The sequence below is a fragment of the Salmo salar genome, chromosome 16 (genome assembly GCF_965601325.2).
Source record: "Salmo salar chromosome 16, fSalSal1, whole genome shotgun sequence".
Lineage (NCBI taxonomy): Eukaryota > Metazoa > Chordata > Actinopteri > Salmoniformes > Salmonidae > Salmo > Salmo salar.
In genome coordinates, this window is record NC_138306.1 from 67225638 (window position 1) to 67297726 (window position 72089).

The window sequence follows — 72089 nt, forward strand, 5'->3', positions numbered from 1 at the left end:
TTTTAGTAATAAAGCATTCATAAAGTTTAGAGGACAATCACGTAGGCCTAGAGAAGGTGTACTGTATTTAAATGTGTGTATTTTGTGTGTGTGTGTGGGACGCCTTGATTGCATTGAAATGAAATATGATAAGTGCCATGAACCCCTATAAGCACCTCCATATGTTTTTGGTTAACTTTGAAGCTGACTTTGAGCCTAACCTCAGAGGTGGCGTCCTAAATGGCCCCATATTCCCTTCATAGTGCACTACATAGAGAATAGGGTGCAATTTGGGACACATCCAGACTGTGACTGTGTGGCAGTGGTTGCATGACCATTTGGATTTTGCTAGCAGTGCAAATTTGGTCTGCTAATTTGATCTGTGGTTTGACCGATAGGGTATGATTCTATTAGTGCACAATCCCTCCCATAAGGCTAATTGAGAATAGATTGCAGAAGTAATCATATTCAGATGAGAGAGACCACAAGAAGCAGATCTAAGGGTAGTATGTCAAAGGTCAAGGGAATTCTATGGGTTTTTTAAATGTACGTTTTCAGACAGGGACCAGACACAGCATTGTCTGAGATAATACCGACAAGGATATTTTAACTATAGCACAGTCAATCACCATAAAATAAAAACCAGAAGAAACTATAATGACTGCATGTTGCAATTAACATGTTGCAGTCTCTCACGACAGACTGTTGAGATGACCAGCATACACGCCAGATTTGATTCTGGGTCCCCGAGATTATGTAGCAATAAATACAACAACACTTGACTTAATGCTGGAGAATACTATTGTATGGTACTGCAATGTTTGTCATAAAAAAATACAAAAGTATCTGTTGCTGTGTTTCTCTTCAGGTTTACTATTAGATTAGCCTAGATTCATCCCCTTGACCAATCTCCTGGTAGAGTGTGGGTGTATCTCAGCATGCATTCTGCACAGCAGTGACGGCCTCCTTGCATAGGGGGCCCATTTTCCCATCTCGTCCTGTGGAAGGCAGAATAAAGGACTGTTACGCTATAAACATAATGCACTCAATGCTACTGTGACATCATAATCAGTGACTTTGACAATCTGATTAATCAGAACCCTCTATGAAGATGGCTTCATATAGATGACTCTAGAAGAGGGGTTTTCAACCTTTTCTTGCCCAGAGACCCCCTCCCAGGCAAATTGGCGACCAAGGGACCTCCATCATACGTTAGCAAAAAACAAATGTGTCACATCTTGTTAGGTGAATGATAATGTAAAGGACAAGTAATCAACATTTTAAAATGAATAGATTTGGTTGATAGTTTTTCATTATTTTGATCTCCCAAAATTATACACTATATGTACAAAAGTATGTGGACACCCCTTCAAATTAGGGGTTTTGGCTATTTCAGCCACACCCATTGCTGACAGGTGTATGAAATTGAGCACACAACCATGCAATCTCCATTGACAAACATTGGCAGTAGAATGGCCTTACTGAAAAGCTCAGTGACTTTCAATGTGCCACCTTTCCAACAAGTCAGTTCGTCAAATTTCTGCCCTACTAGACCTTCCCCGGTCAACTATAAGTGCTGTTATTGTGAAGTAGAAACGTCTAGGAGCAACAACGGCTCTGCTGCAAAGTGATAGGCCACACAAGCTCACAGAACAGGACAGCCGAGTGCTGTAGCGCATAGCACGTAAACATTGCCTGTCCTCGGTTGCAACACTCCCTACTGAGTTCCAAACTGCCTCTGGAAGCAACGTCAGCACAATAACTGTTCGTCAGGAGCTTCATGAAATGGGTTTCCATGGCTGAGCAGACGCACACAAGCCTAAGATCACCATGCGCAATGCCAAGCGTCGGCTGGAGTGGTGTAAAGCTCGCCACCATTGGACTCTGGAGCAGTGGAAGCGAGTTCTCTGGAGTGATGAATCATGCTTCACCATCTGGCAGTTCGACTAAAAAATCGGGGTTTGGCAGAAGCCAGGAGAACGCTACCTGCACCAATGCATAATGCAAACTGTAAAGTTTGGTGGAGGAGGAATAATGGTCTGGGGCTGTTTGTCATGGTTCGGGTTAGGCCCCTTAGTTCTAGTGAACGGAAATCTTAACGCTACAGCATACAATGATGTTCTAAATGATTCTGTGCTTCCAACTTTGTGGCAACAGTTTGGGGAAGGCCCATTCCTGTTTCAGCATGAAAATGCACCCATGCACAAAGCGAGGTCCATACAGAAATGGTTTGTCGAGATTGGTGTGGAAGAACTTGACTGGCCTGCACAAATCCCTGACCTCAACCCCATCGAACACCTTTGGGATGAATTGGAAGGCCTAATCGCCCAACATCAGTGCCCAACCTCACTAATGGAAGCAAGTCCCTGCAGCAATGTTCCAATGTCTAGTGGAAAGCCTTCCCAGAAGAGTGGAGGCTGTTATGGCATCAACGGGGGGACCAACTCCATATTAATGCCCATGATTTTAGAATGAGATGTTCGAGGAGCAGGTGTCCACATACTTTTGGTCATGTAGTGTATGTAATTTTAGTGACTAGTGACTAAATAACGTCATAGGTTTCAAGTATCATGCTAGCTAGTTTTCGGTGTAAGCCTGGGAGAAGTTACAGGAGAGACGGGTGAGACGAAAGTAACACAATGTAAACTGATGACCTGGAATAAAATAAAATGCATTTGAACACAGGTCATTGTCTCCTCTAGTTCATATTGCTTTTATAATGTCAGCAAAATATCAACAAGTGACTGAATGTTTGAAAATTATATATGACATCATTAGAATTATGCGTTAATCAATTGGCTTGATGGATCAGCTTCTCACATAAGCTTTTATCAACAGGTTAGTGTGTCACAAGCGTCGTAGTGAACAGACCAAGGTGCAGCGTGTTGAGTGCTCATTCTTAATTTATTATATGAGAACACTTAAACAGCAAAATAACAACGACCAACAGTTCCGTCAGGTAAAACAACTAAACAGAAAATAACCACCCACACCCCACAGGAAAACAGGCTGCCTAAGTATGGCTTCCAATCAGAGACAACGAAAGACACCTGCCTCTGATTGGAAACCATACTCGGCCACACATGGAAAATGAAACATAGAAACAGAAAACTAGAACAAATTCCCCTAGAAACAAACCAACCCCAAAACATACAAAACAAAACCCCCTGCCCATACTACTATGGCTATCCTTTTCACTGGTCAGGACGTGACATAGTGGTTAAACATATCTTTATGATTCTGGGGGTCAATAACCTTGTATCAAGCCATGGAAATATGATAAGCATGATGAGGATGCCTTTTTAGAAGAGAATAAAGACATTTATTCTATCAAGACACGAGGAGCACGCATGACAAGGACAATTGGAGCATAGCATGACTAGTAACTGGAAATTGTGAAAAACATATTCTACTACGTTCTTATTCAAGTGAGATTAGAAAATCATGCTTAATAGAGCTATTATGTGATGCATTTTAGTCCGATTAATATTGTAAGGCAAACTATTGTGGTTTCGCATCATTGCGATGTTGACGCATGGTTAATTTTCATAAATGTTGAACCTATAGCATTACTTATTCAAATTGGCACAAACATGAAATTATGGCTGATAGTACATTGGTTGAAATTAATGAGAATTACAACCCAGAAACATGGAGATGAGACAAATATTGTGCACTTCTCGCCAACTGTTACTTCTGTCCCAAGGCTGTGTTAGTCCCGCCCCACCAGCAGGTACAAAAGTAATATTGCGGTCGTTCTGTTCTCGGTCTATTTAATTTCAACTAATTTACCATAGAAATGAAATTACAGTTGCTAATGGTAGAGGACACATACATTGTTTGTCATACAGTATGGTGTCTCTAGCTCTATCGATCTCTCAGTAATTAGAAACAAAAACAAAATAGTTACTTTCGTCCCAGTTCTCCCCTGTGTGTAATTGGCAGCTGAGAAATAAAGTTGACATCATTAGAAATAAGATATTGTCCTATTTCCTACTGTAGGTATGTAATTCAAAATGTGTTTATTCTGTTGTTGCTAGCAATACTATTTAAAAAAAATATGTATCGACGTTTTTGTTGCTGTATTGATATATTTTTCGCTGACCGCTAGAGGGCTAGCAGACTCCAGGTTGAATACCCCTGCTCTAGAATGAGGTTTTTCACAGATGTGATTACAATCAGAGAGTGGACAAGGGTTACATCCATGTGCATTCAGTTACAATATGCTTACCTCAGTCTGTGAAAACGATATATTTGTTATAATTGACCACAGGTAAGATTCTGTACAATTTGATAGAGTAATCTACAGTATCTACATTGAATTTACCAAACTCCAGCTGTTTTATGCTACATGTATAGACACATTCTCCATTGACCACAAGTTCAACCTTGTTCCAATCAGACATTTTCTCCAAGACACTTTGATGTCCATACTCTTTCAATGCAGCTAGGAAAGTTAGAAGACATGGATAAGTGATATTATCGCGAAACGAAAGGTAGGCTACTAACTGCTCACTTATATAAAATTAAAAGGCACTTTATAAATGCACGCAAGCCACTTTACGACGCTGCAATAGGCACGCTTATTTGAATGTAGCCAAGGATTATATCTACCTTGGAGGCCAATCAGACGAAACGTTCTGTGGTTTTGAGGCATTGTAACTATTGCTGATAAAACACCTATTACCAACGAAACCTCTTCAATGTCCTGAATTCATTGTTGGCCTGTATTACGCATAGTGGTGTTCCTTAACGACGGTGCGCGACCGTCATCTCCAAGGAAGTAACTTGCTGGTTTGGTGTGACTTCACTGTGAAGCCCTTTTGTGGAGAAGTTGCCGCTCGACGTTATGCCGCGTTTAGTTGCTGGTCAAAACTCTGAAATTTCAAACTTGCTAACTGGTTGTAGTTATACACGTGCCGCATTCATTCAGTTAGCTTGTCGGAAATGTACGAGTTTCCTAGATAAGACTAGCACATGAACTCGGCATAACACACGCTGCCTGCAAGATACAGTGTGAGTTATTATAAAATCATAGTTTAAATCATAGTTTAGTTTATGCGCAGACCGCATTTATGACGCATTTATGACAGCATAGTGGCTGTACGTCATAATCAACAACATCAGCATATGGATGTTGCTGTCCTCTTTTGAAATACCCTTTACTGAGTCTTTGGTTAAACATTTCAATTTGTTTAAATTACCTTATGTCATTGGCAACATCTGGCTGCCAGCCACTGTACTGTTGTGAGGGCTCTTCAGTTTGAACTGTTGAAACTAGCCCTCACTCAACAATGCCCTAGCAGTTATTCCCCAGACATTGTTTCCCATGTATGGTAAAAGGATTACATTTTACACTGAAGAGGTTTGTGCGTTTACAGGTGCTAGATTTCCCTGTGGTACTAAAGTAATCTATGGGCCATATGTTATCCTGCAAGCTCAGACAATGTTAAATTATAAAGGTGCACTGGTCACACCTCAACACGGAACACACCACACTCCCAAACATCTCCTGCTCTAGCCATAGGAGCGAATGACATCACCGCCCAGGCAGTCTTTTGAGTTGACTTTGGGTTTGTCTGTGGGTGAGGCAGGCAACTGCATCATGGGAAAACCTTTGAGGGATGCTGCTTGTCCTGAGATTGAATTGATTGAATACCATGTAATTGGAGACCTTTGGCTTAATTTCATGAAGAGGGGAAAGTCACGCAGTGACTGGACAGACTGAGGCATTAATCTCACACACACATAGGCCTACATGAATCACACACAACCCCCATGTGCATGATCATCACAGACACACACACACACACGCACGCACGCACGCACGCACGCACGCACGCACGCACGCACGCACGCACACACACACACACACACACTACATCTAACACTACATCTAGCAGTTGTTAACATCTAAGAGACCACAGGGAGGAAGAGGGTTTTAGTACAGTCCAGCTTTCATCATTGTGGAATTTAGCATTCACAGCCTGTTCCGAAGGGCCTGTATTCTGTTCCCATGACTCTAGAACACATGACACTGAGGGTGATCGTCTCCTGTGATTAGAGTTGTTCCAAACACAGACTATTACTTGGAATCTCTTTAAAATGAAGTCACATTTATAATTCTACAAACACAACACAGCAAAACGACCACATTTTGTAAATATGTTGGTGATTTTGTCTTTCAAATTTAGGAACCTCTAACACTAGTCTTCCCTATTCATTATCTAAAATCACTTGTATCTAATCAAATATTTTATTGATAAGCATAGGGAAATGCAGGTAAATAAACCTATTAAAAGTGGCACGTAATTTCCTCACTCAACCCAGTTAATCTCTAAAATCTTTCCACAATGTGCTACACATTTTTGTATTTAATCAGATCATGGAAAGACCTTCCTCAATCACCATCCACTTGATTCTGTAACATCAACATAATCTGGGTAAAAGCTGCCTCTGGAATACCAATGATCTGTCTAGCTTCTCTCCCATCTCTCTATCTATTCAATTTCAATTCAATTTAAGGGCTTTATAGGCATTGGAAACATATGTTTACATTGCCAAAGCAAGTGAAATAGATAATAAACAAAATTGAAATAAACAATAAAAAATGAACAGTAAACATTACACTCACAAAAGTTCCAAAAGAATAAAGACATTTCAAATGTCAAATTATGTATATATACAGTGTTGTAATGATGTGCAAATAGTTAATGTACAAAAGGGAAAATAAATAAATAGATATGGGAGTTTATCAAAATTGGATTTGTGTTCGAATTCTTTCATACATTTGGCAGGAGGTTAGGAAGTGCAGCTCAGTTTCCACCTCATTTTGTTGGCAGTGTGCACATAGGCTGTCTTTTCTTGAGAGCCAGGTCTGCCTTCGGTGGCCTTTCTCAATAGCAAGGCTATGCTCACTGAGTCAAATATTTCCTTAATTTTGGGTCAGTCACAGTGGTCAGGTCAATTATTTCCAATGTGTCAAGTAATTACCTTTTTGTTTTCTCATGATTTGGTTGGGTCTGATTGTGTTGCTGTCCTGTGGCTCTGTGGGTTCTGTTTGTGTTTGTGAACAGAGCCCCAGGACCGGCTTGCTTAGGGGGCTCTTCTTCAGGTTAATTTCACTGTCGTGATGGCTTTGTTATGGAAGGTTTGGGAATCCCTTCCTTTTAGGTGGTTGTAAAATTTAACATCTCCTTTCGGATTTTGATAATTAGCGGCTATCGGCCTAATTCTGCCCTGCATGCATTATTTGGTGTTTTACATTGTACACAGAGGATATTTTTGCAGAATTCTGCATGCAGAGTCTCAGTTTGGTGTTTGTCCCATTTTGTGAATTTCTTGGTTGGTGAATGGACCCCAGACCTCACAACCAAAAAGGACAATGGGTTCTATAACTGATTCAAGTATTTTTAGCCAGATCCTAATTGTTATGTCAAATGTTATGTTCCTTTTGATGGCATACAAGGCCCTTCTTGGGTTGTCTCTCAGATCGTTCACAGCTTTGTGGAAATTACCTGTGGCGCTGATGTTTAGGCCGAGGTATGTATAGTTTTTGTGTGCTCTAGGGCAACTGTGTCTAGATGTAATTTATATTCGTGGTCCTGGCAACTGGACCTTTTTTGGAACACCATTTTTTTTGTCTTACTTAGATTTACTGACAAGGCCCAGGTCTGACAGAATCTGTGCAGAAGATTTAGGTGCTTCTGTAGGCTCTCCTTGGTTAGGGACAGAAGCACCAGATCATCAGCAAACAGTAGACATTTGACTTCAGATTCTAGTAGGGTGAGGCCGGGTGCTGCAGACTGTTCTAGTGCCCTCGCCAATTCATTGATATATATGTTGAAGAGGGTGGGGCTTAAGCTGCATCTCATCAATGTCTCATCCCCGGCCCCGTGGAAAGAAATGTGTGTGTTTTTGGTCAATTTTAACCACACACTTTTTTGTTGTTTGTGTACATGGATTTTATAATGTCGTATGTTTTTCTCCCAACATCGCTTTCCATATATTTGTATAGCAGGCCCTCATGCCAAATTGAGTCAAAACCTTTTTTGAAAACAACAAAGCTTTCTAAGCAAACAGCTGGAGGCAGGGCTTTCTCCTATAGAGCTCCATTTTTATGGAATGGTCTGCCTATCCATCCATGTGAGAGAAGCAGACTCGGTCTCAACCTTTAAGTCTTTATTGAAGACTCATCTCTTCAGTAGGTCCTATGATTGAGTGTAGTCTGGCTCAGGAGTGTGAAGGTGAACGGAAAGGCCGGTTCCCCTCTCTCTACTGGGATTCTCTGCCTCAAACCTTATTACGGGGCTAAGTCACTGGCTTACTGGTGCTCTTCCAAGCTGTCCCTAGGAGGGGTGCGTCACTTCAGTGGGTTGAGTCACTGACGTGGTCTTCCTGCCCGGGTTGGGTTCGTGGGGGAGATCTCATGGGCTATACTCGGCCTTGTCTCAGGATAGTAAGTTGGTGGTTGAAGATATCCCTCTAGTGGTGTGGGGGCTGTGCTTTGGCAAATATCCTGCCTGTTCGGCCCTGTCCGGGGGTATCGTCGGACGGGGCCACAGTGTCTCCCGACCCCTCCTGTCTCAGTCTCTAGTATTTATGCTGCAATAGTTTATGTGTCGGGGGGCTAGAGTCAGTCTGTTATATCTGGAGTATTTCTCCTGTCTTATCCAGTGTCCTATGGGAATTTAAGTATGCTCTCTCTAATTCTCTCTCTCTAATTCTCTCTCTCTTTTCTCGGAGGACCTAAGCCCTAGGACCATGCCTCAGGCCTACCTGGCCTGATGACTCCTTGCTGTCCCCAGTCCACCTGGTCGTGCTGCTGCTTCAGTTTCAACTGTTCTGCCTGCGGCTATGGAACCCTGACCTGTTCAGCGGAAGTGCTACCTTGTCCCAGACCTGCTGTTTTCAATTCTCTAGAGACAGCAGGTGCGGTAGAGATACTCTCAATGATTGGCTATGAAAAGCCAACGGACATTTACTCCTGAGGTGCTGACCTGTTGCACCCTCTACAACCACTGTGATTATTATTATCTGACCCTGCTGGTCATCTATAAACATTTGGGGGGGGGGGGGGCTGTGAAACTCTCCTGACATTTTTGGGCTCAAGAGTTTTCACACCTCTCACTTCACACTTCAGTGCTAATTGAAGTAGCAGCTAGGTCAGTTTTGTCCTAACAGCTTGGTAGCTTAGTAGCCTCATTTATATAACAGAATTACCTAGAGATTATAGTCTAGGGTTGCACAATTTGTGGAATATTCAGAGGTGGAAACTTTCTGTGGGAATTAACGGGAATATATGGGAATTAACAGGAATATATGGGAATTAACGGAAATATACAGTGGCAAGAAAAAGTATGTGAACCCTTTGGAATTACTTGGATTTCTACATAAATTGGTCATAAAATATGATCTAATTGTCACGCCCTGACCTGAGAGAGCCATTTTTCTCTGTTTAGTTAGGTCAGGGTGTGATATGGGGTGGGCATTCTATGTGTTTATATTTCTATGTTTTGGCCAGGTATGGTTTCCAATCAGAGGCAGCTGTCTATCGTTGTCTCTGATTGGGAACCATACTTAGGCAGCCTTTTTCCACCTGTGTTTTGTGGGTAGTTGTTTTCTGTTTTGTATTCGTTACCTGACGGAACTGTTGGCTTTGCGGTTTGTTTCTTTGTTCTAGTGTTTCATTGTTTAATAAATATAATGAACACGCTGCGCTTTGGTCCCCTCTCTACGACAGCCGTAACACTAATCTTCATTTAAGTCACAACAATAGACAAACACAGTCTGCTTAAACTAATAACACACAAACAATTATACATTTTCATGTCTTTATTGAACACACCGTGTAAACATTCACAACGAAGGGTGGGAAAAGTATGTGATTCAATAACAGGTTGACCCTCCTTTAGCAGCAATAACCTCAACCAAACGGTTTATGTAGTTGCGGCTCAGACCTGCACAACGAATTTTGGACCATTCCTCTTTACAAAACTTTTTCAGTTCAGCAAAATTCTTGGGATGTCTGGTGTGAACTGCTCTCTGTCTAGTGTGAACTGCTCTTGAGGTCAGGACTCTGACTGGGCCACTCCAAAAGGCATATTTTCTTCTGTTGAAGCCATTCTGTTGTTGATTTAATTCTGTGTTTTGGGTCATTGTCCTGTTGCATCACCCAACTTCTGTTGAGCTTCAATTGGCGGACAGATAGCCTTACATTCTCCTGCAAAATGTCTTGATAAACTTGGGAATACATTTTTCCGTCGATGATAGCAAGCTGTCCAGGCCCTGAGGCAGCAAAGCAGCCCAAACCATGATGCTCCCTCCGCCATACTTTGTAGTTGGAATGAGGTTTTGAGGTTGCTATGCTGTGCCTTTTTTTTCTCCACAGATTGTTGTGTGTTCCTTCCAAACAACTCAATTGTAGTTTAATCTGTCTACAGAATATTTTGCCAGTAGCGCTGTGGAACATCCAGGTGCTCTTTTGCGAACTTCAGACGTGCAGCAATGTTTTTTTTGGGACAGCAGTAGCAGCTTCCGTGGTGTCCTCCCATGAACACTATTCTTAGTGTTTTACCTATCGTAGACTCGTCAACAGAGATGTTAGCATGTTCCAGAGATTTCTGTAAGTCTTTAGCTGACACTCTAGGATTCTTCTTAACCTCATTGAGCATTCTGCACTGTGCTCTTGCAGTCATCTTTGCAGGACGGCCAATCCTAAGGAGAGTAGCAACAGTGCTGAACTTTCTTCATTTATAGACAATTTGTCTTACCGTGGACTGATGGACATCAAGGCTTTTAGAGATACTTTTGTAACCCTTTCCAGCTTTATGCAAGTCAACAATTCTTAATCTTAGGTCTTCTGAGATCTATTTTGGTCGAGGCATGGTTCACATCAGGCAATGTTTCTTGTGAATAGCAAACTCAAAAAAAATGTGTTTTTTAATAGTGCAGGCCAGCTCTAACCAACATCTCCAATCTCGTTTCATTGATTGGACTCCAGGTTAGCTGACTCCTGACTCCAATTGGCTTTTGGAGAAGTCATTAGCCTAGGGGTTCACATACTTTTTCCAACCTACACTGTGAATTTTTAAATGATGTATTCAATATAGACAAGACAAATACAATAATTTCTGTGTTATTAGTTTAAGCACACTGTGTATGTCTATTGTTGTGATTTAGATGAAGATCAGATCACATTTTATGACCAATTTATGCAGAAATCCAGGTAATTCCAATGGGTTATTTTTCTTGCCACTGTATGCAGATGAATATTAATACCATTTAAATGTAGATGATTTTTTTACCATATCATATGGACACAGATACATAAACCTTTTACCTTATCACAAGTAGACATAATTGAAAATGATTAAATCTTTCCAATAGAAATAAAAATACCAACAATTTGTTACGAATTTAACTTTAATTAAATGAGTTGACTCTTCACATGGGATGATTTCACTGAACAACAAAAGAAAGGGAATATTGAATGATCCTCAATGATCCAACATTCATCTATAAAATGATAGTCTAGAAACTAAAGCTTTGGTTGTCTTCCTCTCAGGCTTCCATGTCTTCTCCCTGGACCTCCTCAATGTCCACCTCTTGAACATCAGACTCTGAGGCCTCATCTTCACTGTCACTTTCCAACCTTGTTGAGGATGGCTCGTTGTCAGGCTCAAAAAGCCTCAAATTTAAATGGGCTTCAGGCAGAAGTCTTGACGCTTTTTGATGTATTTCAGAACTGCAGTTTCCTCTGCTTGGAGCAACAGTGAAGTGGGCAGGGCAGTACGGATCTCTTCTCTTACATCTGCAAGCAGAGTCAGGATGAACATCAGACAGGATGGCACTGTTTCCCTCAATCTGTGGAATGGCTACTGCTATACGTTTCAGGATTTTCAGGCTGCTTACCACTCTTCCAAAATACATCATCCAGGAGGATCCTCTTGATGGGGCTGTCCATATTGGCAGACTGTGATATAGCCATTTCTTGGAGAGACTCCTTTCCCTCCAGGAGACTGTCAAACATGATGACAACACCAGCCCAATGGGTGTTGCTGGGCAGCTTCAATGTGGTGCTCTTATTCTTCTCACTTTGCTTGGTGAGGTAGATTGCTGCTATAACTTGATGACCCTTCACATACCTAACCATTTCCTTGGCTCTCTTGTAGAGTGTATCCATTGTTTTCACTGCCATGATGTCCTTGAGGAGCAGATTCAATGCATGAGCAGCACAGACAATGGGTGTGATGTGAGGGTAGGACTCCTCCACTTTAGACCAAGCAGCCTTCATGTTCGCAGCATTGTCTGTCACCAGTGCAAATACCTTCTGTGGTCCAAGGTCATTGATGACTGCCTTCAGCTCATCTGCATCATGTGCATCATCTTCCTTGTGGAGATGATGTAGTTAAATATTCCTTGCCCACGAACATTCGACCACCCATCAGAGATGATTGCAATACAGTCGGCTTTCGCTATGATTTGCTTGACCTTCACTTGAACTCTGTTGAACTCTGCATCCAGCAAATGAGTAGATAAAGCATGTCTGATTGGTGGGGTGTATGCTGGGCGAAGAACATTCAGAAATCTCTTCCAATACACATTGCCTGTGAGCATCAGAAGTGAACCAGTTGCATACACAGCTCGAGCAAGACATTCATCAGCATTCTTCTGACTACGTTCCTCCATTAAGTAAAAAAAACTTCTGATTCCAGGAGGACCATGAGCTGTTGCTATCGATAAGGTGCCTGATTCATCATTTTCACCTCGAATAGAAGTAGAGGGACTTTTGTCAGAGGTTGCTTGTTGTGAGCGCTGAGGGAACTTTATCCACTTGGCCAGATGATTCTGCATCTTTGTTGCATTCTTCACATATGATTTGGCACAGTATTTGCAAATGTACACAGCTTTTCCTTCTACATTAGCTGCAGTGGAATGTCTCCACACATCAGATAGTACTGTGGCATTTTCCAGTAAAGATGAGAAAAAAAAATGAGTAAAAAAAACCCAAATACAATTCCATTTACAAATAAATTATTTAGCAGTTAGATTAAACAACTCCTTTGTAAGATAAATGTTTTAAAATGAAACATGTATGGAAACAGGTGAATGAACACTCCTCAGCAGGCTCAAGCAAGCTAAAACCGACATGGTAGCAAAAACTCTAGCAGAAATTGTTAACAAGTTAGAAATGATTTAAACACAGTTTGCTGTAGGCTACTATTTACTTGTTAACAAAAAAATTATGTAGGTCATATAAAATATATTCACCCCACCCAGTATTCTAATCAAAACTTACCAATTTAAGAAAGATTCCCAAAATTCCCGGGCTTAACTTTCCGGAATTTACTGGAAAGTGTTCGACCCTTTGCAACCCTATTCGACCCTTTGCAACTCTATTATAGTCTCTACATTTTTGGGCTTCAGAAGTAGGTTCAGACTGAACATTACTCACTCAGTTTTGTGTTTGATGGTGTTTACAGGTTCCGCTGTGTTTCTTCTGCAGGTTTTGGTTTGTTAGAAGTTTTTTCTTGATAGTCAAATCAAATTTTATTTGCCACATGCTCCGAATACAACAGGTGTAGATCTTACCGTGAAATGCTTACTTACAGGCACTTAACCAACAATGCAGTTCAAGAAATAGAGTTAAGAATAAACTAAATAAACTAAAGTACATTTTTTTTCAAATAAAATAATAATCAAAAAGTAACACAAGAAATGACATAACAATAACGCGGCTATATACAGGGGGTACTGGTACCTAGTCAAAGTGTGGGGGTATGTACAGGTTAGTCCTTTGTAGTAATAGTCCATTCAGGTAATTTTAGGTATGGAATTTTGATTTGGATTAAAGGTTTTGATGTTTTGGTTAGTATCCTGTATAAGTCCTTGCAAAACATTCAAGTTTATCTACATTTATCCAACTCTATTTCTATCTTTTTGCAGAAGAACTCAGGAGCCCATGAGTTCACTACCTCTCTCTCTCTTTCTCTCATCCTCTCTCTCTATCTTTCTCTCTCTCTCCTAGGATGTCATCAGTCTCACTATTTGCATAATAAGGTATTATGTTAACCATGTTAAAGACAGAGCGGAGGTGGAAATGGAAAGAAATAGTTCATATAAACACAGCAAGACTGCAGTACTTAGTGCTGATGACAATTTGGTACTGTAATGGCAAATGGATGACTTCATCTCTATAGTACTGGGAGAGACAAGACCACAAGTGTGTCCAAGATGTGAGCAGCTGCCCTGGGTGGTTTCTGCTTTGTGTTTGACCTGGGCATGGGTCAGTGAGAGACAGCTAAAGCCTTTATTTCTTTGATTATTTGAAACAAAAGAGGGAAAATTATTTGGGCTCAACAGCCAATTGTACGGGCCATTTACTGAAGAGCAGGTCCATAAATTGTCAAATAAACACATTTTCTATGTCATCCCCCTCGCAGCGGTACTGCACCACTTCAAGTTGTGAGTGGATTTCATAAATCGTGAAAGCCGATTACAATTAAGTCTGTATAGTTAAAGCAGTAATTCTTTCAGAGGGAAACCAGTGAACTAAAAGGGGATTTCCCACACACAACAGATGGTTCTCCTTCTAGCAAGAGAGGGACCATGACTCTATAATAATTCCCAGAGCTACATTTGAAATGTTTACTCTTGGAAGACGGATCCTTAATCTGTCCTGACCTAGTTTGAAGTTCTTACCCCCTTCCCAAATTGCACCCTATTCCCTTAGTAGTGCACTACTTTTGACCAGGGCCCATAAACTATGGCTGCATCTTAAAACGCACCCTATTTCCTATATAGTGCATTATTTGGGATGCAGCCATAGTCTTTTCTCAAACTTACATAAATAATATTCTACAAGATTACGATGGATTTTGAGCTTCTCTTTATTAAAAACATGTAAAATTCCTATACATCAGAGTCTTTTATAGACAAATAATTTAATAATGAGGGCATGTAGAAACATATTAGTATTATTTTATGAGCTGATGCTGACACCTATGTGGGTTGCTAGCAGATCTAAACCATATTGCATGTACAATAATCGCAGTAACGGTAATGTGTGAGTCGCTCCTGTAAATAGCAGTGTTAGCGGTCCTTAAAAATACTTTTGGTTGAGATAGTAAGATAATATGGATGGTTGTGAAGCAGTTATTCATAATTGTAGCACCAGCCGTTGTTGCTTAGACCCCTGAAATCGTCCCCATCTCAGCAGTATTGGATATTTTCTGTATCAACAGTATATCATTTCGAATATTTTCATTAAATCGAACGTAAAAAGATATTTAGCTACGCTTATCTACACAGTTTGACATAAATTGTCATTGTCAGCGCAGGAGATGGAAAAGAGAAGCAGCCTACATGAAAAGTCATATGCTCTCATATACAGTCTGTATAAATGCTACAAATAGTAATACTACAGTTTTTGCTCTCTATTAAAGTCCTTCATAGCAAAGTGTTTTTTGATGAGTGAAAAATGGCTTTGTCACAAAATGGTTTTTTGAAATGCAGCTGAAACATGGCCTTGAATGACGTCACAGGACGCATACAGCACAGCTACTGCATACACAGTAGCTCGTTTGTTTAGCTACCGATTGGAAAATGTATCTTTACTTTGCGTTGACAGTGATTCAAAGTCTCTTCAACATCATGTGGATGGATGAAAAGCATTGGCTGTGCTCAGCTCCTTTGGCAGTTTCTTGGGCATATGATAAAAAAACTATTTGTCTAAGGCTAATCAGAACACATGTAGATAGGTGGCTTTAGTATCGACCCCTATCACGTTCCTGGCGGTGCATTTGTAGAAGCCCTGGTCTCTCTGTGTGGGGTTCTGGATGATGAGAGAGCCTTGTGGGTGGAGGTACTTGTTGCCAAAGAGGCGTGGCTGGGCACTGACCGCTAGCCGCGTCCTATCCGGCGTCTCCCAGGCAATCTCAGCTCGGGGGATCCCCGTGGCAACACAGTTCAGCTGGACCGCCACGCCGCGACGAGCGTACATCACGGGAGGCGGGCCATTGGTGATGCGAGGTAGGTACGCGATGACAATGACGGGTACGGAGAGCAGGGCGCTGCCGTACTCGTTAGCCACTCGGCAGACATAGGAGCCGCGGTCGTAGACGGACGCCTGCTGGATGGCGAGCGTCCCATTGGCCAGTACGGCGTAGCGACCGGCTCTCTGTGGCCGCCCCAGGACCACCCCACTGGGCAGGGTCCACGTCAGCCGGAGGGGGTCCCCCGTAGAGAGACAGTGGAGTTGGAGGCTCTCCCCATTCATAATACTGATGGGGGAGTGGTAGCGGTTATTGATCTCTGGTTTCCTTTCCGGGGCTAAAGTAATAGTACGTTCCACTAGCCCGGCTACATTCCTCGCCAGGCAGCGGTACATACCACTCTCAGAGACAGAGGGGTTAGTGATGACCAAGGAGCCGTCAGGTCGGTGGAAGAACTTGGAGAACTGGGCACCCCTCATGAGGGGGGAACCATTTGGGAGGATCCAGGTTACCGTTGGGGGTGCTGGGCCTCCTTGAAAGGAGCAGTTCAGGGTCATGGTACTGCCTATCGTTAGAGAGAGGCTCTCTGTTTTGGGTCCTCTGAGCTGTGGCCTCTCTACCATCTCTCTAACCTCCAGGTGGACCATCAGCCTGGCCTCCCCGCCCTCGTTGCGAGCGATGCAGGCCAGCTGAGCAGAGTCGGTCCCCTTCGGCGAACGTATATCCAATGTACCGTTACGATGCACCGTTATTCTGCTGCCGTAGTATGGCACCGGGAGGATGACGTTCTCCGGTAACACCCACATGACCCGGGGGATGGGTGTCCCCATGGCCTCGCAGGCCAGCATGGTGCGCTGGTCCCTTATAGCCGTCACTCTGATAGTGTTGACCATACCTCTCAGTCCATTGATGGTCGGCGCCGTCACAAGGACTTCCACCTTGGTGACTTTGCGGTCCTGGCCGGCACTGTTCCTAGCTGTGCAGGTGTAGTTACCAGCATCAAAGCGTTGTGCCTTCTTGACCACTAATGTGCCATCATTATGGACCTGGTACTTAGTGGGGGAGGAGGCAATGGCCTGGTGGGTGGGGGATAGCCACGTGATGACTGGGGTCGGCTCTCCCTTGGCGCTGCACTTCAGAGACACGGTCTCCCCATAAAGAACCCTGATGACTCTCGGGCTTTGAGTTTTCTCTCTGATGATCGGAGGGTCCGCCACCACCTTGACGTGAACCTTCATCTCATCCTTCCCTATCTGGTTCTCAGCGTAGCAGGTGTAGTCTCCTTCCTCTCTCATCCCCACGTCGTTGGCGTACAACGTCCCGTTGTCGAACACCACGTATCTGGGGGGTGGGAGGGGTTGGGTGATTGTTTGAAAATGGTGTTGTGATTCTTATCGACTATGCAGTTAATGTGATTCAATAACAGATTGGGTGTACATACTGTATTATGTGATTCAATAACATTTTACGGTATGTGTAAAGTTGATGCGATTCAACAAACACCAAGTACCTGCGGGTGCGCCCACCTCTAACCCTACTATCCGTCTGTTTCAGTGTGTTGATCATGGTTCCGTCCGGCAGAGCCCAGCGGATCTCAGGGTTGGGGAGGCCAGACGCTACACAGTCCACCTTCAGGTCTCCTCCATACATCACCTTCAAATTCAAAATGTACATCAGACAGAAAACCGACCAAAATATTTGCATGACACTCACATGCAGCACATTAAAATATCACATTAAAAAACCAAGGTTCTGCCCATATGGCACCCTAACCCCTATATAGTGCACTATTTTTCACTAAGGCCCATAGGGCTCTGGTCAAAAGTAGTGCACTTTACAGGGAATAGGGTGCCATTTGGGATGTACACCATTATTTACATAGAAACCTAAGACAAAAGACAGACCTTCTGACTCGCCAGCAGCTGCTTCTGCTCAATCTTGGCCGGCTTGGTCAGCACGTTAACCCTCAGAAGCATGTAGTCGTCCCCCATCTTGTTTCGGGCCACACACAGGTAGTCCCCATCATCTTTCTCTGTCATGGCCTGGATGGCCAGAGAACCGTTGGTGAACACCTTTATCCTGGGGTCGAAGCTGAAAACCCCCCCAACAAAAACAAGTTGTTATTGTTTGAGAATAACAGTATTTCCTGCTGTTAATAGCAACCATTTTCCTTTGATGGTTTTTCAGCTAACCTTTAGGGAATAGAAAATGTGTCTGTATGATTTCACAGTAAACCTTCTCATTCGTGATAACATCTGATGATGATAGTTGATATACAGTGCCTTCGGTAAGTATTTATACCCCTTGACTTATTCCACATTTTGTTGTGTTACAGCCTGAATTCAAAATGGATTAAATATTTTTTTCCACTCATCTACACACAATACCCCATAATGACAAAGTGAAAACATGTTTTTATACATTTTTGCTAATATATTGAAAATAAAATACAGAAATATCTCATTTACATAAGTAAATGAGTCAATACATGTTAGAATCACCTTTGGCAGCGATTACAGCTGTGAGTCTTTCTGGGTAAATCACTAAGAGCTTTGCACACCTGGATTATATAATATTTGCACATTATTATTTCAAGAATTCTTCAAGCTTTGTCAAGATGATTGTTGATCATTGCTAGAGAGCTATTTTCAAGTCTTGCCATACATTTTCAAGCCGATTTAAGTCAAAACTCTAACTAGGCCACTAAGGAACATTCAATGTCGTCTTGGTAAGCAACTCTAGTGTATATTTGGCCTTGTGTTTTAGGTTATTGTTCTACTGAAAGGTGAATTTGTCTTCCAGTGTCTGTTGGATAGCAGACTGAACCAGGCTTTCCTCTAGGATTTTGCCTGTGGTTAGTTATATATATCTATTTAATCATAACTTCAAAATATGATGAGTGGTACTCAGTGATGTGTTGTGTTTGATTTGCCCCAAACATAACGCTTTGTATTCAGCACATGAAGTTAATTTCTTTGCCACATTTTTTTGGCAGTTTTACTTTAGTGCCTTATTGCAAACAGGATGCATGTTTTGGAACATTTTAATTCTGTACAGGCGTCTTTCTTTTCACTCTGTAATTTAGGTTAGTATTGTGGAGTAACTACAATGTTGTTGATCCATCCTCAGTTTTCTCCTATCACAGCCATCTAACTATTTTAAAGACACCATTGGCCTCATGGTGAAATTCCTGAGTGGTTTCCTTCCTCTCCGGCAGGAAGGACGCCTGTATCTTTGTAGTGAATTGGTGTATTGATACACCATCCAAAGTGTAATTAATAACTTCACCATGCTCAAAGGGACATTCAATGTCTGTTTTTTACATTTTTACCCATCTACCAATAGGTGCCCTTCTTTGCAAGGCATTGGAAAACCTCCCTGGTCCTTGTGATTGAATCTGTGTTTGAAATTCATTGCTAGACTGAGGAACCTTACAGATAATTGTATTTGTGGGGTACAGAGATGAGGTAGTCATTCACAAATCACATTAAACACTAATATTGCACACAGTCCATGCTACTTATTATGTGACTTGTAAAAAGTACATTTTTACTCCTGCCATAACAAAGGGGTTGATTACTTATTGACTCAAGACAGCGTAGCCTAGTGGGGCGGCAGCGTGGCCTAGTGGTTAGAACATTGGACTAGTAATTGAAAGGTTGCAAGATCAAATCCCCGAGCTAAAAAGATACAAATCTGTCGTTCTGCCCCTGAACAAGTTAGTTAACCCACTGTTCCTAGGCCATCATTGAAAATAAGAATTTGTTCTTAAGTGACTTGCCTAGTTAAATAAAAATTTCAGCTTTTCATTTTTTATTAATTTGTAAAAATGTCTAAAAACATAATTCCACGTTGACATAATGGGGTATTGTGTGTAGGCCAGTGACATAGCATCTCAATTTAATCCATTTTAAATTCAGGCTGTAACAGAACAAAATGTGGAAAAAGTCAAAGGTATAAATACTTTCTGAAGGCACTGTACATACAGACAATGGCCTAAAGGGCATATTAGACAGTGAAAAAGATGCCAGAAGATGCATACCTGTACTGGGAATCCACTAATTTCTTAGAGGGGGTCCTCCAGACGATCCTGGGCTCTGGTTTTCCTGTAGCAATGCAGTCAAGCCTCAGCAGCTCCCCGTAGACCACGTCAGACCTCTGGGGAGACGAGGAGGTAATCCTGGCCTTGGTGGAGGATGGGAGTCTCAGTACTGTCAGAATGCTGGTTCTCCTGGAGGCTCCTACCGCATTACTGGCCACACACTCATATCTCCCTGCATCACCTTGGCCTAGCCCACGGACGTACAGGGTCCCGTTGGGGAAGACAAAGAAATTCCGGCCGTTAACGAACTGCGAGGTGAGGAGCTGGACTCCGTCGGGCGTGGTCCAGCGCATGATGGGCGTAGGGGCTCCTTTGGCGGTGCAGTGGATGTAGGCCGTGCTGCCCTCGGGGAGGGACATGTTCTCATAGCGAGGTTGTTGGATGACTGGAGGCAAGGCTGCCACATGGAGACGGACAGAGACTGTATCGGCTCCCACCACGCTGCTGCCGATACATTTATAGATCCCTCTGTCTGTGTGGCTGGCCTGGGTTATCCGAAGAGTACCGTTACTGAGGAGGTTCACGTGCTTAGGGCCAGACTGTGGGCCGGGCTGGGGGCCACTGGCTGGATTGGCAGGGCCCGGGGCTGGGGGCGCAGCGAGGTGGATCCTGTCAGGCAGCACCCAGGTGACCCGGGGCATAGGATGTCCCTGTACCTGGCACTCCAGATCGATACCGTCCCCGTGGTACACGGTAACATCGCGGTAGCGCGGCTGGAGCACTCTTGGATGCTGGGCCAGGACCATCAGGGAGACCACCATCTTGTCCACGCCATACTGGTTCTGGACCATACAGAGGTACTGGCCTCGGTCCTGGGGCTGGCTGTTACGGATGATAAAAGTGCCGTTGGGATGGACCTCGAACCTCTGGACCCGAGTGTTCTGGGCTACTGTCGCTCCTGCATGAATGAAAATAATGTGTGTTTCAAGACACTGAGCAGATTAAAACAATGCAGATAAAGGATTATTTCTACAACATGTTGTCTGTTGAAACGCATAAGAATGGAGCTTAGCTTATATCATGACAAATAGGGTTCTCCTTTTTTTGTTACATTAACAGGCTTATATACAGCTGTGTAGTTCTGTAACAGAGGGTGAAGGAGGATGTTCTATGAAGAGGGGAGAACAGAAAAGGAAGAACTGTTATACATACCAGTGGAGACTCTCGTCCAGGAGAGGAAAGGCTTGGGCTCCCCTACAGCCACACAGGGCAGCTGGGCATCCATCTCTGCATTCACTGTCACTGTCCGCACATCCACATTGGTGATCCGGGGCTTCCCTCTTACAACAGGTCCTGCTACGGAGGGTCTCTGACCACCTCCCGACACCCCAGCTGATAACCCCTGTGTCTGGGTACGGGTCTCTGTCCTCTGGCCCCCACTGGACGGACTCTGAGGCCTCGATGAAGACACTGATGAAGTCTGAGAAAAGCTCTTTGTGGTGGTGGAAGCGAGAGTGGTTGTAATGGTCGTCTGTTTGACCATCTGGGTGTTTGTGATTGTGACTGTCCTGTGGGGTGTTCTGGGTTCTGTGGTGGTTGGTTTAACACCGATGACTGGGTCAGGCTTGATGTCAGTTGACTCTAGTTTAGTAGTGGTGTGGGAGTCGGCTGGTGGTGGTTGTCTGTTGGGGTCAGATCTGGTGATTAGGATGGAGTCTTCTCTGTTGAGGATTGGGTTGTTTCTCCGGTCGGGTTGAGAGATGAGGACTCTCTCTCTGTGACTGTCTGGGATGTGGTTGGAGTTGGAGGGAACCTCCACTGTTCTGGATGAAGGTTGGGCCCTGACCCTAGTGGATGGAGTGTTTAGTACAGGGATCTGAGGCCTCACCCTAGAGGGGAAAACTATGAATGTCCTAAGTGATGTGGAGGTGACAGGTGACATAGTGGGAGTAACATCCTTTGTCGTAGTAGCAGCAACAGAAACGGGAACATTTTCCACTGGTGTTTGGTCTTTGCCTGTGGTGGAAGTGCTTTCTCTGATGTTATAGTGCCCATCAAAGGTTGTTCTGGGCTTAACAGTGGCTGTTTTATCGGAACCAGATCCGCGATAAGAGCTTTCAGATGTCACCAGCCTTTCCGTGGTGCTAACCCGAGCCTTCTCATGTTCTGCCTTCTCATGGAAGGACTCTTTCGTTGAGGCACCCGGGGTGTGTGTGGTTATTTCATGCCGGATAGATGGAGACACGCTGTCACTCTCTTTGACCGGCGCCTTTTTAACCTCAGTAGTACCTGTTGTATATCGATAGTCTGGTGTGTGGAGCTGTCCATCTGCTGGCACTCCCGGGCGAGTGTTGCGATTCTCCGGGGACTTGTCAGGACTTGGAACAGGGTGAAGGTCTACAGTAACGCTGCCTCCCCTTTGTGTTGTCTCGGTTAGTTTAACTGCAGGAAGGGGGATGCTTGTAAATGTCCCCTGACTGGCTGTTGTGTGCACATCCGAGTGCTCTGGGACTGGGCTCTGAGTGTTCGGAGTCTGAGAGGCACTTTCTGGGGCTGTTCTGTGATGGCTGCTCTGGGCTGTTTGTTTATATGTTTCTGTTAAAGAGGTTGTAGGAGACGCCGGTGGGGCTGTTGTGCTCCTGAACAGTGGTTTGGCGTGTGGTGAAAGGGTGTCCTTTGTCTCGGAGCGAGTTGTAGGTTTCACTGAAGGGTCAATCCTGTCTTCGTATAAAGAGTCTACTGTATTCTCTTCGTGACTCACTCTGCCTGATGACGTTGCTTGGCTGCCCGTTGATGGAACTGCGGTATTAAACCTGTCTGTCTTGCTTTTGGCCTTGTCGAACGCTTCTATTTTAATCCATGTGGCAGTGGTTGCCTTGGTAGTTGTTGGGAGCGCGTCCTTAGGTGTGGCTGCGGTTGTAAAATCACTTCTCAACGGATTATTAGGCTTTGGCTTCTTTCTGCCCGCATTGGGCCGTCTTCTCCTGCCCCCACCCCCATTCCTTCTCCTGGAGTTCTGGTTCCTGAGTCGAGTAGCCACCTCACCTGGAGTTTCCTTCCTCATATTCACAGCTGATGTGAGCTCGGTTCTGGGAGAGGGTGTGGTGAGTGGAAGGTGGGTTATATTAGACCGTGTATGCTGCTTTAGCTGAGTATCTGTGTCTAGTTTAGCAGTTGTGCTCTGAGTCTCAGTGAGAGAGTGATAAAATTCATCTCTCTCTGTTTCCGATTCAGAGTACCCTCTAACTGTGGCGGTGGTGAGTGATGGGTCAAGTTCAGCTCTGTCTAAATATGTGTCACTTCCTTCATTAAAGCTGTTAACAACACTGGGTCCGTTAGCGTCTTTCGCCCCCTGATTATCCTCAGACGTGGGTGAGATATCGGACTCTGTAACCGCGTCAACATCTGTAGTCAAAGCGGTGGTGGTGGTGCTTTGTTTTTCTAGTGAAGAGTCGTTGTTCGAAGAACTGGTCCAGACGTTCACATGCTGCTGGCCCAGGGTCTGGGAGTGTGTGTGTGTGACTGTGTGCCTGCTTTGCGTCTCTGTGTGCACGACAGTGTTACTGAGCAGATGTGGGGGAACAGATGTGACAGGCTCTGTGACCGGCTGCGTGAAAAGTGCATGATTTGTGGCTGTATCCACATCTGAGTCTGTGGTGTAAGTAGTGTGTCGAGTATGCGGTATAGTAGTGGGTGTGTATAGCTCCTCCTCCTCTTCCTCATGAATGTCGTCCGTTGATCCCTCTATGTTGTCCGGATACTCTGTCTGCTTAGCGCTAGCTGTTGTTGTTGACTCCTGCTTCTTCTTTGTGGTGAGGTGAGTTGAGCTGGGTGTTATGTTAGTGTTACCCTGTCCGTTCTTGTCACGGATTTTGGCCAAAATGTCCGCCCACTTCTCCGGGTCTATATTTTTGTTTGCCACGTTAATCCTCCTTCTCGTCTCCACTGTGTTTTTCTTGTCTTCATCATTTGTCCCTGTCGTGGTTGGTTTTCTAGGTACAGCCGGTCGCCTCCATGTGTTTCTAAACGGATGACCACCACCCCTGTTTGAACTTTGGCCTCTCCTCCGATTCATTAGCTCCACACGGCTCGGGGATGAGGAGGAGGAGAAAGATGAGGAGGAAGGCGAGGAGGGGACTTCCTCCTGTGTGTCCTCATCATCCCCTGATGCCTCCTCAGTGTCCTCCATGGGGGCTTTGACCCTGGTGTTGACCCCTGAAGCAGACTGTGGCCTCATTCTCCTCAGTGGTCGTATCTCTGCTCCTAACTGTCTGGTGAGAGTCACCTTAGTAGCCAGGGAATACACACCATGCTGGTTCATGGCCACACACTTATAATATCCACTGTCTGTCAGTCGACTCTCTGGGACTCTCAGAGTTCCGTTGGAATACACCAGCGCTCTAGAAGAGTTGGCTCTGTGACTCACTATGTTGCTGTCAGGAAGGATCCAGTTAATCTCAGGGTCAGGAGAGCCAGACACGACACAGTTTAGAGTGAGAGGGACACCGGTGAACCCCTCTACGAGGGTAGGTGCCATCTCATCCCCTCCAAGAGGGGGAGGTCTGGAGGACTCCTCAACCGTCAGGCGGAAAGGGAGGACACTGAGGTCGTCAGAGACCTGGGCGATACAGTAATATATCCCTGAGTCTGAGTGTCCTACAGCTTTAATATCCAACCTACCGGTGCTCAACACTGACACCCTGTTGTCTGGGCTGCTGTACGGTGCCTCCAGCTGGGTCCCGTCTGGCAGCATCCAGCGAACCACTGTGTCTCCTGAGCTCAACACGTTACAGTCCATTACAGCAGGGCTGCCCACTACAACACTCAGCACCGTCCTGGTAGTGTTTGTGTTCTCTATCATGACCCATGTCCTACGGTGTCTGCGCTCCAGCTCAGGCTCCACGGTCTGTGTGAGGTGGGTGCTGAGGATCAGCTTGACGCTCTTCCCAGTGGACTGGGGCCTGTTCAACTGCAGGTCTACAGAGCTCTGCATCAGCCAGGATGGTTGAGCTACCATGTTAGCCTTAACCCCTGTGTAGTACAATGCGTCTCTCTCCAGGTCCTGCCTGTACCTGGAGATCAAGAAGTTTGAGTTTGTTAGAAAAAAACACATAACATAAAACATAACATAGCAGTATGAAATTAGATGCTCTATATCACGTATTGAACTCAAGGCCCATTCAATCCGGCCTGCAGGTGGTTTGATTATTATTAATATATACAATACCAGTCAAAAGTTTGGGCACACCTACTAATTTTTCTCTATTTTTACTATTTTCTACATTGTAGAATAATAGTGAAGACATCAAAACAATTAAGTAACACATATGGAATCATATAGTAACCAAAAAAGTGTTAAACAAATCAAAATATATTTTATATTTGAGATTCATCAAAGTAGCCACCCTTTGCCTTGATGACAGCTTTGCACACTCTTGGCATTCTCTCAACCAGCTTCACATGGAATGCTTTTCCAACAGTCTTGAAGGAGTTCCCACATATGCTGAGCACTTCTTGGCTGCTTTTCCTTCAGTCTGCGGTCCAACTCATCCTTAAACATCTCAGTTGGGTTGAGGTCGGGTGATTGTGGAGGCCAGGTCATCTGATGCAGCACTCCATCACTCTCCTTCTTGGTCAAATAGCCTTTACACAGCCTGGAGGTGGGTTTTTGGTTGTCCTGTTGAAAAACAAATGATACTCCCACTAAGTGCAAACCAGATGGGATGGCGTATCACTGCAGAATGCTGTGGTAGCCATGCTGGTTAAGTATGCCTTGAATTCTAAATCAATCACCAACATTGTCACCTGCAAAGCACCCCCACACCATCACACCTCCTCTTCCATGCTTCATGCTGGGAACCACAAATGCAGAGATCATCCGTTCACCTACTCTGGGTCTCACAAAGACACGGCAGTTGGAACCAAAAATCTCAAATTTGGACTCATCAGACCAAAGGACAGATTTCCACTGGTCTAATGTCCATTGCTCATGTTTCTTGGCCCAAGCAAGTCTCTTCTTATTTTTGGTGTCCTTTAGTAGTGGTTTCAATTGCAGCAATTCAACCATGAAGGCCTGATTCAAGTAGTCTCCTCTGAACAGTTGATGTTGAGATGTGTCTGTTACTTGAACTCTGTGAAGCATTTATTTGGGCTGCAATTTCTGAGGCTGGTAACTCTGATGAACTTATCCTCTCCAGCAGAGGTAACTCTGGGTCTTTCTTTTGACTGACCTTAATGTCTTAAAGTAATGATGGACTGTCGTTTCTCTTGCCTATTTGAGATGTTCTTGCTATAATATGGGCTTGGTATTTTACTAAATTGTCACACCCTGATCTGTTTCACCTGTCCTTGTTATTGTCTCTACCCCCCTCGAGGTGTTGCCCATCCTCTCCATTATCCCCTGTGTATTTATACCTGTGTTCTCTGTTTGTCCGTTGCCAGTTCGTCTTGTTTGTTAAGTCAACCAGTGTTTTTGTTCTCAGCTCCTGCTTTCCCCAGTCTCTCTTTTCTCGCCCTCCTAGTTTTGACCCTTGCCTGTCTTGACTCTGAGCCCACCTGCCTGACCACTCTGCCTGCCCCTGACCACGACCTGTACCTTTGCCCTACCTCTGGATTATTGACCTCTGCCTACCCTGACCCTGAGCCTGCAGTCTGTCCGGTACCGTTGCCCCACCTCTGGTTTACTGACCCCTGCCTGCCTTGACCTGTCTATTGCCTGCCCCTGTTGGATTATTAAACCATTGTTATTTCGACATGTCTGCATCTGGATCTTACCTTGATTCCTGATACAAATAGGGCTATGTTCTGTATACCACCCCTACCTTGTCACAACACAACTGATTGGCTCAAACACATTAACTTTTTAAGGTATAGGGGGCAGTATTTTCATTTTCGGATGAAAAGCGTGCCCAGAGTAAACTGCCTAATACTCGGGCCCAGAGTCAAATATTTGCATATTATTCGAATATTTGGATAGACAACACTCTGAAGTTTCTAAAACTGTTTGAATGATGTCTGTGAGTATAACAGAACTCATATGGCAGGCAAAAACCTGAGAAAAATCCAACCAGGAAGTGGAAAATCTGACAATTGTAGTTCTTCTTTTGAATCCCTATCGAAACTACAGTGTCTATGGGGTCACGTTGCACTTCCTAAGGCTTCCATTGGCTGTCAACAGCCTTTAGAAACGTGTTTCATCCTTCTCCTGTTACTGGGCAGAAAATAGGAGCTCAGTCAATGAGTGGACTGCCTGAGGACAAAGGACTTGGTGATGCGCGAGCCTGCCAGCGCTCCCCTCCTTCTTTTTCCTCTGTAATGAATATGCTATTGTCCGGTTGGAATATTATCGATGTTTTATGTTAAAAAGACCCTGAGGATTGATTGTAAACAATGTTTGACATGTTTCTACGAACGGTAATGGAACTATTTGACTTTTTGTGTCTGGATTTACGCTCGCGCGTTATGCCTTTGGATAGTGATCTGAACGCACAAACAAAACGCTATTTGGACATAAATAACATTTCTTGTGGATGTAGGAGTCCTGGGAGTACGTTCTGACAAAGATCAGCAAAGGTAAGAGAATATTTATAATACTAATTCTGAGTTTAGTTGACCCCAGAACTTAGCGGGTATCTGTATAGCTTGCTTTGATGGTTGAGCTATGTACTCAGAATATTGAAAAATGTGCTTTTTAAAATCTGACACAGCGGTTGCATTAGGGAGAAGTATATCTATAATTCTTTCAATAACTGTTGTAAATTTTATCAACGTTCATGAAGAGTATTTTTTGTAAATTGATTTGCACATTCACCGGAAGTTTTGGTGGGAATACATTTTATGAACATCACGCGCCAATGTACAATGGGGTTTTTGGATATAAATATGAAATTTATCGAGCAAAACATAGATGTATTGTGTAACATAAAGTCCTATGAGTGCCATCTGATGAAGATCATCAAAGGTTAGTGAATATTTTAGCTGTATTTTTGGTTTTTGTGATGCATGTCCTTGCTTGGAAAATGGCTGTGTGGTTTTTCTTGTGAAGTTTATGTACTAAAATAATCAAATGTTTTGCTTTCGCCGTAAAGTCTTTTTGAAATCTGACAACGTGGTTAGATTAACGAGAAGTTTATCTTTAAAATAGTGTAAAATAGTTGATTGTGTGAGAAAATGAAATTATGAGATTTTTGCTGTTTTGTATTTCGCGCCATGCTATTTCACTGGCTGTTGAATAGTGTGTCCCGCAGGTGGGACGGTCAAGTCCCACCTAGCCCATAGAAATTAAGAAGGAAAGAAATTACACAAATTAATTTTTAACAAGGCACACCTGTTAATTGAAATGCATTCCAGGTGACTACCTCATGAAGCTGGTTGAAAGAATGCCAAGAGTGTGCAAAGCTGTCATCAAGGCAAAGGGCGCCAAAGAACATGGCTGACGTTTTACATTCTCCCAACCAATTGTGCTATTTTTTTTTGCGTTTTGTGTAACTTATTTTTTTACTTTTATGTATATAATGTTGCTGCTACCGTCTCTTATGACCGAAAATAACTTTTGGACATCAGAAAAGCGATTACTCACCATGGACTGGAATAAACTTTTTCCTTTAACGAGTCCGACGAGAAGGATACCCTGCTTTCACTGGAACAGGCCCAGATCCACACCTTTTGCGTGAAGAAAAGACGCCGGAAAAGGGGACGCAGAGCGGGGATCCTTCTGAGAATCCGGAAGCAAGCGAGTAAACTCCCAATGCCTTCCATTCTTCTTGCTAACGTGCAATCATTGGAAAATCAAATTGATGACCTACTATTAAGATTATCCTACCAACGGGACATTAAAAACTGTAACATCTTATGTTTTCACCGAGACGTGGCTGAACGAAGATATGGACAATATAGAGCTAGCGGGATTTTCCATGCACCAGCAGAACAGAGACGCTACCACTGGTAAGACGAGGGGTGGGGGTGTATGTCTTTTTGTCAATAACAGCTGGTGCGCGATATCTAATATTAAAGAAGTCTCGAGGTATTGCTCGAGACCTTATGATAAGCTGCAGACCACATTATCGACCAAGAAAATTCTCATCTGTATTATTCGTAGCCGTCTATTAACCACCACAAAATGAAGCTGGCACTAAGACCGCTCTCAACTAACTCTATAAGGCCAAAAGCAAAGAAGAAAATGCTCACCCAGAAGGGGCTCTCCTAGTGGCTGGGGACTTTAATGCAGGCAAACTTAAATCAGTTTTACCAAATTTTTACCAGCATGTCACATGTGCAACCAGGGAAAAAAAGAATCCTAGACCACCTTTAGTCCACACACAGAGATGCATACAAAGTTTTTCCCGCCCTCCATTTGGCAAATCTGACCAGAATTCTATCCTCCTGATTCCTGCTAACAAGCAAAAACTAAAGCAGGAAGTACCAGTGACTCACTCAATGTGGAAGTGATCAGATGACGCGGATGCTACACTACAGGACTGTTTTGCTAGCACAGACTGGAATATGTTCCGGGATTCATCCAATGGCATTGAGGAATACACCACCTCAGTCATTGGCTTCAACAATAAGTGCATCGATGACGTCCCCCCCACAGTGACTGTACGTACATATCCCAACCAGAAGCTATGGATTACAGGCAACATCCGCATCAAGCTAAAGGCTAGAGCTGCCGCTTTCAAGGAGCTGGAGACTAATCCGGACACTTATAAGAAATCCCGCTATGCCCTCAGACGAACCATCAAACAAGCAAAGCGTCAATACAGGATTAAGATTGAATCCTACTACACCGGCTCTGACGCTCGTTGGATGTGGCAGGGCTTGAAAACTATTACGGACTACAAAGGGAAACCCAGACGCGAGCTGCCCAGTGACGCGAGCCTACCAGACGAGCTAAATGCCTTTTATGCTTGCTTCAAGGCAAGCAACACTGAGCATGCACAAGAGCACCAGCTGTTCTGGATGACTGTGTAACAACGCTCTCGGTAGCCGATGTGAACAAAACCTTTAAACATGTCAACATTCACAAAGCCGCTAGGCCAGACGGATTACCAGGACGTGTACTCAAAGCATGCGTGGCTCAACCGTCAAGTGTCTTCACTGACATTTTCAACCTCTCCCTGACCGAGTCTGTAATACCGACATGTTTCAAGCAGACCACCATAGTCCCTGTGCCCAAAGAAACGAAGGTAACCTGCCTAAATGATTACCACCCTGTGGCACTCACGTCGGTAGCCATGAAGTGCTTTGAAAGGCTGGTCATGGCTCACATCAACACATCCTCCCGGACACCCTAGACTCACTCCAACAGATCCACAGATGATGCAATCTCAATCGCACACCACACTGCCCTTTCTCACCTGGACAAAAGGAACATCTATGTGAGAGTGCCCACAAAGCTCATCACTAATCTAAGGACTCTGGGACTAAACACCTCCCTCTGCAACTGGATCCTGGACTTCCTGACGGGCCGCCCCCAGGTGGTAAGAGTAGGCAACCACACATCTGCCACGCTGATCTTTAAGTTCTTCGGGATAGGGGGCAGTATTCGGAGGTTTGGATGAATGAGGTGCCCAAAGTAAACTGCCTGTTACTCAGGCCCAGAAGCTAGGATATGCATATAATTGGTAGTATTGGATAGAAAACACTCTAAAGTTTCCAAAATTGTTAAAATAATGTCTGTAAGTATAACAAAACTGATATGGCAGGCAAAAACCCGAGGACAATCCATAGAGATTCTTTTTTTTCCAGCTCACCTCTGATTACAATGGCTGGTAATGGGAATATAAAAGGAAGTCCTCCCAGATTGCAGTTCCTAGGGCTTCCACTAGATGTCAACAGTCTTTAGAAAGAGTTTCAGGCTTGTTTTTTGAAAAATGAGCTAGAATTTGTAGTTTTTCTAAGTGGCTCCCATTTTGGCTGTAGTGTTTGTAGCGTGTTCCGGTGAGTGCTTCGTTATTTATCTCCGGTAATGGTCTCCGGTATTTTCCGTCTTAAATGTTATCATTTATTTACATGAGGATTGATTAGGAATGTTGTTTGACTTGTTTAGAAGAAGTTTATTGGTAACTTACGGGATTCATTTTGTATGCATTTTGAATGAGGGAAGCCGGTGGATTACTGAGTCAAGCACACCATTGAAACTTACTTTTTTGGGATATAAAGAAGGACTTTATTGAACAAAAGGACCATTTGTTATGTACCTGGGACCCTTGTGATTGCAACCAGATGAAGATCTTCAAAGGTAAGTGATTTATTTTATCGCTATTTCTGACTTTCGTGACGCATCTGCTTGGTTGGAAAATGTATGTAATGCTTTTGTGTGCGGGGCGCTGTCCTCAGATAATCGCATGGTGTGCTTTCGCTGTAAAGCCTTTTTGAAATCTGACAAAGCGGCTGGATTAACAAGAAGTTAAGCTTTTAAATTATGTATGATACTTGTATTTTCATGAATGTTTAATATTACGATTTCTGTAATTTGAATTTGGCGTTCTGCAATTTCACCGGATGTTGGCCAGGTGGGACGGTAGCGTCCCAATGATCTGCAAGAAGTTAGCACTGGGGCCCCTCAGGGGTGTATACTTAGTCCCCTCCTGTATTCCCTGTTCACCCACGACTGCGTGGCCAAACACGACTCCAACACCATCATTAAGTTTTCTGACGACACAACAGTGGTAGGCCTGATCACTGACAATTATGAGACGACCTATAGGGAAGGGGTCAGAGAACTGGCAGTGTGGTGCCAGGGCAACAACCTCTCCCTCAATGTGAGCATGACAAAGGAGCTGATTGTGGACTACAGGAAAAGGCGGGCCAAACAGGCCCCCATTAACATCGACTGGGTTGTAGTTAAGTGAGTCGAGAGTTCAAGTTCCTTGGTGTCCACATCACCAACGAACTATCATGGTCCAAACATACCAAGACAGTCGTGAAGAGGGCACAACAAAACCTTTTCCCCCTCAGGAGACTGAAAAGATTTGGCATGGGTCCCCAGATCCTCAAGGTTCTACAGCTGCACCATCGAGAGCATCCTGACCGGTTGCATCACCGCCTGGTATGGCAACTGCTCGGCATCTGACCGTAAGGCGCTACAGAGGGTAGTGCGAACGGCCCAGTACATCACTGGGGCCAAGCTTCCAGCCATCCAGGACCTGTATAATAGGCGGTGTCAGAGGAAACCCCATAAAATTGTCAGACTCTAGTCACCCAAGTTATAGACTGTTTTCTCTGCTACCGCACGGCAAGGTGTGCCGGAACGCCAAGTCTAGGACCAAAAGGCTCCTCAACAGCTTCTCCCCCCAAGCCATTAGACTGCTGAACAAATCATAAAAATCGCAACCGGACAATTTACATTGCCCCCCCTTCCCTTTTGTACACTGCTGCTACTCGCTGTTTGTTTGTTACCTATGCATAGTCACTTCGCCCCCACCTACATGTACAGATTACCTAAACATGCCTGTACTCCTGCACACTGACTCGGCACCGGTGCCCCCTGTATATAGCCTCGTTATTGTCATTTTTATTGTGTTACTTTTTATTATTACTTTTTATTTTAGCCTACTTGGTAAATATTTTCTAAGTAAGCATTTCACGGTAAAGTCTACACTTATTGTATTCGGCGCATGTGGCAAATAAAGTTTGATTTGATTTGGCTACTTTAAAGAATCTCAAATATAAAATATACACTGCTCAAAAAATAAAGGGAACACTTAAACAACACAATGTAACTCCAAGTCAATCACACTTCTGTGAAATCAAACTGTCCACTTAGGAAGCAACACTGATTGACAATAAATTTCACATCCTGTTGTGCAAATGGAATAGACAACAGGTGGAAATTATAGGCAATTAGCAAGACACCCCCAATAAAGGAGTGGTTCTGCAGGTGGGGACCACAGACCACTTCTCAGTTCCAATGCTTCCTGGCTGAAGTTTTGGTCACTTTTGAATGCTGGCGGTGCTTTCACTCTAGTGGTAGCATGAGACGGAGTCTACAACCCACACAAGTGGCTCAGGTAGTGCAGCTCATCCAGGATGGCACATCAATGCGAGCTGTGGCAAGGTTTGCTGTGTCTGTCAGCGTAGTGTCCAGAGCATGGAGGCGCTACCAGGAGACAGGCCAGTACATCAGGAGACGTGGAGGAGGCCGTAGGAGGGCAACAACCCAGCAGCAGGACCGCTACCTCCGCCTTTGTGCAAGGAGGAGCAGGAGGAGCACTGCCAGAGCCCTGCAAAATGACATCCAGCAGGCCACAAATGTGCATGTGTCTGCTCAAACGGTCAGAAACAGACTCCATGAGGGTGGTATGAGGGCCCGACGTCCACAGGTGGGGGTTGTGCTTACAGCCCAACACCGTGCAGGACGTTTGGCATTTGCCAGAGAACACCAAGATTGGCAAATTCGCCACTGGTGCCCTGTGCTCTTCACAGATGAAAGCAGGTTCACACTGAGCACATGTGTGAACAGAGTCTGGAGATGCCGTGGAGAACATTCTGCTGCCTGCAACATCCTCCAGCATGACCGATTTGGCGGTGGGTCAGTCATGGTGTGGGTTGGCATTTCTTTGGGGGGCCGCACAGCCCTCCATGTGCTCGCCAGAGGTAGCCTGACTGCCATTAGGTACCGAGATGAGATCCTCAGACCCCTTGTGAGACCATATGCTGGTGCGGTTGGCCCTGGGTTCCTCCTAATGCAAGACAATGCTAGACCTCATGTGACTGGAGTGTGTCAGCAGTTCCTGCAAGAGGAAGGCATTGATACTATGGACTGGCCCGCCCGTTCCCCAGACCTGAATCCTATTGAGCACATCTGGGACATCATGTCTCGCTCCATCCACCAATGCCACGTTGCACCACAGACTGTCCAGGAGTTGGCGGATGCTTTAGTCCAGGTCTGGGAGGAGATCCCTCAGGAGACCATCCGCCACCTCATCAGGAGCATGCCCAGGCGTTGTAGGGAGGTCATACAGGCACGTGGAGGCCACACACACTACTGAGCCTCATTTTGACTTGTTTTAAGGACATTACATCAAAGTTAGATCAGCCTGTAGTGTGGTTTTCCACTTTAATTTTGAGTGTGACTCCAAATCCACACCTCCATGGGTTGATCAATTGGATTTCCATTGATTATTTTTGTGTGAATGTGTTGTCAGCACATTCAACTATATAAAGAAAAAAGTATTTAATAAGATTATTTCTTTCATTCAGATCTAGGATGTGTTGTTTAAGTGTTCCCTTTCTTTTTTTGAGCAGTATATTTTGATTTGTTTAACACTTTTTTGGTTACTACATGATTCCATATGTGTTATTTAATAGTGTTGATGTCTTCACTATTATTCTATAATGTAGAAAATAGTAAAAATAAAGAAAAACCCTGGAATGATTATTCGTGTCCAATCCTTTGACTGGTACTGTACATAAATTTATTTTTGTGGGAAAAAACTATCTCAATCAACATTTAAATGACTAAAACCAAATCAAGACTGTGTAGAAATGATAATGGACCTACATTTACAGTCTCTTCACTCTGTCCGGCTAGCTAACAGTCATCGAAATGAAAGCTAGACACTCAAGTAGAAGTTGGAATTTGGCCCATAATGATAAATTAAAAAGCAGTTTCTTAATCCAGCCTACCTGTAGCTGGGCACCGGCTCCTTAGTCAGCATGATCTCTCTCTGCAGGTGAGCGGGCGTGTCGCTATAGTAGGCGATCAGCCTCCAGAGTCTCTCATAATTGTCCCTGTTGATGGGACACTCCAGATCCACGGAGATACTCACATTATAGGCCAGCTGCAGAGGGTTGACCTGCTCCCAGCTGACCTTAGACGACTCCCTGCGGGGCTCTCCGACGCTGCACTCCAGATCCACTTTGTTCCCATGCTCGTCCGTCAGGCCTAGGGTAATGTTGCCGAACGACCCCTTGAACTCCTCCAGGGTCATGACCTCTGTCTCTGTGTCCTCTTGGGTCGTAGGTTGATCAGGGGAGGTGATAACGGGGCTGGAGCAGACCAGTGTGTCCAGGCCCAGGACTTCTTTCATTCGTAAGTTCTTTGGGGAGTAACACATAAAGCAGAGCTGACCTCCTGGGTAGGCCCTGTCCTTTTTACACTTCAGCACACCTATGAAGAAAGGAAAATGAGAGGGAACATTAACATCATTATTCAATGTTTGGAATTCCAAATGTGTAGTTTGTTTAGGTTTTGGACATACATTTTCAAGGCACAAATGTGTAAAATGACAGCTGCATTATGCTTTGAGCATTGATCCAATTGTATCTGCCATCACTGACGAATATGTACATTCACTGAGTAGCTAGTAAATAAAATAAACTCAGCAAAAAAAGAAACGTCCCTTTTTCAGGACCCTGTCTTTCAAAGATAATTCGTAAAAATCCAAATAACTTCACAGATCTTCATTGTAAAGGGTTTAAACACGGTTTCCCATGCTTGTTCAATGAACCATAAACAATTAATGAACATGCACCTGTGGAACGGTCGTCAACTTTTTAGTGACAGATGAATGATGTGCCCAAATTAAACTGCCTGCTACTCGGGCCCAGAAGGTAGGATATGCATATTATTAGATAGAAAACACTCTGAAGTTTCTAAAACTGTTTGAATGATGTCTGTGAGTATAACAGAACTCATATGGCAGGCAAAAACCTGAGAAAAATCCAACCAGGAAGTGTGGAAATCTGAGGTTTGTAGTTTTTCAAGTGATTCCCTATCCAGTATACAGTGTCTGTGGGGTCATTTTGCACTTCCTAAGGCTTCCACTAGATGTCAACAGTCGTTAGAACGTTGTTTCATGCTTCTACTGTGAATAGGGAGAGAATAAGAGGTCCTGGAGTCAGATGACTGAGCAAATGACATGAGCTCAGTGGCACGCGCTCCCGTGAGAGTTAGCTGTGTTCCTTTTCTTTTTTGACGACAAAGGAATCGTCCGGTTGGAATATTATGGAAGATTTTTGATAAAAACATCCTAAAGATTGATTCTATACATCGTTTGACATGTTTCTACGAACTGTAATATAACTTTTTTGACTTTTCGTCTGAACTTAACTGCAGGAGCACAGTGCATTTGGAGTACTCTACCGAACGCGCGAACAAAAAGAGGTATTTGGACATATATATGGACTTTATCGAAACAAATGAACATGTATTGGGGAACTGGGATTCTTGGGAGTGCATTCCGATGAAGATCATCAAAGGTAAGTGAATATTTATAATGTTATTTCTGAGTTTTGTTGACTCCACAAAATGGCGGGTTTGGTTTCGTCTCTGAGCGCTGTACTCAGATTATTGCAAAGTGGTGCTTTCGCTGTAAAGTTATTTTGAAATCTGACACAGCGGTTGCATTAAGGAGAAGTGTATCTATAATTCTTTGAAAAACAGTTTAATATTTTATCAACGTTTATGATGAGTATTTCTGTAAATTTATGTGCTCATTCACCGGAAGTTTTGGGAGGCAAAACATTTTTGAACATTACACGCCAATGTAAAATGGGGTTTTTGGATATAAATATGAACTTTATCGAGCAAAACATACATTTATTGTGTAACATGAAGTCCTATGAGTGCTGATGAAGATCATCAAAGGTTAGTGATTAATTTTAGCTGTATTTCTGTTTTTGTGACGCCTCTCCTTGCTTGGAAAATGGCTGTGTGGTTTTTCTTGTCTAGGTGCTGTCCTAACATAATCTAATGTTATGCTTTTGCCATAAAGCCTTTTTGAAATCGGACAATGTGGTTGGATTAAGGAGAAGTGTATCTTTAAAATCGGATATAATAGTTGTATGTTTGAGAAATTTGATTTATGAGATTTTTGTTGTTTTGAATTTGCCGCCCTGCTATTTCACTGGCTGTTGAATAGTGTGTCCCGCAGCTGGGACGCTAGCATCCCACATTTCCCAGAGAGGTTAAGACACTAACAGCTTACAGACCGTAGGCAATTAAGGTCACAGTTATGAAAACTTAGGACACTAAAGAAGCCTTTCTAATGACTCTGAAAAACACAAAAGAAAGATTCCCAGGGTCTCTGCTCATCTGTGTGAACAGCTGATCGTCCTCGCAGTGGCAGACCACGTGTAACAACACCTGCACAGGATCGGTATATCCGAACATCACACCTGCGGGACAGGTACAGGATGGCAACAACAACTGTCCGAGTTACACCAGGAACGCACAATCCCTCCATCAGTGCTCAGACTGTCCGCAATAGGCTGAGAGAGGCTGGACTGAGGGCTTGTAGGCCTGTTGTAAGGCAGGTCCTCACCAGACATCACTGGCAAAAACGTCGCCTATGGGTACAAACCCACCCTCGCTGGACCAGACAAGACTGGCAAAAAGTGCTCTTCACTGATGAGTCGCGGTTTTGTCTCACCAGGGGTGATGGTCGGATTCGCGTTTATCATCAAAGGAATGAGCGTTACACCAAGGCCTGTACTCTGGAGCGGGATCGATTTGGAGGTGGAGGGTCCGTCATGGTCTGGAGTGTTGTGTCACAGCATCATCGGACTGAGCTTGTTGTCGTTGCAGACAATCTCAACGCTGTGCGTTACAGGGAAGACATCCTCCTCCCTCATGTGGTACCCTTACTGCAGGCTTATCCTGACATGACCCTCCAGCATGACAATGCCACCAGCCATACTGCTCGTTCGTGCGTGATTTCCTGCAAGACAGGAATGTCAGTGTTCTGTCATGGCCAGCGAAGAGCCCGGATCTCAATCCCATTGAGCACGTCTGGGACCTGTTGGATTGGTAGGGTGAGGGCTAGGGCCATTCCCCCCCAGAAATGTCTGGGAACTTGCAGGTGCCTTGGTGGAAGAGTGGGGTAACATCTCACAGCAAGACCTGGCAAATCTGGTGCGGTCCATGAGGAGGAGATTTATGTCTCAGTTGTGAATCTTGTTATGTTCATACAAATATTTACACATGTTAAGTTTGCTGAAAATAAACACAGTTGACAGTGAGAGGATGTTTCTTTTTTAGCTGAGTTTACATAACCTGGTGAGTTTTTGTTCCAGTCGGCGAACCACTTCATCCTGCAGTCACATGTCCAGGGGTTCCCATGCAGGAATAGGTTCTCCAGCTGGGGCATTCCTCCCAGCAGCTTCTGGGGCAGCGAGGTCAGCCTGTTCTCCGACAGGTACAGGTGCCTGACGTATCGATAAAGAGACAGGAGGGACATTGTAACATTAGCTTCAGGAACATCTTGGCTCTATCTCAATTCCTCTTTCCGTGATTCCTCACATCATATTTCCATGCCTCATTTTCAACTGCATTAGAGAAGGTACAAGGTCCCGCCCCTCTGACCTTCTTCTACAATGGGTTTTGAGAAGGCGGTGAGGAGAGAGGACGCAAATAATCTATGAAAGATTAATTGAGAAAGCGCCCGATACTAAGATAAAACCAAATATTGTCCAGAGCATTATGGGTACTGTAGTTCATCATGCTCGGCTTCACCTGAGGGTGGAGACGTGGAAGTGTCCCATCATGGAGAAGGTGGAAAAGGTAGAGGGGTGTAGCTGCTGCAGTCTGTTCCCCTCCAGCTGTAGGAGACGTAGGGAGGTGAGGCCCTGGAAGGTGTCTGGGTGAATGAACTCCAGATGGTTGTGGTCCAGGTGGAGTCTGGTCAGAGACCACAGACCCTGGAGAGTGTGTCTGTTGATCTCCTTCAGTTTGTTATAGCTCATCTTCAGCATCTGAGGGGAAGAAAGGCAGAGGTGAGTGAGTTATCATCCTAATAGAATAGAGCAGGGTTTCCCAAACTTCAAATAACCAACTCATCGTCAAGTTTTGATTATTTGAATCAGCTGTGTCGTGCTAGGGCAAAAAACAAAACGTGCACCCAGGGGGGCCCCAGGGTGCAGGACCGAGTTTGGGAAACTCTGGAATAGAGTATAGTAGAATAGAGTAGAATATAATAATAGAATGGAACAATTGCCTGGTTCTATACTCTATATCCTACTGTACAGTACTGAGGTGATATTTCATGTTAATTAACATTTCCTGTTTTTTACTGGAAGCACAGCCACAAGCTGCCCAGTGACACGAGCCTACCAGATGAACTAAATTACTTCTATGCTCAATCAAGGCAAGGAACACCGAAGCATGCATGAGAGCATCAGCTGTTCCGGACGACTGTGTGATCACGCTCTCCGTAGCCGATGTGAGTAAGACCTTTAAACAGGTCAACATTCACAGACGTATTACCAGGACGTGTACTCCGAGCATGCGCTGACCAACTGCCAAGTGTCTTCACTGACATTTTGACTACCGATCCATAGCACTCACGTCTGTAGCCATGAAGTGCTTAATAAGGCTGATAATGGCTCACATCAACACCATTATCCCAGAAACCCCAGACCCACCATAATTTGCCTACCGCCCCAACAGATCAACAGATGATGCAATCTCTATTGCACTCCACACTGCCCTTTCCCACCTGGACAAAAGGAATACCTACGTGAGAATGCTATTCATTAACTACAGCTCAGTGTTCAACACCATAGTGCCCTCAAAGCTCATCACTAAGCTAAGGAGCCTGGGACTAAACACCTCCCTCTGCAACTGGATCCTGGACTTCTTGACCGGCCGCCCCCAGGTGGTAAGGGTAGGTAACAACACATCTGCCACACTGATCGTCAACACGGGGTCCCCTCAGGGGTCCGTGCTCAGTCCCCTCCTGTACTCCCTGTTCACTCATGACTGCATGGCCAGGCACAACTCCAACACCATCATTAAGTTTGTGGATGACACAACTGCGGTAGGCCTGATCACCGACAACAATGAGACAGCCTATACAGAGGAGGTCAGAGACCTGGCCGTGTGGTGCCAGGATAACAACCTTTCCCTCAACGTGATCAAGACAAAGGAGATGATTGTGGACTACAGGAAAAGGAGGACCAAGCACACCCCCATTCTCATTGATGGGGCTGTAGTGGAGCAGGTTGAGAGCTTCAAGTTCCTTGGTGTCCACATCACCAACAAACTATCATGGTCCAAACACACCAAGACAGTCGTGAAGAGGGCATGACAAAGCCTATTCCCCCTCAGGAGACTGAAAAGATTTGGCATGGGTCCTTAGATCCTCTAAAAGTTCTACAGCTGCACCATCGAGAGCATCCTGACTGGTTGCATCACTGCCTGGTATGGCAACTACTTGGCCTCTGACCACAAGGCACTACAGAGGGTAGTGTGAATGGCCCAGTACATCACCTCTATACCAGGCGGTGTCAGAGGAAGGCCCTAAAAATAGTCTCTCTGCTTGTTCTCTCTGCTACCGCACGTCAAGCGGTACAGGAGGGCCAAGTCTAGGTCCAAAAGGCTTCTTAACAGCTTCTACCCCCAAGCCATAAGACTCCTGAACAGCTAATCAAATGGCAACCCAGACTATTTGCATTGTCTCCCCCTCTTTTACACTGCTGCTACTCTCTGTTTATTATCTATGCATGGTCACTTTAACTCTACCTATATGTATATATTACCTCAATTACCTCGTCTAACCTGTGCCCCCGCACAATGACTCTGTACCGGTAGCCCCTGTATATAGCCCCGCTACTGTTATTTTACTGCTGCTCTTTAATTATTTGTTATTTTAATACAAAAACGTTACTTATCTATTTAATTTTACTTAACACAAATTTGTATTAAAACTGCATTGTTGTTTAAGGGCTTGTAAGTAAGCGTTTCACTATAAGGTTGTACCACCTGTTGTATTCGGCGCATGTGACAAATAAAATTTGATTTGATTTGTACCTGTAAGGACATGAGATCCCTAAAGGCCCCGTTGGGAATGTTGTAGAGATCATTCCCATGCATCATCAGAAGCTCCAGCTTCCTCAACCCAGCCAGAGAGGTCTGAGTCACATGGTTTATGGTGTTAAACCTACAGGAAACAACAATGACACAAGCAATTCATGACTGACTATTAACTTACTTGACTTGTTCTTTGTGGAGCAAAGTGCCTTCATTTCTGACTATATAAGAAGACATTGTTAAAGACCTGATGGAACTTAAGACTTCATGATCCAAACATTGTCAATAAAGGTGGTACTGTAATGGGAACATATACAGTGGGTGGGCTTCTCTGTTCTTTTTAAGAAATGGCTAAAGCTCCTATGTGAAATGACTCAGTAAAAAGCATGGGGTATATAATAAGCATATAATAAGATTACATCAGACTTCACTGAAGGCATATTGCATTATGCATATTTACTTGTGAGTTGCAGAGAGATTAATTTCAGTTACATGCTTAGCACATTTGAACAAGTACTTAACTGTAAACAATTCTAAAGGCCTCTAATGAAAAGTGACTTTTTGATTGCTTATTGTTTATTTTTATTGGTCTACAATGCACATGCATAAATACAAATCGTATACTTTATGCACTTCACATTTTACCCATACTGTACGTCTATCGGCATAAGTTATTGTGCATGCTGCTTGCTTTTTAGGCCTACGGTCTCATTGCGGGTCATTGAATAAAGCCAATCCATCAGGCTTACCCCAGGTTCATGCGCTCCACTTGTCTGGGTATGCCGGCGGGCACGGTGAGCAGGGAACGGAACGTGCAGTGCACCTCTGTGGCCTGAGGGCACGTGCACTGGCGCGGGCAGGGGAGACTTGTAACTGGCACCATCAGTATGGACAGTATCAATATGAATGCGGCGGGACTGGCCATCTTCAGCTGCGCATCCATCCACCACAAAGTGTTCCTATCACTGGAGCTGGTCGAGGGTTACAGATTCATTATAGGCCTATTTCAGTAGTACCCAAATACAAATGAAAAGGTGATTTCTGACAAAATACTTCACAGCAGAGAAAATCGATAGACTATGAGCGAAATTAGTGACCACTGTATGAACGCATCTTTACGCACATCAAACATGGTATGACCTGAACCGAAAGGAAAATGTTAAACATCTCACCTTATAATTTGTATTAACCTTTATTTAAATCCAGACTCACTGTATCCCATTTTACCATGGCTTTGGTTTCTCCTCAATGCCACTCCTCACGAAGCGCAAAACTCCATAGTTATACAGTCCTATAATGACAAACTCCCCAAAGAATAAAATAGTTACAAGAAATTCCGATGTAAAATCCGTAGACAGAAATGCGCACAGGGCTTCGATAGACTGTTTGAAGTATCCGTTTTGTTTCCTGTGTAGCCCTTGAGAAACTTTGCAAAGAAAATTAAACTTTTGCCCAAAACCTTACAGTGCAGGATGCGCCTTCCACCGACAGCGAGGGGTGAGTGAATGGCTAATCGTTTCCAACATACAGTCAGTTTTGAGAAGCAGAAGGACCCAATGAGGGGTGACAAAGTGAAATAGAGGTAAGAGACGGCAACTGCTGAAGTCGGCTACAGTAGGTTGTTACAATAAGGATATCGTTTTTCCATTCAACTACGTGCATAATCATTGTGTCATCACATTGACAGTTGGCCACTTACAGGAATCACTGCTTTGAGACTTTATCTTCATTAAAAATATGAATTCATTTATAAAAAATAAAGGAGATACCACAGGCTAATTATTTTCTCTGTTCTACTTCTCTGTTGTGGAGGGAGATACCAGTAGCCTACTCCTTTTCTCTGTTGTACTTCTCTGCTGTAGACCATCATGTGAGGTAACCTACTAAGCAGAAGGGAGCAGACAGACCAAGGTAAAGTTTATGTTGGTTTTACAGCCCTGTCATTTAACATCTCCCCCTCTATCACACAACACACACAGTACTGTATCAGCAAGCACATGTGTCATTTACAAGCATTCCAGGAACCACAAACAGTCTGTCACACTGGTCCCTCTATCCCCATATCCCCTTAGTTGATTTGGTGTTTATAGGACAGCCTTTTAGAACATGTAAATCAGATTGTGTGTGTGTGTGTGTGTGTATGCTTGTAGGGTGAGGTCTGTATAAAAGTTCAGAAAACCTGACCCCAGGGGACTGACCTCACAATAGTCCTTTAACCCACCAGTGGGAAGCCTTGTGGCTGAGAGAGGCAGCGGACCCTATTGACCTGCTGTGTGTGATCATGTCAACCTTGAGGAGCGAAGAGTTCAAAGTTTCCCAGAGGGTCAGAGAGCTTGAGAAGCCTGTGTGTTCAACCAAACGCCTGAGATATGTCAGACTGTGATCCTGTCATGACATCCATCACCATGTCACTTCAACAGCCAATAGAACACAGCTGCACCAAAGCCACATGTAGGTGCGGCCAATATCAAAGTGCCAAGAAGGGGGACCTAAAGTACAGAGTCAACTCAGTCAAGTACTACACACATTGCGTCATCTTGACAAGTTGGCCCAAAAGTCAGATAGCTTGTGCAAGATATCCTCTAAAGAGCATAAATACACATATAGTATATTTCATTTGATTAGGGTTAATGTTCTGGGATTTCCACTTTGGAGATCTGTAAAAGAAGATGAGAAATGTATCACGAAATTAATATTGGAAATACTTGATTGATGGCGATTGTGCGTGCCACCAAAATGATACCTTCCCCTCATAGAATTATTACTGCTACCATACTCTTTGCCAAGAGTGGAAAGATATCATTGTGAATTATGGCTATGCACTTGCATTACTTTGCCTTTTGCAAGTTACTACAAAGTGTTATCTCTTAACATGCCATTAGTATTATTTTTGGCTTTCTAGTGTAGGTTCAGATACAGCATAATTCAAACTCATAACTTGTATTTGGCATTTTTATTTCATGATGCAGTGCTATGCAGAAGGCGGGGAAAATACACTGTATTTACGATACACAAAGAAGTCTCCTGCAGAAAGGTATTTTGCTTGTTTAATTACAATAAATGTGTTTATTTAAGAAACCAATGTACTTGGGTTAATTGTGTTTACAGTGTTTAATCTTTGCAAAAGGACTTGTTTCTCCCTCCCTCCCTCCCTCCCTCCCTCCCTCCCTCCCTCCCTCCCTCCCTCCCTCCCTCCCTCCCTCCCTCCCTCCCTCCCTCCCTCCCTCCCTCCCTCCCTCTCTCTCATCGACCACAACAGGCATTCAGTTAGCTGAGTAAACAACATCAACATCTACCCTGAGACAGAATCCATAAACCCTTTAGGAAAGCTTTAATGACGGTCAATTATAGAATAACAAAGCTGTTATTAAGGAGAGGGGAAATCTATAGCTTTGTTGAGGAAGAAAACCCAATAGCAAACTTAAAGGCCTTTATATACTATCATTAGGCGCAGTGGGATGATTAGCCTTATAGCATTATAATGAATAAATCAAGCTTACAAATCGAGGCAGATTGGCAACAAATAAGTTATTGTCCTGCCATATTTTACATGACAATACAGTAGTGTCAGGTATGTGAAGGGGCTCTCATGTATGTTCTGTTGTCTTGGTTTAGAATTGTTCACTTCCTGATGTGACTGAATTAAAATCAGTCTACCCTGATATTTAGTCTTCATCTTTGTCCACATATCACGGAGCCAGCAATGGGTAAAAAAAACTCCATCCATACGATGGCCATAAAAAAAGTAAGGGAATTATTTGCCTCACCCTGATAGATATCCATAGGGGCGTAGAGGTCAACTGAGCTAGGCCAGTCATAAACCATGACTGTGTTTAATGTGTGTTGAATTGACTCGCAGAGAGAGTCAGGATGCAATGGATGCCAGACTATTCTAGTTCCTCGTTCCTCGCCATGGCAGCAGTGTGGATGGATACACAGAGGTACAGTGAATGAGCGGGCGTACTGTACCCACCAAGGCACCATGACGAACGATCCGAGAAAATAAACCAAGGGGGAGTGTCTTTTTCACCGGGACATATGGCTCTCGCATGTGTCCTAGTTACAGTATTCAGAATTACTCAGAAATAAGAAATCTTTGTATCTCACTGGCTGCGTGTCTGGAAATGTCACCCTATTCCCTATATTGTGCACTTCTTTTGGCCAGAGCAGTGCAGATCTTTTGGCCAGAGCATAGGCCTTAGGAATAGGGTGATGTTTTGGACACGGATTGTTTTGGACATGCATGGAAAAAACCTGTTAGAACTAGAAGTCTCTCAGAGGCGCTGCCCAAATGTAGCACACTATAGGTAATAGAGTGAGATTTTGGCTTGTTAGAGCAGAATAATTCTCTTAGAGGCTACTGAATGTTTGGATTGAGTTCGGACATTACACAAACACCAGGGGAGAGGGGTAGGAGGCGAATGCTTGGAAAGAGAAATGAAATCCTGCATTCTGCAGTCTCATACCATTTAGTTGTTCCAATGTCATGATGTTGACAGGGGAGAAAGGGATCTATGACCTGTGCTGTCCTTCAAGTCTTGAAGTAGATTTTCAGGGAAAGACCTTGTGTATGGTTGAAACAGGGTCCAGACGAGACCTTGGTTCAACACTGCATAGCTGTGCTTGATTGAGCTTGCCTGTTGCAATGAAAACAACAGAAAAGTCCCTCTCCAGCCATGCTAAAGCAAACGCTGGAAGTATTCTAAAGATTTCAAATAATATTGGAACCCAGGTCTGACCGAGGCAGGTCCTTCCATGAGTTAAGTTGACTTTAACAAAGGGCACCATTCTTCAGACACTCAAACCTTTATATAAGTCAGAGCCTGTTTGCAGAGCCTGTCTGCAAGTCTGAGTACGCAAGAGCGATGTGATTTTTGTGAAGAAGCATAAGCAACTACAGAGGCCAAGGTAAACTCTCCATAAACCTGCCGTGTAGTAGAAACAGCCTTTGAATCATAGAGATAACAGAACCATATAGATCAGTGGAAAACTCTTGGTGACCTTCTCACCTTTCAGAAAGACATTCATCACAATGTCCACCTGCTCAACATGTGTTCTATCTCATCCAGAAAGGTCCATAAACATCCCAGAACTGATTCAATTTCTCACTTCTTTCCTGTTTGGGTCTTATGAAGGTTGTGACCTCATGTAGAGACGTAAAACTTTACCAACCACCCAACCACGTCCAGGTGTAATGGGGTTTGACAGGTGTCATTCAGAACAGGGAGCTGCTTTGTGTTACCTGGCTGCACTAAATTGAATGACAGGATTTCCATTTGACATGCTACTTAGTCTCGGAGCTGGCATGTACCTCAGTATGTTCAACAACAGCCATTCCACATAACTATAGTTAAAACTACTTCTAACCAGGTTGGTGGGTAAATATAATTAACTAGCGTAAATTCCGGACTATAAGCCGCAACTTTTTTCCCAGGCTTTGAACCTCGCGGCTTAAACAATGACGCGGCTAATATATGGATTTTTCCCGCTTTCAATACATTTAAAAAAAAAAAAAAAACCATTCTGTGACGTGCTCAGTTTTTTGGCGGCATGAAGCTTTCATTAGACCAATGAAATTGCCGAACGGGTAAGGTCAAACAACTTTTTTGTTTACTGTTTAGATTAAATCGAGCGCTCTCAAACTTCCCATCATTCTGATTACGGTAGTCATTTTGTCACCCTCATCATGGCAAAGACACGGAGAAATGCATATGATGCAGCTTTCAAGTTGAAGGCGATTGATCTGGCTGTTGGAAAAGGAAATAGAGCTGCTGCACGGGAGCTTGGTCTTAATGAGTCGATGATAAGACGTTGGAAACAGCAGCGTGAGGAATTGACTCAGTGCAAAAAGACAACTAAAGCTTACTGCTAATTTTTAATTTTTTGTTACAAGCCGTGTTTCGTTAAAGCCTATTTATTTTTGTTACAAGCCGTGTTTCGTTAAAGCCTATTTATTTTTGTTACAAGCCGTGTTTCGTTAAAGCCTGTGTAAAGTTCATTTGTTTCAATGTACCGGTAGGCACCTGCGGCTTATAGACATGTGCGGCTTATTTATGTTCAAAATAATATATATTTTTTAATTCAGTGGGTGCGGCTTATATTCAGGTGCGCTTAATAGTCCGGAAATTACAGTAAATAAAGAAGAAACCTACAATAGTGAAATGCTTTTGCTTTTTTTATGTAACACAATGTACACCTAATTTTGAGTATATTTGTTGAATAAAACTTACTGGATGGGAAACTATTTCTATCACATTTTAATTAGCACTACTCCTTATTTAATCTAATGCATTCACGGTGTTCAACGACTCTAATTCGATTTCCTGCACACACAGTGTCTCTAAAAATCCTTCAATGTGTTTCTCGTTCCCCCCCCTTCTTTCGTCAGAGAATGTTAAAGTTTCCACACAACAGGCAGGGTTCTATGACTGCTCTATGAGCTAGAAGACCTAGATTCAAATAGTGTTTGTTTTTCATTTTCTTTCAATGTTCAAGCTACACTTGATTGAGCTGGGGTGACGCAATTGAACCAATTGGGGTAGTTCCAAAAGTGTGAACCTCGCCTATCTGGCACTCCAGACACGCTCGATCAAAACGCTCAAAGCATTTGACAGAAACCAAATACTACTTGAACCCAGGTCTGAGCCAGACCCAGACTCTCAACCACTAAACACATGCTATGCTCTCCCTCAGGAGAGACATCTGCTGCCATGATCTGACCCACCAACCACACAGCTCAGCAATAATAAACACTATCCATTCTCCAATACTATACAACCAAAGATTATTGCAGCTACTCATTCAAGCCGTTATGCTATTCTTGCACCCATGACATAATGCACCTAATGTTGTGTCATTAATATGCTGATTATTATTACCAGTGCTATAATAACTAATTAACAGATGAAAATAACTTGTGGGGGATATTTCTTTGCGGAGAGAAGACAGACAGGTTTGTAGGTCAGTCATTCCATAGCTCTGAGTCAGTATGCATCCCAAATGGCACTCTATTCCCTATATAGTGCACTACTTTCGACCAGAGCCTGTAGAGGGGATATGGTGCCATTTTGGACACATCCTGAGTCTGAACTACTGCCTTTTTCCTTTTTGTCTTCTACTGCCCCAGAGCCCTGCTTACTTCACATGGCTTTCGGCCGGGACTAGTCAGCGGTATCAACAGCCCGTTGGGCTGCAGCTGTGCTCTCCTCGGCTCAAGACGGGATGGGCGGATACGCCACCTGAGGCTGGGGATGAGGTATAGGGTTGGGGATGTGGCTGGGAGGATAGGGTAGGGCTGAAGCTGGAGCTGTGGGTTGAGGCAGAGCCTGAGGGGGTTGAGGCAGAGACTGAAGCCCGGGCTGCTGAGGCTGATGCAGCGTCCACCCCACTAGCTGCCAGGTGTGGGAGCCAGTTACATGCCAGTAGTCCCCCTTCACCAGGGGATCTATGAATCATCTGTGGAGGGAGCCATCCCACCCACAGCTGTCAGTTGTTCCAATACACAGCCACACACAGGGGACAATTGTGATAATGCCTATTCATTATTATCAAGGCGATACATCATTATTTATAGTTATGTTGGGAAATGATATCTTACGTTGTAAGTAACAGCAAACTTTCCAGGACATAGACATGTGTTATATGAGCAGAAAGCTTTAAGTCTTGTTAATCTAACTGCACTGTCCAATTTACAGTAGCTATTACAGTGAAAAAATACCATGCTTTTGTTTGAGGAGAGTGCACAACAATAAAAAACTTTTGTCACAGCAACTGGTTTGATACATTCACCTCTGAAGGTAAATAATATACTTACATTCAGTAATCTTGGTCTGATTTGTCATTCTGAGGGTCCCAGAGATAAATTGTAGCATAGATTAATTTGATAAAATCAATTTTTATATTCAAATGTAGGAACTGGTTTCTACAGTTGAACCCCTGCTGTCTCTAGCTCCACACCAACCCCGCCCGGCCATCTAGATGTGTGAAAGTTAGTGTATAAGCTAATGATCAATCATGTATGACATTCCTGGGAGTGTGTAAACTTACATTTTGTATTACCATATCATTTGGGTATGTTCTCTATAGTTATGTACTTGAAAATGTATCAAATTCGGCACATTTGGGCAGACTTGATACAAAATATTGTCCAGTATTGCAATGCTTCACTGGATCAATCTGAAACTTTGCACACCCAATGCTGCCATCTAGTGGCCAAAATCAAATTTTTGCTTAAACTACAAAATTATATTATTGCCTTTCTCTTGCAAATGACCTTTTACCAGATCGAATGTGTTATATTCTCCTACATTAATTTCACATTTCCACAAACTTCAAAGTGTTTCCTTTCAAATGATATCAAGCAGTGATGTTCACAAGTCTTTGAGGTAGAGTCCAAGTCAAGTCTCAAGTCTATTAGGGCCAAGTCTTTGTCAAGTCTCAAGTCCCTTTGGCAATGGCTTTCTGCCTGCTGTGGGTTAGGTCTATACACCTTGTAAATTATTTGAAGAGACTCCCTTGTCCATTAGTCCATACTTGTATGAAAGAAAGCACATCAGGCGCTATTTAAATAAAAATAAATTCCTCTTAAAATGTAGACAGTTTACATTAATAAAAGTAATTGTACCGGATATGAAAAAAAGCTAACATAACATTTTAAAGTGCATGGTATTTTGTGACAAACATTGTCTATATTTCACTTCATTCTGTCACACAAACAGAACATCTGTAGGTGAGGGAAGATAAATGACAAGCATGAATGCAAACCAAAAATGACTGACAACTGTTCAATAACTGCACTAAAGTGTCCTATATATCAAACGTAATGACCTTTATTCCTAAAATATATTTACTGACCTGGACACTTAACAGAAATACAATTTCCTGTAACAATTAGCAAATTACGTCCTGTGCCCTAAGACAGAGAACATTTATGTTGCAGACGGGTTGCATTTCAGAAAGATCAAGTTTGTCAGCGTCCTTGCACTGAGCCTGGCACGATGAGGGCGCATGATTAGGCCTCCATGACAAAACATTCTCTCCACTGGGGCACTGGTGGCAGGCACAGCCAACACTGTCATTGCTACCTGCTTGAGCCTTGGAAAGTCTTTTGCATGGATTCTCCAAAAATCCAAGCAATCAACTTAATTTTCATCAGAAGATACTTTAATGTACCGAATAATATCTGCTCTGAAAGATGACTTTATGTCTCCTTTCTAATCTTGTTTCGGTAGCCAGAGAACAGTCTGGAGGTTTTGGCAGGTGGTTGTTCTTCATTATCTTCGTAAACTGCTCTCCGTAACAGTGACTTTCCGTGCCTCAGGCAGAACAAGGTCTGAAAAGAATTCATACAATTATGTATATGATCAAGAATATAAAAGAATACATTATACATGAAAAAAAAGAATGTAAGTGACATAGAAACCATTGCAATGCATTGTACCTACCAATCAGACTCTCTTTCAATTCAGCTTGATCTTCATGTGGTATGAGGACATCATGATCAAGCCAGAACAGGCAGAAAGATGGGTCCAGCAGTGCAGCCATTATATATACATTGTCACCAAATGGAAATTTTGTTCATCCGAGTGCTCCATTCTGACATTCACAAACATCCCCGGGAATCGGCGTTTGAGTGACTGCTGCAGTGGTTTTACTAGACTGACTAGGTGACAACTTGTGCTCAGTATACTTTGCAGACGATAGTTGAGTGACAGTACACAAGGAAGGGCAGCACTGAGAGTCACCACTTTCTCCCTCTGAGTAAGGTCGGTGGCCTGGACAAAAGGGTCCAAAATGTCCACTAGCTGGCTCCATTCCCTTGGTGATAAGCAGAGCTCCTTGTTTCCTTGGGGCTCAAGTAGAGTATTGAGGCTTTATTTATTCCGATTGGTGACTGCTTTAACAAGCCAGAGGATGGAATTCCATCTGGTAGACACAGCAGCAGGGATACTATGACTGGCTTGGAACTCTGCTTCAAATGCTTCTTTCAGACCACAGGTAGTATGTAGTAAGCTGCAAAGTTTAGTTACCTTAGCCATCACACTGTTTATGATTTTTGTTTCCTTTTGTCCATTTCTAATCACCAGTTGTAATGAATGGCAAAGCACTGCAAGCGCTGTTGCCTGCAGTTGGTTTGGATAGCTTCTACATCAGCATTGTACTCTTCACCAAATGCTTCCCATAAGCTGAGGTTATCCACATCATCACCATTATGATCATTGCTTGCTTTGGGGAAACAAACTGTGAAGGCCTTTTTCATATTTGCAGTGTTATCACATATGATATAATCTAATTTATGTTTTATGCCAAAATTATCACATATTACTTCAAATGTATTACTGATTCTTTTCCCAGTGTGTGACCCTGTGAATCTATCACAGCTCAACAGAACTGACTCCAGTCTGGGAGTTTTTTTTTCTCTTCTGTGGCCATGTAATGGGCCCTTACTCCCATGATGCCCCTCATGGCCCTGTCAGTCCATATATCTAGTGACAGACACTGATTCTGTCTTCTCTAGGGCACTTTTGATTGCAGCCATGCAGGCGCCTGGTCAACGTGGGCCTACTTACTGGTCTATATTTATCATCTACCACTGACATGAAATGCCTAAAGTGAGGGTTGTCCACTAAGGACATAGGCAGGTTGCAGGAAATTATTAGGTCTTGCAGTATAGCCTCTCGGTTATGGCCTTCTGCCTGGGGTGGCCCTGGCTGTACACATGGGACACCCGTGGTGGTCAAGAATGAGTCGATGCTGCTCTGTCCTTCTGTCCCTGCGCTAGCCACCTTTGCTCTGCAGAATTCAGTGAACCTGCAGATGAACAACATGATGGATAGTTATTGCTGACTTGAGATGGAAGTACAAGGACACAAATAAATATATATGGTCTATGGGATTTTCAGCAGAAATGTCCAAGAAGTTGCATGCTTTGTTTGAACTCTCGTTTTATACCAAGTTACTTCCTAGGACCAGGCTACAACAGAAAGTATATTAAATCTCAGAGTGATATGCATATAGCCGAGATGTAATTTAATAATCTCTGCTAACAAGTAGGCCTAGCCATCTGACAACCCAACTCTTAACCTTTCAAGAAATATTCGACAGTAATACATTTCCAGTTAGCTAAAAGATGACACACAAGAAAGCTACCTGGAATCTGCTAAACAGGCTATTATTAGTCTAACCACATTGTAACTTTGTTAGCTAGCTAGCCTAACTGACCTTTCGTGGTGAGTTTTCAAATGTCGGATGTAGTTGCGCCAGCATCTTTAATGTTTTGCAAACAGCATTTCGTTTTTTTGCCACTGGCATTATACTGCAGGTTCTTGTAACCAAATTTAATAACGAACGCCTCACTACCTGATGGCATTGTTGCTGATTACAAGTGTTTAGCTGTAGTACTAAAGTGACTTACAAATGACGCAAACGTTCTAGAACGCTTCTTAGCCCTATGTATTAAACTACTTTCTCTGTGTTACAACGCCGCCTGTTCCATCTTATCTGACAAAATGGACAACTAAAACTTCTCAGTAATAACTTGCCTTGTTCACGAGTCTCTCATCTAGAGTCCAAGTCAAGTCTTAAGTCTAAGTCAAATTGCAAGTAATTTTCTTTGCGACTTAAAAGCGACTCGGAGTCCGAGTCTCAGACTCGAGTTTCCATCTCTGGTATCAAACATATGCATATCTTTGCTTCAGGTCCTGAGCTACAGGCAGTTAGATTTGGGTATGTCATTTTAGGCGAAAACTTAAAAAATGGGTCCAATCCTTAAGAGGTTTAAAAAGCAGGGAACCATCTTTGTGTGTATAATTGTGTGTGCGTACAGTATGGCCTACATTTTAACAGGTTTAATAGGTCTACATCCAAACTGGAGTATTGAGTAACAATTTCATTTAATTTCTGGTATGCAGTCAAATCTCACATTACCCTTTCTACCCACAGTCATTTTTAATCTCAATATCACAGATGGATAAATTCAGAGTGACACGAATTCCCCCTAGACTTTATACTGTTAATAACTCTATAGTTCCCTCAGAGCAGACAGTCTATGGCTTCGACTTTCTATATACAGTTGAAGTCAGAAGTTCACATACACTTAGGTTGGAGTCATTAAAACTCGTTTTTCAACCACTCCACAAATTGTTTACAGACAGATTATTTCACTGTTTCACAATTCCAGTGGGTCAGAAGTCTACATCAACTAAGTTGACAGCTTGGAAAATTCCAGAAAATTATGTAATGGCTTTAGAAGCTTCTGATGGGCTAATTGACATCATTTGAGTAAATTGGAGGTGTACCTGTGGATGTATTTCAAGACCTCTGCAATCCACCCTGGCATGCTGTCAATTAACTTCTGGGCCACATCCTGACTGATGGCAGCCCATTCTTGCATAATCAATGCTTGGAGTTTGTCAGAATTTGTGGGTTTTTGTTTGTCCACCTGCCTCTTGAGGATTGACCACAGGTTCTCAATGGGATTAATGTCTGGGGAGTTTCCTGGCCATGGACCCAAAATATCGATGTTTTGTTCCCCGAGCCACATAGTTATCACTTTTGCCTTATGGCAAGGTGCTCCATCATGCTGGAAAAGGCATTGTTTGTCACCAAACTGTTCCTGGATGGTTGGGAGAAGTTGCTCTCGGAGGATGTGTTGGTACCATTCTTTATTCATGGCTGTGTTCTTAGGCAAAATTGTGAGTGAGCCCACTCCCTTGGCTGAGAAGCAACCCCACACATGAATGGTCTCAGGATGCTTTACTGTTGGCATGACAAAGGACTGATGGTAGCGCTCACCTTGTCTTCTCCTGACAAGCTTTTTTCCGGATGCCCCAAACAATCGGAAAGGGGATTCATCAGAGAAAAGGACTTTACCCCAGTCCTCAGCAGTCCAATCCCTGTACCTTTTGCAGAATATCAGTCTGTCCCTGATGTTTTTCCTGGAGAGAAGTGGCTTCTTTGCTGCCCTTCTTGACACCAGGCCATCCTCCAAAAGTCTTCGCCTCACTGTGCATGCAGATGCACTCACACCTACCTGCTGCCCTTCCTGAGCAAGCTCTGAACTGGTGGTGCCCCGATCCCGCAGCTGAATCAACTTTAGGAGACGGTCCTGGTGCTTGCTGGAGTTTCTTGGGCACCCTGAAGCCTTCCTCACAGCAATATAACCGCTCGCCTTGAAGTTCTTGATGATCCGGTAAATGGTTGATTTAGGTGCAATCTTACTGGCAGCAATATCCTTGCCTGTGATGCCCTTTTTGTGCAAAGCAATGATGAAGGCACGTGTTTCCTTGCAGCTAACCATGTTTGACAGAGGTAGAACAATGATTCCAAGCACCACCCTCCTTTTGAAGCTTCCAGTCTGTTATTCGAACTCAATCAGCATGACAGAGTGATCTCCAGCCTTGTCCTTGTCAACACTCACACCTGTGTTAATGAGAGAATCACTGACATGTCAGCTGGTCCTTTTGTGGCAGGGCTGAAATGCAGTGGAAATGTTTTTTGGGGGATTCAGTTCATTTGCATGGCTAAGGGGGACTTTGCAATTAATTGCAATTCATCTGATCACTCTTCATAACATTCTGGAGTATATGCAAATTGCCACCATACAAACTGAAGCAGCAGACTGTGAAAATATTTGTGTCATTCTCAAAACTTTTGGCCACGATTGTAGAACTGTTTGGCCATAATGACCAACGTTATGTTTGGAGGAAAAAGGGGGGAGGCTTGTAAGCCGAAGAACACCATCCCAACCGTGAAGCACGGGGGTGGCAGCATCATGTTGTGGGGGTGCTTTGCTGCAGGAGGGACTGGTGTACTTCACAAAACAGATGGCACATGAGGAAGGGAAATGATGTGGATATATTGAAGCAACATCTCAAGACATCAGTCAGGAAGTTAAAGCTTGGTCGCAAATGGGTCTTCGAAATGGACAATGACCCCAAGCATACTTCCAAAGTTGTGGCAAAATGGCTTAAGGACATCAAAGTCAAGGTATTGGAGTGGACCACAATCCTATAGAAAAAGTGTGTGCGAGAAAGGAGGCCTACAAACCTGACTCAGTTACTGTCACGACTTCCGCCAAAGTCGGTCCCTTTCCTTGTTCGGGCGGTCGACGTCACCGGCCTTCTAGCCATCGCCGATCCACTTTTCATTTTCCATTTGTTTTGTCCATTTGTTTTGTCCACACACCTGGTTTCAATCCCCCAATTACTTGTTCATTATTTAACCCTCTGTTCCCCCATGTTTGTTTGTGAGTAATTGTTTTTTTGTATTGCGGTCCGTATTGTGTGGCCTTGTATTTACGACGTGTATTGTGATATATTTTGAGTAAAATTGTTTTCTTTACTCTTATCTGCTGTCCTGCACCTGACTCATCTCACCAGCTACACACAGACGCTTTTACAGTTATACCAGCTCTGTCAGGAGGAATGGGCCAACATTTACCCAACTTATTGTGGGAAGCTTGTGGAAGGCTACCCAAAACATTTGACGCAAGTTAAACAATTTAAATGCAATACTAACAAATACTAATTGAGTGTATGTAAACTTCTGACCCACTGGGAATGTGATGAAAGAAATAAAAGCTTAAATAAATCACTCTCATTTCACATTCTTAAAATAAAGTGGTGATCCTAATTGACCTAAGACAGGGAATTTCTACTAGATTTAATGTTAGGAATTGTGAAAAACTGAGTTTAAATGTATTTGGCTAAGGTGTATGTAAACTTCCGACTTCAACTGTATTTATCTACCGTCCCCAGTGTACCAGCGCCTCCATTCCCCTCACTGTGGATGGGAAACCTCTAAAGGCTGATTTGTCCGCATCACAGACTGATTCCCCTCTGGAGACTAACCCCTCGACGTTCTATCATAGCTTAGGGACGACAGTTTCACTTCACCCTGTACCGCTCTAGGTCTACCGGAGTGGGTGCCTGTTGTCAAAGCTTATGATTTAACTGTTGGTTTTCAGGCTCGCAGAATGATGTAATCATTCCATATGGCATGCAATATAGAACACAGTATGTGGCACGGCGGTCTTGTTTTCCATCGTGTGATTACGTTGTACCTCGCAAGCTTTAACCTGCTATAGCCTGAGGGAATCGGTTCTGTTGTTTTTGAGAACATGGAGAGGGTTGTCTGAGCCCCTACTCAGACTAGGTCCCCCTTTGTGTGTGTGTGGGTGTGTGTGTGTGCTAGCATGCATGCTTACTTCTGTGTGTGTCTGTGCGTACGTGCACGAGTGTGTCTCAGTGTGTGTGACCGACCATGTGGGTCTGCCTGGGATTGTTTTTTACTGCTAATGAACTGGCCTGGGGAGGTGGGAGCCACACCTGAGATAATGAAAAACACAACACGATGAGAACCATCTGTGGAATGGCAGTTTGATGCATCACTCTCATTCCATCTCGTCCTAGTCAAGGAGGGTAGCAGCAAGGGCCTCATTAATGAAAGTTAAGAAGAAAGAAAACAAAAATATCAGCTTTCTTAAAGCAAACAGTTTGAGTCAGGTTGGTTGGCCAGGGAAAATGTTTAATATTGAAGGAACCTTGGAGGAACGGAAGCTGCTGAACTGATACTGTTCAGAGTAATAGCTGTGAAAACCTTTGGGCTTTGGGGTAGCTGACCTGAGGTCAGGGAGAGAGGACTAGAGAGGGGGAGAGAGATAAAAATGTAACTAGTTGATAATACATGTTGCAATAAGCTGTATACACTATACAGTATAAAGTATCCTATTTACCTGTTAGCAGTGCAACACTATACGGTGTATAACCATAAAGCATTCCATTTACCTGTTAGGTAACCTGTTTTTTTTTACTATTCTCTACATTGTAAAATAATAGTGAAGACATCCCAACTATGAAATAACATGTAACATACGGAATCATGTAGTGACCAAAAAAGTGTTAAACAAATCAAAAAATATTTTATATTTGAGATTCTTCAAAGTAGCCACCCTTTGCCTTGATGACAGCTTTGCACACTCTTGGCATTCTCACAACCAGCTTCATGAGGTAGTCACCTGGAATGCATTTCAATTAACACGTGTCCCTTGTTAAAAGTTAATTTGTGTTCTTTATGTGTTTGAGCCAATCAGTTGTGATGTGACAAGATAGGGGTGGTATACAAGATAGGGGTGGTATACAGAACATAGCCCTATTTGGTAAAATACCAAGTCCATATTATGTTAAGAACAACTCAAATAAGCAAAGAGAAACAACAGTCCATCATTACTTTCAGACATGAAGGTAAACTTTGAAAGTTTCTTCAAGTGCAGTCGCAAAAACCATCAAGCGCTATGATGAAACTTGCTCTTATGAGGACCGCCACAGGAAAGGAAGACCCAGAGTTACCTCTGCTGGAGAGGATAAGTTCATTAGAGTTATCAGCCTCAGAAATTGCAGCCCAAATAAATGCTTCACAGAGTTCAAGTAGCTGACACATCAACATCAACTGTTCAGGGGAGACTGCTTGAATCAGGCCTTCATGGTTGAATTGCTGCAAAGAAACCACTCCTAAAGGACACCAATAAAAAGAGACTTACAATGGACATTAGACTGGTGGAAATCTGTCTTTGGTCTGATGAGTCCAAATGTGAGATTTTTGGTTCCAACCGCTGTGTCTTTGTGAGATGCAGAATAGGTGAACGGATGATCTCCGCATTTGTGGTTTCCACCGTGAAGCATGGAGGAGGTGGTGTGATGGTGCTTTGCTGGTGACACTGTCTGTGATTTATTTCGAATTCAAGGCACTCTTAACCAGCATGGCTACCACAGCATTCTGCAGCGATACACCATCCCATCTGGTTTGCACTTAGTGGGACCATCATTTGTTTATCAACAGGACAATGACCCGACACACCTCCAGGCTGTGTAATGGCTATTTGACCAAGAAGGAGAGTGATGGAGTGCTGCGTCAGATGACCTGGCCTCCACAATCCCCTGACCTCAACCCAATTGAAATGGTTTGGGATAAGTTGAACCACAGAGTGTAGGAAAAGCAGCCAACAAGTGCTCAGCATATGCAGGAACTTCCTCAAGACTGTTGGAAAAGCATTCCATGTGAACCTGGTTGAAAGAATGCCAAGAGTGTGCAAAGCTGTCATCAAGGCAAAGGGTGGCTATTTGAAGAATCTCAAATATAAAATATATTTTGATTTGTTTAACACTTTCTTACTACATGATTCCATGTGTGTCATTTCATCATTTTGATGTCTTCATTATTTTTGTACAACGTAGAAAATAGTAAAAATAAAGAAAACCCTTGAATGAGTAGGTGTGTTCAAACTTTCGACAGGTACTGTAGTTCCCCAAACAGTGTAGGCTACTGGCTAATTGGAATCATAAAAAGGCAACAAAGGCCCTCGCACATAGAAGACAGTACAGTACATACTGTATGCATACTAATTTAATTAGAAACAGAGCCAAGGTCCATGTGTTAGTCAATGGAACACTACCTAATGGGTACATTAGAAAAATGACAGAGACAGAGAGACACAACCGTGCAGGGCTAACTAACTCTTCGGCTGTTACCATGTGGAGCACAGCCTGATCATCAAGTTACCACTGACTCTGCTAAACTACTGAATCAGCCTGCTAAATAAATGTTACTGTACAGGCCATTGTATGCAGTGTGTTATGAGACAGTAATTGAAGATTTGTGGAGTGTTAATGTGGTGTTGACATGAATATACGACTGTATGCCAGTATGTGTCATGTGAGTAGAGTGGTGGAGGGGTAGGCCTATGGATGGCAACTGAACATCAATGGAAACTTACTCAAAGTAAATCTAAAGTATGGTCATTCTTCCTCTAAGCTGGGTTCTTCAGTGTATCTAAACTTCATTAGAAGCTAGTTCTGCAAAGCTATAGAGGGAGGGTCTGGCTTAAAGCCCCACTTCTGGAAAAGAAAGATCTAGACTAAGCCAGAACGGTTGTGTGGACACAGCACCGCTTGCATAACCATAACACATTGATACAGCGCTTCATGACAAAATATTTGATTCCAAAAAGACTGATGGAATAGTAGCCCAGTGCATGGGGACCTCAGCGGATGCACCTTTTGAACACAGCCACATGGGAGGATACCTCTCGAGAAACACTGATGGGTGAGCATATGGAAAGAGGATTGTGGGACCACCGCCAGAGAGAGAGAGGAAGAGGGAGAGAGAGAGAGAGAGAGAAAGAGGGAGAGAGTGAGTGAGACAGTGAGGCAGAGGGAGCGAGAGGATGGCCTTCAGCTGGAGAATAACTTAATTTACAGCTGACAGGTTAATGCTTTATTACTTGTTATAAGCATGTATGAACCTTTATAACATCTTGTAAAGGCTTATAATATGTTACATATCGCTACATTTTCTCCAATTTGATATCTCACTGGGCACAGATATCAGTTCAATGTCTATTTACAACGTCTACTTACATTTGGTTGAGTTGTCAACTAATCAAATAAAATACAATTTTACTTGTCACATGCGCCGAATACAACAGGTGAAATGCTTACTTACAAGTCCTTAACCAAGAATGCAGTTTTAAGAAAAATAAGTGTTAAGTAAAAAATAGATAAGTAAAAAATTATTAAAGAGCAGCAGTAAAATAACAGCAGCGAGGCTATATACAGGGGGTACCGGTTAGTCGAGGTAATTGAGGTAATATGTACATGTAGGTAGAGTTAAAATGACTATGCATAGATAATAAATAGAGAGTAGCATCAGTGTAAAAGAGGGGGTGGGGGGGGGGCAACAATGCAAATAGTCTGGGTAGCCATTGGATTAGCTGTTCAGGAGTCTTATGGCTTGGGGGTAGAAGCTGTTAAGAAGCCTTTTGGACCTAGACTTGGCGCTCCGGTGCCGCTTGCCGTGCAGTAACAGAGAGAACAGTCTATAACTAGGGTGGCTGGAGTCTTTGGCAATTTTTAGGGCCTTCCTCTGACACCGCCTGGTATAAAGGTCCTGGCTGGCAGGAAGCTTGGCCCCAGTGATGTACTGGGCCATACGCACTACCCTCTGTAGTGCCTTGTGGTCGGAGGCTGAGCAGTTACCATACCAGGCAGTGATGCAACCAGTCAGGATGCTCTCGATGGTGCAGCTGTAGAACTTTGAGGATCTGAGGACCCATGCCAAATCTTTTCAGTCTCCTGAGGGGTAATAGGTTTTGTTGTGCCCTCTTCACGACTAACGTGAAGTCAACGTAAAAGCTACAAAATAATTCACCATGACATTGGATTTAGGTTAAAAGATTCAATTCCTTTACGCTGATTACTTTTTGCAAATCCAATCAGTTTTCCGTGTTGATTCAATGTCATCACATAATATTTTTTGCTGTTGAAATGATGTGGAAACAACGTTGATTCAACCAGTTTTTGCCAAGTGGAACGTTTCCTAGTGAGCAACTCATACAAAGTCTTCCAATTACTGAAAGGTGCACCATCAATTCTCATAAACCAGACTCTGATGCAACTAATCTCGTAACGTTACATCACCTCGACCTCAACCACCTAATAACACTCCTTCCTTGAAGTTTAATCAGGATTGATAAGACATCTTGAAGTATACAGTAATACTTCAAAGGCCCAGAGCGAGCGAGAGACAGAGAGAGACAGAGAGACAGAGAGAGAGAGAATTTATGGACAACAGTTTCTGCCTAGAGAGTAACCACTTATCAAAACTGGCCCAGAAACAACATTGAAATGAGCACAAGTGATCTGGCCCCAAGGGCAACACTTAAGAAAAGCTGAGGTGAATAATACGAATGCATACAACAACTATTGGTGGAGTGAGGTCAAAGGTCAGAGAAAGTTGGAATGCTACCCAACATTGGAAAGAGACTTCACTTTAACTGAATCCTTAACCCATGTAAAAGACTCAAAAGAAAAACATTAACCAAATACAGAATTAGAGATCATAGCCTGGCAATTGAAACCGGATGCCATCAAAAAACATGGTTAGCCATATAGAGGACAGACTCTGTCATCACCTTGTGTCAGGAGAGATTAAAAAGTGAAGAACATTTTCTAATCACCTGCCCCAAATATCTATTAATTAAATACTCATTCTTCCCCAAATTCAAAATGAAAAGTTCAACATTCACAGAACAATCAAATAAAGAGACACTTTGTATATTTTGGGGGAAAGGTCTGATGTTACAGAGTTGGCAGCATGGTATGTCACAGCTTGCCACAAGCTAAGGGAGGAAACATAAAATGTACTATTTTCTCCATGTATTATAAGTAATAGACTATATACACTGAGTTTTCCATGACTAACCAGGTAAATCCAGGTGAGAGCTATGATCCATTATGGATGTCACTTGTTAAATCCACTTCAAATCAGTGTAGATGAAGGGGAGGAGACAGGTTGGAGAAGGATTAAGGATTTAGATAATTGAGACACAGCCTTTGTATGTATGCCATTCAGAGGATGAACGGGGCAAGACAAAATATTTAAGTGCCTTTGAACAGGTTATGGTAGAAGGTGCCGGCCGCACTAGCTTGAGTGTGTCAAGAACTGCAACACCGCTGGGTTTTTCACGCTCTACAGTATCCCTTGTGTATCAAGAATGGTCCACCACCCAAAGGACATCGAGCTAACTTGACACACCTGTGGGAAGCGTTGGAGTCAATATGGGCCAGCATCCCTGTTGAACACTTTCGACACCTTGTAGTATCCATGCCCCTAACGAATTGAGGCTGTTCTGTTTTTGTTTGTTGAATTAGAGTCTGAACTTTGACCATTGTTACATTTTTGTATTATATATTTATTTGTTATATATACAGTTGAAGTCGGAAGTTTACATTAAAACTTGTTTATCAACCACTCCACAAATTTCTTGTAAACAAACTATAGTTTTGGCAAGTCGGTTAGGACATCTACTTTGTGCATGACACAAGCAATTTTTCCAACAATTGTTTACAGACAGATTATTTCACTTAATCACAATTCCAGTGGGTCAGAAGTTTACATACACTAAGTTGACTGTGCCTTTAAACAGCTTGGAAAATTCCAGAAAATTATGGCTTTAGAAGCTTCTGATAAATGATGTCAATTAGCCTGAGTCAATTGGAGGTGTACCTGTGGATGTCTTTCAAGGCCTACCTTCAAACTCAGTACCTCTTTGGTTGACATCATGGGAAAATCAAAAGATATCAGCCAAGACCTCCGAAAAAATAATTGTAGACCTCCACAAATCTGTTTCATCTTTGGGAGCAATTTCCAAGTGCCTGAAGATACCACGTTCATCTGTACAAACAATAGTACGCAAGTATAAACACCATGGGACCACGCAGCCAGCATACCGCTCAGGAAGGAGACACGTACTGTCTCCTAGAGATGAACGTACTTTGGTGCGAAAAGTGCAAATCAATCCCAGAACTACAGCAAAGGACCTTGTGAAGATGCTGGAGGAAACAGGTACAAAAGTATCTATATCCACAGTAAAACGAGTCCTATATCGACATAACCTGAAAGGCTGCTCAGCAAGGAAGCCACTTCTCCAAAACCAACATAAAAAAGTCCGACTACGGTTTGCAACTGTACATGGGGACAAAGATTGTACCTTTTGGAGAAAAGTCCTCTGGTCTGATTAAACAAAAATAGAACTGTTTGGCCATAATGACCATCGTTATGCTTGGAGGAAAAAGGGGGAGGCTTGCAAGTCGAAGAACACCATCCCAACCATGAAGCACAGGGGGTGGCAGCATCATGCTGTGGGGGTGCTTTGCTGCAGGAAGGACTGGTGGACGTCACAAAATAGATGGCATCGTGAGGAAGGGAAATTATGTGGATATATTGAAGCGACATCTCAAGACATCAGCCAGGAAGTTAAAGCTTGGTCGCAAATGGGTATCTAAATGGACAATGATCCCAAGTATACTTCCAAAGTTGTGGCAAAATGGCTTAAGGACAACAAAGTCAAGGTATTGGAGTGGCCATCACAAAGCCCTGACCTCAATCCCATAGAAGATTTGTGGGCAGAACTGAAAAAGCGTCTGCGAGCAAGGAGGCTTACAAACCTGACTCCGTTACACCAGCTCTGTCAAGAGGAATGGGACAAAATTCACCCAAATTATTGTGGGATGCTTGTGGAAGGCTACCCGAAACATTTGACCCAATATAAAGAATTTAAAGGCAATGCCACCAAATACTAATTGAGTGTATGTAAACTTCTGACCCACTGGGAATGTGATGAAAGAATTAAAAGCTGAAATAAATCACTCCATTATTCTGATATTTCACATATTTGAAATAAAAGTGGGGATCGTAACTGACCTAAGACAGGGAATTCTTACTAGAATTGAATGTCAGGAATTGTGAAAAACTGAGTTTAAATGTATTTGGCTAAGTTGTAAGTAAACTTCCGACTTCAACCGTATGCATTTTTCCATTAGTATTATATCTAATATTCTCATGTTGTTTTCAGAATTTTGTGTATCACTTCGCTTTGCCACACTGACCTTGTCCTTCATGCCAATAAAGCATATTGAATATAAATATAGAGACAGAGAGAGAGTAAATCACCCAGCCAATAATAACAGGGTGTTGACAGGGAGAAGAAGTGTCTGACTGCTTTGGGGAGACAAGATCAACCTGCCCAATATGATACTATTATGCAGGGAGGGCGCTCACATACTGCAGTGTACTACTAGTCTATACATGCGAAGTTCTAAACCTGCCACGTCTATACAAGAGCATTCTCAAACCAGCCTGGTCTCAATCCGCCAGCGGCGTTATTGGATGTCTGTCCTAGATACAGCCTGGAAAGTACAGTCGTGGCCAAAAGGTTTGAGAATGACACAAATATACATTTTCACAAAGTTTGCTTCTTCAGTGTCTTTAGATATTTTTGTCAGATGTTACTATGGAATACTGAAGTATAAATACAAGCATTTCATAAGTGTCAAAGGCTTTTATTGACAATTACAGGAAGTTGATGCAAAGAGTCGATATTTGCAGTGTTGACCCTTCTTTTTCAAGACCTCTGCAATCCGCCCTGGCATGCTGTCAATTAACTTCTGGGCCACATCCTGACTGATGGCAGCCCATTCTTGCATAATCAATGCTTGGAGTTTGTGGGTTTGTGTTTGTCAACGAGCCTCTTGAGGATTGACCACAGGTTCTCAAAGGGATTAAAGTCTGGGGAGTTTCCTAGCCATGGACCCAAAATATCGATGTTTTGTTCCCCGAGCCACTTAGTTAACACTTTTGCCTTATGGCAAGGTGCTCCATCATGCTGGAAAATGCATTGTTTGTCACCAAACTGTTCCTGGATGGTTGGGAGAAGTTGCTCTCGGAGGATGTGTTGGTACCATTCTTTATTCATGGCTGTGTTCTTAGGCAAAATTGTGAGTGAGCCCACTCCCTTGGCTGAGAAGCAACTTCACACATGAATGGTCTCAGGATGCTTTACTGTTGGCATGACACAGGACTGATGGTAGTGCTCACCTTGTCTTCTCCGGACAAGCTTTTTTCCGGATGCCCCAAACAATCGGAAAGGGAATTCATCAGAGAAAATGACTTTACCCCAGTCCTCAGCAGTCCAATCCTTGTACCTTTTGCAGAATATCAGTCTGTCCCTGATGTTTTTCCTGGAGAGAAGTGGCTATCTTTGCTGCCCTTCTTGACACCAGGCCATCCTCCAAAAGTCTTCGCCTCACTGTGCGTGCAGATGCACTCACACCTGCCTGCTGCCATTCCTGAGCAAGCTCTGAACTGGTGGTGCCCCGATCCCGCAGCTGAATCAACTTTAGGAGACGGTCCTGGCGCTTGCTGGACTTTCTTGGGCACCCTGAAGCCTTCTTCACAACAATTGAACCGCTCTCCTTGAAGTTCTTGATGATCCGATAAATGGTTGATTTAGGTGCAATCTTACTGGCAGCAATATCCTTGCCTGTGATGCCCTTTTTGTGCAAAGCAATGATGACGGCACGTGTTTCCTTGCAGGTAACCATGGATGACAGAGGAAGAACAATGATTCCAAGCACCACCCTCATTTTGATGCTTCCAGTCTGTTATTCGAACTCAATCAGCATGACAGAGTGATCTCCAGCCTCGTCTTCGTCACAACTCACACCTGTGTTAACGAGAGAATCACTGACATGATGTCAGCTGGTCCTTTTGTGGCAGGGCTGAAATGCAGTGGAAATGTTTTTTGGGGATTCAGTTCATTTACATGGCAAACAGGGACTTTGCAATTAATTGCAATTCATCTGATCACTCTTCATAACATTCTGGAGTATTTGCAAATTGCCATCATACAAACTGAGGTAGCAAACTGAGGTGTCATTCTTAAAACTTTTGGCCACGACTGTACATTTACTACCTTCTCTGGTTATTAATTAAGAGTTGATTGCACCCCAGCCTAAATCTAAGTAACATAAAAAAAACAATCCCCATCAAAATCCCGAAGCATGGGCTGCGTCTCAATCCACCGCATCCGCCGATGTCGGCCTTCCACATCTGAGGTGGAAGGTGGTCGAGTTACAGCGGTGTTTGTCAGATCATGAGACATCCTGAAAATCTTCTCACAAAAACATCTGTAGCGTCTGAACGGTTTGGACTACAAACTAATATGACCCCGTTATGGAAAGGGGAGACTCTCACGAATCTCTCCGTTTTGGACTCGTCTGAAGGTAACCCATACAAACGAATGGAAGTGTGAAGGTAGTTTTGTGCCAACAAAAATAAGGGGTTAAATATGTGTCCAAAAAGTTTTCCCTGAGCTTTTTTATATCTCCTAGACATAGGACAGACACTTCAAAACCTTATTCCTTATGATTTATTTTTTTCACTGTCTTCTTTCCCATTTATGAATGTGTTATTCAGTGTGTTTCTATGGGCTACAGTACTAAATTTCCAAGATGGCGTAGCAGTCAGACATCTTTGTCTTGTCATGTACATATCTTTTTTTTTCTTTTTTCTTCGCATATATTTTTTAAATATTTTTCCTAAATTCAAATTCAACATACTCTCCTGATATCTGCCTCACCCAATGTGGTATGGATCTGCTATTTTCTTTACTTTTGAACCGGAACCCCCAACAGCAGCAAGCCAGCTAAATAACTACTAGCTAGTAGTCAGCTAGCGGTCATCAGCTAACCTTTAGCCCGGACAACTCTTGCCAGTCTGCACAGCACGATTCAAACCAGAGCAAATCGGACGTATTTTTCTTCATATCTCCGGATTCCTACCGCAAGCTCTGAACCTTTTCACCTGGATCATCGCAGCTAGCTAGCTGCTATCCGAGTGGCCACTCCTGGCTAACGTTTCTGTCCCGAAGCAAGAACCAATTAACCTGGAGCTAGCCTTTGCTAGGCCCATCTCCTGGCTAGCCGAAGAGGTCCATCAGCCACTCCTTGGGCTACGTACCTATTTTGCCAATTGGCCTGGACCCCTTTTACTGCCGACATGGAGCCCCGCTGATCCATCATGACTGGACTACCAACGTAATCTGCCCAAGGGTTTTTTCAACTGGTTCCTCCTTCGCAACGTCCCCTGAATGCCCATCTGCTAGCCGCGGCCCGCTAGCTGTCTAGAGCATATCGGACTGTTAGCTGAAGAGGCCCATCGGACAAATTCTTTAGCCATTATACCTATTTTGCCAATTGGCCTGGTCCTTTTACCACACGGAGCCCTGCTGATCCATCACGACTGGTCTTCAGATGTAACAGCACAAGGGGGCTACAACAGACTTCTACCGTCACGAAGTCTCTCTAAGGCCCTTCTGCTAGCTTGCTTTCCCTGGCCCGCTAGCTTTCTGAATCGCCGTGTCAACAGCCCGCCGAGCTACTCATTGGACCCCTATGATCACTTGGCTACGCATGCCTCTCCCTAATGTCAATATGCCTTGTCCATTGCTGTTTTAGTTAGTGATTATTGCCTTATTTCACTGTAGAGCCTCTAGCCCTGCTCAATACGCCTTAGCTAACCCTTTAGTTCCACCTCCCACACATGCAGTGACCTCACCTGGTTTAAATGATGTTTCTAGAGACAATATCTCTCTCATTGTCACTCAATGCATAGGTTTACCTCCACTGTATTCACATAGTGCCATACCTTTGTCTGTACATTATGCCTTGAATCTATTCTACCGTGCCCAGAAATCTGCTCCTTTTACTCTCTGTTCCGAACGTACTAGACAACCAGTTATTATAGCCTTTAGCCGTACCCTTATCCTACTCCTCTGTTCATTTTTTAACATTTTTTAAAAACATTTTAGTCATTTAGCAGACGCTCTTATCCAGAGCGACTTACAGTAGTGAATGCATACATTTCATAATTTTTTTTTGTCTTTTTTTAAATTATTTTTATTTTTTTCCCGTACTGGTCCCCCGTGGGAATCGAACCCACAACCCTGGCGTTGCAAACACCATGCTCTACCAACTGAGCCGCCCTGGACACCATATGTGAATTGATTGCCCCCCATCTATCTTCAGAGCTCGTGCTGTTAGGTGACCTGTTCCTCTGGTGATGTAGAGTTTAATTCCGGCCCTGCAGTGCCTAACTCCACTCCCACGGTGCTCTCATTTGTTGACTTCTGTAACCGTAAAATCCTTGGTTTCATGCATGATAACATTAGAAGCCTACTCCCTAAGTTTTTTTTATTCACTTCTTTAGCACACTCTACCAACCCGGATGTCCTAGCCGAGTCTGTATCCTGGCTTAGGAAGACCCCCAAAACCCTGAAATTTCCATCCCTAACTATAACATTTTCCAACAAGATAGAACTGCCAAAGGGGGCGGAGGTGCAATCTACTGCAAAGATAGCCTGCAGTGTTCTGACATACTATCCAGGTCTGTGCCCAAACAATTTGAGCTTTTAAAAATCCACCTTTCCAGAAACAAGTCTCTCACTGTTGCCGCTTGCTATAGACCATCTTCTGCCCGCAGCTGTGCCCTGGACACCATATGTGAATTGATTGCCCCCCATCTATCTTCAGAGCTCGTGCTGTTAGTTGACCTAAACTGGGACATGCTTAACACCCCAGCCATCCTACAATCTAAGCTTGATGCCCTCAATCTCACACAAATTATCAATGAACCTACCAGGTACAAACCCAAATCCGTAAACACGGGCACCCTCATAGATATCATCCTAACCAACCTGCCCTCCAAATACACCTCTGCTGTCTTCAACCAGGATCTCAGCGACCACTGCCTCATTGCCTGCGTCCGTAATGGATCTGCGGTCAAACGACCACCCCTCATCACTGTCAAACGCTCCCCAAAACACTTCAGCGAGCAGGCCTTTCTAAATCGACCTGGCCCGGGTATCCTGGAAGGATATTGACCTCATTCCATCAGTAGATGATGCCTGGTTATTCTTTAAAAGTGCTTTCCTCACCATCTTAAATAAGCATGCCCCATTCCAAAAATGTAGAACCAGGAACAGATATAGCCCTTGGTTCACTCCAGACCTGACTGCCCTTGACCAGCACAAAAATATCCGGTGGCGTACTGCATTAGCATCGAATAGCCCCCGTGCGATATGCAACTTTTCAGGGAAGTTAGGAACCAATATACACAGGCAGTTAGGAAAGCAAAGGCTAGCCTTTTCAAACAAAAATTTGCATCCTGTAGCACAAACTCCAAAAAGGTCTGGGACACTGTAAAGTCCATGGAGAATAAGAGCACCTCCTCCTAGCTGCCCACTGCACTGAGGCTAGGAAACACTGTCACCACAGATAAATCCACGATAATTGAGAATTTCAATAAGCATTTTTCTATGGCTGGCCATGCTAAAATATCTTCCCCTTCTTCTTGTTCTTTTCCAGAGTCCTGGAGGCATCCAGTCTCTGTTGCTCCAGGTGCTGATTGGTCTTCCAGTTGGCCCGGTCATCCTCAAACTGGCGTCTCTTCTCCTCCAGCTCCTTGTGCTGGGCCTCCAGATTCTTCTTCATGTTGCCCCATCCCCGGGCAACAGCCCTGCACCCCCCCACAGCAACTTACCAAAGCCTCCCCCATTTCTCCTTCACCCAAATCCAAATAGCTGATGTTCTGAAAGAGCTGCACAATCTGGACCCCTACAAAATCAGCCGGGCTAGACAATCTGGACCCTCTCTAAAATTATCCGCGGAAATTGTTGCAACCCCTATTACTAGCCTGTTCAACCTCTCATACGTATCGTCTGGGATCGCCAAAGATTGGAAAGCTGCCGCGGTCATCCCCCTCTTCAAAGGGAGAGACACTCTAGACCCAAACTGCTACAGACCTATATCTATCCTACCCTGCCTTTCTAAGGTCTTCGAAAGCCAAGTTAACAAACAGATGACCGACCATTTCGAATCCATCCGTACCTTCCGCTATGCAATCTGGTTTCCGAGCTGATCATGGGTGCACCTCAGTCACGCTCAAGGTCTTAAATGATATCATAACCGCCATCGATAAGAGACAATACTGTGCAGCTCTATTCATCGACCTGGCTAAGGCTTTCAACTGTCAATCACCACATTGTTATCGGCAGCCTCAACACCTTGGTTTCTCAAATGACTGCCTCGCCTGGTTCACCAACTACTTCTCAGACAGAGTTCAGTGTGTCCGGAACCTCTGTCAGTCTCTATGGGGGTGCCACAGGGTTCAATTCTCGGCCCGACTCTCTTCTCTGTATACATCAATGATGTCACTTTTGCTGCGGGCGATTCCCTGATCCACCTCTACACAGACGACACCATTCTGTATACTTCTGGCCCTTCTTTGGACACTGTGTTAACTAACCTCCAGACGAGCTTCAATGCCATACAACTCTCCTTCCGTGGCCTCCAACTGCTTTTACATGCAAGTAAAACTAAATACATGCTCTTCAACTGATCGCTGCCCATACCTGCCTGCCCATCCGGCATCACTACTCTGGACGGTTCTGACTTAGAATATGTGGACAACTACAAATACCTAGGTGTCTGGTTAGACTGTAAACTCTCCTTCCAGACTCACATTAAGCATCTACAATCCAAAATTAAATCTAGATTCGGCTTCCTATTTCGCAACAAAGCATCCTTCACTCATGCTGCCAAACATACCCTCGTAAAACTGACTATCCTACCGATCCTTGACTTCAGCGTTGTCATTTACAAAATAGCCTCCAACACTCTACTCAGCAAATTGGATGCAGTCTATCACAGTGCCATCCGTTTTGTCACCATAGCCCCATATACTACGACCTGTATGTTCTCGTTGGTTGACCCTCACTTCATATTCATCGCCAAACCCACTGGCTTTGCAAGGTAAAGCCCAGCCTTATCTCAGCTCACTGGTCACCATAGCAGCACCCACCCATAGCACGCGCTCCAGCAGGCATATTTCACTGGTCACCCCCAAAGCCAATTCCCCCTTTGGCCTCCTTTCCTTCCAGTTCTCTGCCGCCAATGACTGGAACGAACTGCAAAAATCACTGATGTTGGAGACTCATATCTCCTTCACTAACTTTAAGCACCATCTGTCAGAGCAGCTCACAGATCACTGCACCTGTAATAGCCCATTTGTAAATAGCCCATCCAACTACCTCATCCCCATACTGTTGTATGTTTTGTTCCTTTGCACTCTACTATCTCCACTTGCACACGCATCTTCTGCACATCTACAGTTGAAGTCGGAAGTTTACATACACCTTAGTCAAATACATTTAAACTCAGTTTCACAATTCCTGACATTTCATCCGAGTAAAAATTCCCTGTCTTAGGTCAGTTAGGATCACCACTTTGTTTTAAGAATGTGAAATGTCAGAATAATAGTAGAGAGAATGATTTATTTCAGCTTTTAATTCTTTCATATAGATACCTTTGTACCGGTTTCCTCCAGCATCTTCACAAGGTCCTTTGCTGTTGTTCTGGGATTGATTTGCACTTTTTGCACCAAAGTACGTTCATCTCCAGGAGACTGAACGCGTCTCCTTCCTGAGCGGTATGGCGGCTGCATGGTCCCATGGTGTTTACACTTGCGTATTATTGTTTGTACAGATGAACGTGGTGCCTTTAGGTGTTTGGAAATTTCTCCCAAGGATGAACCAGACTTGTGGAGGTCTACAATTATTTTTCTGAGGTATTGGCTGATATCTATAGATGTTCCCATGATGTCAAGCAAAGAGGCACTGAGTTTGAAGGTAGGCCTTGAAATACACTCCTCCAAAAAATAAAGGGAACACTTAAACAACACAATGTAACTCCAAGTCAATCACACTTCTGTGAAATCAAACTGTCCACTTAGGAAGCAACACTGATTGACAATACATTTCACATGCTGTTGTGCAAATGGAATAGACAACAGGTGGAAATTATAGGCAATTAGCAAGACACCCCCAATAAAGGAGTGGTTCTGCAGGTGGTGACCACAGACCACTTCTCAGTTCCTATGCTTCCTGGCTGATGTTTTGGTCACTTTTGAATGCTGGTGGTGCTTTCACTCTAGTGGTAGCATGAGACGAAGTCTACAACCCACACAAGTGGCTCAGGTAGTGCAGCTCATCCAGGATGGCACATCAATGCGAGCTGTGGCAAGAAGGTTTGCTGTGTCTGTCAGCGTAGTGTCCAGAGCATGAAGGCGCTACGAGGAGACAGGCCAGTACATCAGGAGACGTGGAGGAGGCCGTAGCAGGGCATCAACCCAGCAGCAGGACCACTACCTCCGCCTTTGTGCAAGGAGGAGCAGGAGGAGCACTGCCAGAGCCCTGCAAAATGACCTCCAGCAGGCCACAAATGTGTATGTGTCTGCTCAAACGGTCAGAAACAGACTCCATGAGGGTGGTATGAGGGCCCGACGTCCACAGGTGGGGGTTGTGCTTACAGCCCAACACCGTGCAGGACGTTTGGCATTTGCCAGAGAACACCAAGATTGGCAAATTCGCCACTGGCGCCCTGTGCTCTTCACAGATGAAAGCAGGTTCACACTGAGCACATGTGACAGACGTGACAGAGTCTGGAGACGCCGTGGAGAACGTTCTGCTGCCTGCAACATCCTCCAGCATGACCGGTTTGGCGGTGGGTCAGTCATGGTGTGGGGTGACATTTCTTTGGGGGGCCGCACAGCCCTCCATGTGCTCGCCAGAGGTAGCCTGACTGCCATTAGGTACCGAGATGAGATCCTCAGACCCCTTGTGAGACCATATGCTGGTGCAGTTGGCCCTGGGTTCCTCCTAATGCAAGACAATGCTAGACCTCATGTGGCTGGAGTGTGTCAGCAGTTCCTGCAAGAGGAAGGCATTGATACTATGGACTGGCCCGCCCGTTCCCCAGACCTGAATCCAATTGAGCACATCTGGGACATCATGTCTCGCTCCATCCACCAACGCCACGTTGCACCACAGACTGTCCAGGAGTTGGCGGATGCTTTAGTCCAGGTCTGGGAG

At 43.7% G+C, this 72089-nt stretch overlaps 1 protein-coding gene and 2 long non-coding RNA genes across 3 annotated transcripts; all 3 read right to left on the bottom strand.

Annotated features, from left to right (window-relative positions):
• Window positions 1–769: 769 nt before the first annotated feature.
• On the bottom strand, window positions 770–5290 carry LOC106574271 (uncharacterized). Its single transcript, XR_001321504.3, has 2 exons — window positions 4594–5290; window positions 770–977 (listed from the first exon to the last, which is right to left on the bottom strand). It is a non-coding gene; the product is annotated as an uncharacterized LOC106574271 (long non-coding RNA).
• A 9562-nt stretch (window positions 5291–14852) lies between these two features.
• LOC106574270 (matrix-remodeling-associated protein 5) lies at window positions 14853–42626 on the bottom strand. The gene is made up of 11 exons (XM_014150056.3): window positions 41941–42626; window positions 41518–41739; window positions 40769–40898; window positions 38474–38712; window positions 38015–38166; window positions 34645–35128; window positions 21229–25088; window positions 20017–20974; window positions 17879–18065; window positions 17485–17627; window positions 14853–17315 (listed from the first exon to the last, which is right to left on the bottom strand). The coding sequence occupies exons 2-11, from the start codon at window positions 41709–41711 to the stop codon at window positions 15722–15724; spliced, it is 7941 nt and encodes a 2646-aa protein (XP_014005531.3). The 5' UTR covers window positions 41712–41739; window positions 41941–42626; the 3' UTR covers window positions 14853–15721.
• A 6952-nt stretch (window positions 42627–49578) lies between these two features.
• On the bottom strand, window positions 49579–50992 carry LOC106574374 (uncharacterized). Its single transcript, XR_001321527.3, has 2 exons — window positions 50212–50992; window positions 49579–50099 (listed from the first exon to the last, which is right to left on the bottom strand). It is a non-coding gene; the product is annotated as an uncharacterized LOC106574374 (long non-coding RNA).
• Between the last annotated feature and the right edge of the window lie 21097 nt (window positions 50993–72089).

What these genes read in the sequence shown, in the direction of transcription:
- LOC106574270 (XM_014150056.3), bottom strand. Translation starts at nt 41,711, where the DNA reads ATGGATGCGCAGCTGAAGATGGCCAGTCCCGCCGCATTCATATTGATA. An exon ending in GTGGAGCGCATGAACCTGGG is followed by an intron (nt 40,899 to 41,517) that starts GTAAGCCTGATG and finishes TGTTTCCTGTAG; the next exon opens with GTTTAACACCATAAACCATG. An exon ending in AGCTGCTGGCGAGTCAGAAG is followed by an intron (nt 17,628 to 17,878) that starts GTCTGTCTTTTG and finishes TTGAATTTGAAG; the next exon opens with GTGATGTATGGAGGAGACCT.